Consider the following 72,089-nt stretch of genomic DNA (forward strand, 5'->3'; position numbering starts at 1 on the left):
TTCAAACCTTTTTGTCAGGAAGGCAGAGAACAGTTCAGAGTTGCTGTTAGTGGTTTGAGGGTGAAGTGTTCTCGACAGGCTGAGTGTTGAAGGCTTGGTGTTCAGGAATGAAACTTTCCTACAGACTATAGGATATGTTACTGTGGAGAACCTTGGTGTTGATTGTTAGGACTCCATTTCACAGTCATTAGTTATAGAGCTCACAGCTCCTTAAATTTGTCAAATGCATTTTGTAAAGTGGAAATTTGGCCTGATTTCCAGTCTAAACAATTCTTTCTGGTATGCAGGTTTTGACAAAGGATTTGGAATGAACTTACTCTTCTGCCTGCCTCAGTATATTTATCCTTATGTAGATAAGTTAAAGAATTTAGGAGTCTGTGATGGAATACTATGAAAAATAGACTTGGTGTGCAATGGTCACTTAATAGGAGCTTATGATCACTACATCAATAAAGAACCAATTCTAACATACTTCACTTGTGTTAAATTTAGGCTAAAAATTACTAGTTTTTTAGAAATGTTTAGCTTTTTTCCCCTCCAGAACAAGCCAGAGGACATTATCATGCTCCAAAAGACACTATTGATTTCTGTTATGTTGAAAGAGAGACTAGATGAAAGGAGAAAACTGAGCTATCACAGCTGTCTGCATTTAGTAAACTTAATTTGCTGATGCAGTTTAGGATTGCTTTGTGTATGAAGAAAAAGATATATGTCCTCTCTCCCAACCTGAAGCTCTTTACTACCATTATAAAATGGCCAAAAATGTTTCACAAAGGCCCATGTATTGAAGGCTAGGTCTCTAGCCTCACAAAAAATTGGGAAATGTTGAAATGTTTAAGAGGTGATGTATTGGGTGTATAAGGGGGTGGGGGTACAGGAGAGAAGCCCGCAGGGCCAGAAAACCAATAGAAATATGTGACCTAAAGGGGTGGGAAGTGAGAACGAACCCTCTAGAATGTACCAGAGATATGGAAGATGAGATACTCTCAGGATTCAAAAGGCAGGACCTTAAGTGATATACCCAACAGTGGATAGAGGGAACTTATAAAGTCTACCTTCAGTAGAAGGATGGGTATCAAGTGAAGGGATAGGATTGCCATCCCAAGGTCAAAAACTGACCCAGAATTATTCCTGTCTTGAAGAACTGTAGGGACAAAAATGGAGAAGAGACTGAGGGAAAGGAAGTTCAGTGACTGGCCCAAGGTGGGAATGCTGCAATATGACAGATAGACAATATTACTGATATTTACAGACTGAAGCACAGCATGGCTGTCCACCAAGAGGCCCAAAAAGCAGATGACTGAGACAGAAGCAGATATACCCAACCAATGGACAGAAGATGAGGACTCTTGTGGTTGACCTAGGGAAAGAATAAGAGAAGATGAGGAGGAGGAAAACCCCATAGGAAGGCCAGCAATCTTGACTAACCTGAGACCTCTCAGCCACCAACCAGGTAGCATACACTAGCTTTTCTGAAGTCCCAAACATATGTACAGCAAAGGACTGCCTGATCTGACCTCAGTGAGAGAAGAGTGACCTAAGAGTTAAGAGACTTGAGTTCCCAAGAAGTGGGGAAGACTGGCAGGGATTGGGGAGAGGGGTAGGAACATCCTCTTGGAGACAAGTAGGGAAGGAATGAGATGAAAAACTGTGAAAGGATGGACCTGTAAGGGGCTGGGTAACAACTGGAATATACAAAAATAAAAGTAAAAAATAATAATAGTAAAAGAAACAACAATAATAAAGTTAAAATCTCATGGGAGAGAGTCAAGATAGTGAAGAAAGGCTCTCGAAGGAAGATCAAGACCCTGACCTATTCTTCTTTCAGTTTCTACTTATTGGCTATCAGGAAATAAACAGATTTTACCCCATCACATACTATTTACGATGATATTCAGCCTCAACAAAGGCCCAGACACAATGTAGCCAAAATGACTGTCTTCATCAGGGTTTCTATTCCTGCACAAATTATGACCAAGAAGCAAGTTGGGGAGCAAAGGGTTTATTCAGCTTACACTTCTATATTGTTGTTTATCAAAAAAGGAAGACAGGACTGGAACTCAAGCAGGTTAGAAAGCAGGAGCTGATGCATGGAGAGATGTTGCTTGCTGGCCTGTTTTCCCTGGCTTAATCAGCTTACTTTCTTATAAAACCCAGGTCTACCAGCCCAGGGATGGCTCCACCCACAATGGGCTGGGCCTCCCACCTTGATCACTAGCTGAGAAAATGCCTAACAGCCGGATCTCATGGAGGCATTTCCTCATTTGAGGCTCTTTTCTCTGTGATAACTCTATTTACATCAAGTTGACACAAAACCAGCCACTACAATGACCATAGACAGAAACTACCATCCAAAATTAGGGTTTCTTTAAGTTATCTCAGGAACTTTGTAACACTGATGCAAAAACATACCCATGTACATATTCTTGGGCCCTGCCTGCATATACACACATGCATATGTCCCCACCATATTCCCTTGTACATCTCTCAGCCCTTCAGTTGGAATGAAGCAAAATAACATTGTAAAAAGGGTCAGAATCAAATTTAATATTTAAAATAAAACATGACTTCTTTCCAGGACTTTTAACATGAAGGACTGTTGAATTTTGTCAAATGCTTTCTCAGCATCTAGTGAGATGACCATGTGATTTTGTTCTTTGAGTTTCTTTATATGGTGGATTACATTGATGGATTTCCTTACATTAAACCATCCCTGCATCCTAGGGATGAAGCCTACTTGGTCATGGTGAATGATCATTTTGATGTGTTCTTGGATTCGGTTTGCAAGGATTTTGTTGAGAATTTTTGCATCAATGTTCATAAGTGAGATTGGTCTGAAGTTCTCTTACCTTGTAGGGTCTTTGTGTGGTTTAGGAATGAGGGTTATTTTAGCCTCAAAAATGAGTTAGGTAGTATTCTATCTGATTCTATCTTGTGGAATAGTTTGGAGAGTATTGGTGTTATGTCCGCAATAAATGTCTGATAAAATTCTGCACTAAACCCCTCTGGACCTGGGCTTTCTTTGGTTGGGAGACTTTTGATGACTTGTTCTATCCCATTGGTGTTATGGGATTATTTAGATGGTTTACCTGGTCCATACCTAAACATAATAAAAGAAATATACAGCAAACCAACCGCCAACATCAAACTTAACAGTGGGAAACTTGAAGCAATCCCACTAAAATCAGGGACTCGACAAGGCTGCCCACTCGCCCCCTACCTATTCAACATATTGCTGGAAATCCTGTCTGGAGCAATTAGACAGCAAAAGGAAATCAAAGGGATACAAATCAGAAAGGAAGAAGTGAAAATATCACTCTTTGCAGATGTCATGATAGTGTACTTAAGTGAACCCACAAATTCCACCAGAGAACTCCTACAGCTGATAAACAAGTTCAGCAAAGTGGCTGGATATAAAATTAACTCAAACAAATCAGTAGCCTTCTTATATTCAAAGGACAAACGTGGAGAAAGAAATTAGGGAAAAGATACCCTTCATAATAGTAACAAAAATTATGAAATACATTGTTGTGACTCTAACTAAGCAAGTGAAGGACCTGTATGACAAGAACTTCAAACCTCTAAAGAAGGAAATCAAGGAAGATCTCAGAAAATGGAAAGATCTCCCATGCTCATGGACTGGAAGGAACCTTACCACAAGCAATCTAGAGATTCAATGCAATCCCCATCAAAATTCCTACCCAGTTCTTCATTGAGTTAGAAAGATCAATGTGCAATTTCATATGGAATAACAAAAGACCTAGAGTAGCAAAATCCATCCTCAACAACAAGAAAACATCTGTGGAAATCACTATCCCTGACCTCAAGCTATATTACAAGGCAATTGTGCTGAAAACTGCATGGTACTGGTACAGAAATGGCACGTGGATCAATGGAATAGAATAGAAGATCCAGAAATGAGCCCTCACATATATGGTCACCTGACTTTTGACAAAGGGGCTGTAAACATTCAATGGAAAAAGCACAGCCTATTCAACAAATGGTGTTTGTCCAACTGGCACTCAGCATGCAGAAGAATGAAAATCGACCCTTTCTAATCTCCTTGTACAAAGCTCAAGTGTAAGTGGATCAAAGATCTCCACATTAAACCAGATACACTGAAACTATTAGATGAGAAAGTAGGGAAAACCTTAGAACACATAGGCACAGGAGAAAATTTTCTGAACAAAACACCAATGGCTCAAGCTCTAAGGTCAAAGATTAACAAATGGGACTTAATGAGATTAAAAAGTTTCTGTAAGGCTAAGGACATTGTCAAGAAAACAAAATGGCAGCCAACAGAATGGGAAAAGATCTTTACCAACTCCACATCAGATAGAGGCCTAATATCCAAGGTATACAAAGAACTCAAAGAGCTAGACACCAGAGAATCAAACAACCCTATTAAAAATGGGGTACAGAGCTAAACAAAATGTTCTAAATTGAGGAATATGGAATTGCTGAGAAACATCTAAAGAAGTGATCGACATCCTTAGACATCAGGGAAATGCAAATCAAAACAACCCTGAGATTCTACCTCACAGCAATAAGATTGGCCAAGATCCAAAACTCAGATGACAGCAGATGCTGGTGAGGTTGTTGAGAAAGAGGAACACTTCTCCACTGTTGGTGGGGTTGTAAACTGATACAACCACTCTGGAAATCAGTCTGGCAGTTTCTCAGAAAATTGGACATAGTACTACATGAAGATCCAGCTATTCCACTTCTGTGCATATACCCCAGAGACATTCCAATATACAACAAAGATACAAGCACCACAATGTTCATAGCAGCTCTATTTATAATAGCCAGAAGCTGGAAAGAACCCAGATGTCCTTCAGTAGATGAATGGATGCAAAAATTGTGGTATATTTACACAATCGAGTACTACTCAGCTATCAGAAGCACTGACTTAACGAAATTCTTTAAAAAAAATGGTTGTATCTAGAGAATATCATCCTGAGTGAGATAACCCAGTCACAAAAGAACAGATATAATATGCAGTCAGTGATAGTGTGATGCTAACACCAGAGGTTTGGACTGCCTGAGAAACAACTCTCAGACTGTGTGAAGTTCAAGAAAAAAAGGGAAAAAAAAAACCACTATGCTCAAACTTTACACACCAAGGAAACGTTGACTAATTCCGGGTTACATCCTGTTTTACATGTACCTTTGCTCATTGTCACTAGTAAGACTTTAATGCATAGTACCAAACCTTAAAAAAAAAAAAAGGAAAAAAAAGCCAAGCACTGACAAAAATGCATTTCTATACATTTATGCAAAAACGTTTAGAATGTTTTTCTTTTATCTTTGTTTTTAAAATAAAGTTAAAAAAAAAACAAAAAAAAAACTTGACTTCTTCATCAAGTCTGCCAAATTATGTTTTATTTTCCTCATATTCTCATTCCCATTTGTGGAAGGGCCATATTGTTTACATGAATGGGTAACATCCATTTATGTGTTTGCCTTGGAAACATGTGGCTTTCCTTATTTTGAGTATTTGAATATAGGATAACGTGCGTCTCAGCAACAGGGTTTTATGTTGTTGGCCTTACCCACAGGTGTAGGAAGATGGCTGTATTTATAAAAGTATATGTTATCTTTTCTGCATTTTTCTTATTCTTCCAACTTTTTATTTTTTGAATTCCTAAACATACATATGGCAGTTTGATCCTTTGCATACATTCTTAAGTCCTTTCATTCCTTCTTCTCCTGCTGGAACCCTTTTGATCAAATCCACCTCCTCATGTACATACTTTTTTTTTGATGTCTGGTTCATTCCATCAACTGCAGTTTCATACTCACTCACATAATACTATACAGTGAAGGAAGGACAATGTTGACAAGGCCAACCTTGTGTAGTTCTCTTACTATTTTTAGTATTTTAATTAAGTTTTGAGATTTTCATACATGTACACATACAATATATTTTCATCATATTCATCCCCTCTACTCCTTATAATTCATACAAGATCCACTCCTGGGGATTTGCTTTCTTATTATTAAGGACAAGAAGGAGCAGGAGGAGGAGGCAGGCAGGAAGGAAGGAAGGAAGGAAGGAAGGAAGGAAGGAAGGAAGGAAGGAAGAAAGGAAGTCAAAGATTAATTATTAAGGACAGAATACAACGTTGAACATATACATTTATCTTAGACAAATGTTACGTTACACGCCTGTCCAATACTTACAAATAAATCTGGGGTAAAGGAAATGCAGTTGACTACTGATTCTGGAAACCTTTCTTTTAACACTAAGTTTCATACTAATCATACGGCAGAAAATAAGGTATATTTTAGTTGGCATCCCACTTGGCCCTAGCTTCCTACTTTAGCCCAATATTTTACCTTTTGGAAAACTTAAGTGGAAACAAATGGGACCATTTTTTGGGTGAAACACAGTTGTCAAAAATGGTTCCTCAACTTGGTAATTAAATTCACGTGTGTTCCTTTATCACTTGTGGTTTCTCAGCATGTCATCCATTTCTTTGGCTGCACAGAAGCCTCTAAGTTAAACAAATAGATAAAATTACCAACCACTGAATTTTTATTTCATGGGCTGCTGGCTAAGAAAATTACAGGCAGATGTTTAGAGTGTGGACTTAATCTGTAAGTGTGATGTTCATTTCCAGAACTTTGATTTTTGATTGATTGTTTCTAACAGGCATCTGTCTCTTTGTTCATTTTGAATACTTATTAAAATCTCAGACTTAGACATAAGAGATGTATATGCTTATTCCTTAATTTACATATCTTAGATGGTATTTAGCTTTGCCATTGAAGTAACTTTGAGTACTGATTGATTAAAATAAATGATTAAAGCACCTACTTTACTCATCCAATGAGCTAGGTACTGAGGTAAGTGATGGAGGAACATAATGAATATGAGTATGATGTTTCCTGGTAAGGGAAGAATAGGCAGAATAGACAGATATGTGAGCAGAGGCTGAGTATTATTTATGGAGGGCTACCGTGGGAAGATGTACAGAACTGCAAGAGAACAAATGCTTCAAGCAAAGTCCCTAGTCAGCTACATCAGTCTTTTCTGGGATATTATTAAAAATTCAGAAGACTAAACCTGTTGGTCATAATCCACATCTCACAAGCTGTCTCAGTAGTTTATGTGTATTTAAATTTGAATAGCCCTGGTTTTGAAAGAGTAAAGCAAAGTCAACACTGATTATACAATTGCAGGTAATTTCCAAAGAAGGTAAGCTCAGACCACAGCCATTGAGTAGGAGTAGTCATTCATAAAAATCGGGAGAAAGAAAGCAAGCACCATGTCAACAAATGAAAGATGATGCTGAAAAGCCTGTTATGTTCTGAAGGACTAAATGAATTTGAGGCAATAGAGCAGAGACAGTTTTATGGCAGTGACAGCCTGAGAAGAAATATTAGTAAGTGCCAGTTGCACTGGGACCTCATTGTAATCCATGCTAATGTGAAGTATATAAACATCTATCCTTCTGTAAATAGTATCATTCCCTAAACATGTGAGTCCTGACATCTAAGAGTGGAGAAATTGAGCTTAGCAGAGTCAAGTAAGCAAGTTAATATATGTTTATATTTTATTTCTTTCATCCCTTAATTATGGATATGATGCAGCTAGCTTTTGAAGTTTCTGCCTTGACTCTGCCACAGTGGCAGAGTGTAAGCTGATATTGTACACCAAAAGAAACCACTTTCTCCTCTAGGTTTACCTCCTAGTACGATCTCACAGAAACAGAAGTGAAACTTGAAGAGTGAATATACTATGTTGACAACATAGAATAGCTGATAAGCTATAGGGTTTTCTTGTTTGTTTTTTGTTTTGTTTGTTTTACTGTGTGGTTTTTTTGTTTGTTTTGGGCAGGGTTTTTTGAATGGGAGATAAGTGCCTACATTATAGTAAATTATAATAAGAGACCAATGGAAGAGACTCTAGTCCATGTTAGGTAGTCCAATCAGACTGCTGAACTTCTACATCCACATAAAGCAACTGTCAAAGGAAGGAGAGGGCCAAGAGAATTTTAGAAGTCAATAGACCAATGGCAACAACCAATTATCTAGTCCTTGTTTTCTGAAGAGAAAGAATATAGGACATTGTTCAATGTCTTAGGACACTGCATCAGGATTTTACTACTTAGAGTCAAATCCATTTTAAATTCATCTTTACAGAGACCTAAGCCAACTGACCAGGGAGCAGGAAAAAGGAAAGATACTTTCCTACAAGACAGCCTACTTTTATTGCAATCTAAAGACAGGTTACTTCCCTGTAGTTCTCCCCACTGCTGCTCAAGAAAAGTATCTTTGCAGGATGATATTTGAGATGCAATTTGATGCTGGCCTCATTCAGAAGACATTTTCCCCCTTGAGTCTATGTTTCAAATTGGTACAATACAACATCTTCCACAATACAATACATTCCAATTACTTTGTCACTGAAGGACTTGCCCTCTCCTTCTCAGATTACACTTCCATAGATGAAACTGAATTTAGATATTCTCAAGTGTGGAACAACCAATACAGTTTCATTTCAAATGTAGTAGTCATTCTTCACATGCTTCTGCTCTTTATTCATTTGTATAAATAGATGTTTTATAAAACACAAGGTTAATGTTAAAATTATGTCAGTTCCATATCACCACTACTAGAGAGGTCTTCCTTTTAACATGCAGCCTGATACAAACATTTACCTCTGTAGCACCAAGTTCCTTTTAGGGGCAACAACGTAAGATCTAGAAACAAAATTCTTACACTATGTTATCTCCATTTTTTTCTTGGTTTATTCAAGCCCCAAAACAATGTGGCAGTTAATATTAGTTGTCAACTTCACTAGATTTGGAATCACCTCTGGCAAGTGTATATAAAAGTGTTTCCAGAATAGATTAATTTAGAAAGGAACACTCACCTTGAATAAAAGACACTTCATCTGGGAATAAAAAAAGTGGAGATTAGAATACTAGTGCTCATTTATTTACTTTCTTACTCTGGATGTAATGTGAACAACCCTCTCAGTCTCTTGCTGTGAGTCACAGCTCACTATCACAGTGAACTGTATCCTCTCAGAAATTAAGCCCAAATAAACTCTTGATCATACTTTTTGTGCAAGTCTAACCTGTAGGCAGCAGGCACTCATTCATGCTGGGCTTATCTTTAGAAAATTCTGTAGAATGTAATTTAGAACTGTTCACAGGAGAAAAGAAAGAAATGTTTCCTACTATTACTCACCCAAGCCATCAAGGGTAACCCTAATGCACCATCTCCCTACACTTTTAGGTAGTACATATATCCTAAGCATCCCTGATGCAGAAACTAAAGAATACAGGGCTCTGGGTTATTGGTAGCTCTAACATGGTCTCTTTGCTACATTATTTCATTTATCCAAAGCTGGAGGAAGGGCAAGTAGAAGACATGGGAGAGGTCATGACAGAGGCTACAAAAAAGGTAAACAACATAACTGGAGAGAGCCAGAAGAGAAAAGCCAGAAATCTACAATACAGCAAAGAGGTGGGGGAAAGGTAGGGGAACATGAAAAGCTCTCAGATCAGAACTAAAAGAAGAATCAAAAAGATTCCCAGGGGAGATGGGAAAGGAAGAAGAGCTGTGAAGAACCAGTATCAGAGTGCCTTTTGATGTCTGTAGCAGTGAGCAGTGTTAAAGGAGGTAGGAAAAATGAAATGATGTCTTCACTCTCAGAAATCATTGATTCTATTCTTAGGAAAATTAGCAATGAACACAAGAGGAAATATTTATAAGATGCTGTTCTCAAAAGATGTTGGCCATTTGTCTGTCAGATCTGAACAAAACTCAAATGTCTAACTGTAGTGTACCAACATACAAAAGTGCCACTAGACTCCTGATACTCTCAGTATCTCAAGTACCTGTTTCAGAGTTCATACTTGCATTTAGTTCTTCTTAGTTCTCACCCTGCCCTTATCCTAAACTTCCCCAACTCATGGGCCTTTCATTCTTTTACAATCCTACCATTTCGGCCATACACTTTCGTAGGTTAATTAAGTATTTCTTGGCTGACCTAGTCCCTTTCTACTTACTCTCTTGCTCTCCCCTTCACTCTTCTCTCATGGTCCAGTAGTATATTCATCATGTTTATTCTACTGCTTTTTTTTTGTTTACCTGTCTGGATTCATCCAAATGACTCTGGCCATACTTTCCTTCATATCTACAATAGGCTTTCTCCTCAACCATACCTTGGAATGGTAATGTCCTCAATTTATACACTATCCTTTCAGAGAAAGCTGCTGGCAGATGTATTCCACTGAAACAAGGGGCTGAACCAAGAAGCAGTCTGGAGGAGACAATGAGGTTCAATGGATCACAGCTGTGCCTAAACCCCAAAACACAGGCAGACAGAAAGAACAAGTTAAAACTCTCTAGATTTCATCAATGATTTATGCATGTATTACCAGCATCATTATTATGTAGAATTAATATATTGTAAAACACAATAATGAGTTTGTGCAGTAATCAGCACTGTTGAATTATATAGTTTTAAGAAAATATTTTTCTTCAAAAAAACAGATAGCAAATGATTTGGGTTTTATAGACTAACTTCACAACCGCTCAACTCTAACATTTCTGGGTAAAAGCAGCCTTCAATGTTACATACACAGTATTGTTGTATAATAAAGTGCTTTGCTAAGAGAGAAACAGGCAAGCTCTGACCCACAGGTCATTGCTTGCTATCCTGTTTTAGATAACTTAGTCAGGATGATTTATGTGTGATTTTTATAGTATCCTGATTATACAGAAAGCCAGAAAAATTTTCAGCTCCATGGAAACACATTTTTCAAACCACACACACACACACACACACACACACACACACACACACACACACACACACATCTAGTTTAAAGTTACAGTTTTATAGTTATAGTTAGGCATAGGAAGACAGACAATTGTACACATTACAAAGATCACTAATAAGTTTTCTTAATATAATTATATTGGCACACATAATGAGTATTTATAATATAAGGGAAATGGAGGTCAGAATTTATGCAGTGAGGGTGGAAAAACATGTGAAAATAAGCCACATTCTGAGAAGGGAAGCTAAAAGCTTAAGCCCCAAAGAGAAAGTAAAAAAACTACGATTAAATGACAGATACATATCAGGATTTTTCACCAAGATGGCAGGGACAGAAGAGGTGGCTCAGGGGAGAGAAAGAATGGGGAAATGGTATGTAGTTTAGACTGTGATTTCTAAGCTACTTCCAGCTTTCTGTCATGACTTATCAGAACAGATCTCTTTGGCCAGATGGATTATATAATATATGAAATAAACATATCCAAAAATGGAAGTTTGCCAAAGAACATGAGCAGAGTGAATGCATGTAACAGAGAAAGAGGGAGGAAGCAAGGGAGGAAGGAAGGGAGGTAAGGAAGGAGGAAGGGATAGAGGGAGGAAAGGAGAGAGGGTGAGAGTGAGAGAAGGAGGAAAGGGAGGGAGACTGGGAGAGAGGGAGAAAAAGGGAGAGAGAGAGAGGGAGATACACACATAAGCAGAGTTCAGGTAGAAGTTGGAACAGGTAGAAAAGAAAAAAGTTCTCAGAATGGCGTGGCTATCTACAATGTTACATCCTAGTATGATAATCCCCTGGACATTCAACAATGGATTTTTTTTTTTAAATTCCTTACTGCTTTATTTTTGAAAAAAGAGGGATATATTTACAAGTTTTAAAGGCATTTTGGCATAACATTATACGAATAATTTTGTCAGTAATTACTTATTTTAGAGGTTTGATAGCATGCATAGAAATTCCACAAGTTACCATAAGCATGAAATACATGTAGGACAGAATGTAACATGGAAACAGATTTCATGTTGGGTATAGATTAAGAATAATGATCTGTGAATAACAAAAATTGCCACAAGGCTATTATCTTAGCTCTTGGATAATTAATGATTTGAGGTAAAGGTGTACCACACTCTGAGAGGGTGCTATACATATTTTTTCCCTAAGAAGTACTGAGGCTTTCATTCTTTCTTTCTTTCTTTCTTTCTTTCTTTCTTTCTTTCTTTCTTTCTTTCTTTCTTTCTTCCTTCCTTCCTTCCTTCCTTCCTTCCTTCCTTCCTTTCTTTCTTTCTTTCTTTTTTTTTTTCGGCCTTTGACTTTCTTGAGCTTCATAGAGTCTGTGAGTTGTTTCTGGGGTGTTCAGAGCTTTCTGGGGTTAGTATCCAATTATCAGTGACTATGTATTGTGTCTGTTCTTTTGTGACTGGGTTAACTCACTCAGAATGATATTCTCTAGATGCATCCGTTTTCTTAGGAATTTCATAAAGTCACTATTTCTGATAACTAAGTATTACTCCATTGTGTAAATATACCACAATGTTTGTATCCATTCATCTACTGAAGGGCATCTGGGTTCTTTCCAGCTTCTGTTGATTATAAATAGACCTGCTATGAACATTGTGGTCCATGTGTCTTTGTTGTATGTTGGAGCTTCTCTGGGATATAGGCCCAGAAGTGGGATAACTTGGTCTTCAGGTAGTACTATGTCCAATTTTCTAAGGAACCACCAGACTGATTTCTAGAGTGGTTGTACCAGTTTATAACCCCACAAACAGTAGAGAAGTGTTCCTCTTTCTCAGCACTCTCTCCAGCATCTGCTGTCATCTGAGTTTTGGATCTTAGCCATTGAAGTGGAATCCCAGGGTTGTTTTCATTTTCATTTCCTTAATGACTAAGGATGTCTAGCACTTCCTTAGAAGCTTCTCAGGCATTGGATATTCCTCAATTGAGAACTTTGTGTTTAGCTCCTTACCCCATTTTTTAATAGGATTGTTTGATTCTCTGGTGACTAACTTCTTGAGTTCCTGTATACCTCGGATATTAGGCCTCTATCAGAAGTGTGGATTGTAAAGATCTTTATCCAATCTATTGGAGGCTGTTTTGTTTTCTTGACAGTGTGCATAGACTTATAGAAACTTTGCAATCTCGTTAAGTTACATTTGTCTATATTTGACCTTAGAGCATGAGCCATTGGTGTTCTGTTCAGGAAAATTTCTCCTGTGCCTATGTCTTCTAAGGTTTTCCCTACTATCTCTTCTAATAGTTTCATGTACCTGGTTTAATGTGGACAACTTTGATTCACTTGCACTTGAGCTTTGTACAAGGAGATAAGAAAGGATCTATTTTCATTCTTCTGCATGGAGAGTGCCAGTTGAATGAACACCATTTGTTGAAGAGGCTGTCCTCTTTCCATTGAATGTTACAGCTCTTTTGTCAAAAATCAAGTGACCAGATATGTGAGGGTTCATTTCTGGATCTTCTCTTCTATTCCATTGTTCCACATGCCTATTTCTGTACCAGTACCATGCAGTTTTAAGCACAATTGCCTTGGAATATAGCTTGAGGTCAGGCTGGTGATTTCCGCAAATGTTTTTTGTTGTTGAGGATGGATTTTGCCATTCTAGGTCGTTTGTTATTCCAGATGAAATTGCACATTGCTCTTTCCAACTCTATGAAGAATTGGGTTGGAATTTTGATGGGGATTACATTGAATGGGTAGATTGCTTTGGGGAAGATGACCATTTTTACAACGTTGATCCTTCCAGTCCATGAGCATGGAAGATCTTTCCATTTTCTGAGATCTTCCTCGATTTCCTTCTTTAGAGGTTTGAATTTCTTGTCATACAGGTCTTTCACTTGCTTAGTTTGAGTCACACCAAGGTATTTCATATTGTTTGTGACTATTGTGAAGGGTATATTTCCCCTAATTTCTTTCTCCACATGTTTGTCCTTTGAATAGAGGAGGACTATTGATTTGTTTGAGTTAACTTTATATCCAGCCACTTTGCTGAACTTGTTTATCAGCTGTAGAAGTTCTCTGGTGGAATTTTTGGGGTCACTTACATACACTACCATGTCATCTGCAAACAGTGATATTTTTACTTCTACCTTTCCAATTTATATCCCTCTGATATTCATTTGCTGTCTAATTGCTCTGGCCAGGACTTCCCGTACTATTTTGAATAGGTAGGGGGAGAGTAGGCAGCCTTGTCGAGTCCCTGATTTTAGTGAGATTGCTTCAAGTTTCTCACCGTTAATTTTGATGTTTGCTATTGGTTTTTTTGTGTATTGGTTTTATTATGTTGAGGTATATGGACCTTGGATCCGATTCTTTCCAAGTTTTTTGCTTGGAAGGTTTTTTCCCAACCTTTTATTCTGAGATAGTGTCTGTCTTTGTCTCTGAGATGAGTTTCCTGTATGCAATAAAATGCTGGATTCTGTTTATGTATCCAGTCTGATAGCCTACGTCTTTTTATTGGGGGAATTGAGTCCATTTATTTTTAACAGATATTAAGGAAAAATGTTTGGTGTTTCCTACTATTTTTTGCTTTTAGAGGTAGAATTGTGCCTGTGTGTCTTTCTCCTTGTGGTTTTCTTGCTTAGTTATTTTCTTTTCTTTTTTTTTTTTACTAGGATGCAGTTTCCCTCTTTGTATTGGGTTTTCCACCTATAATTTGTTGTAGTGTTGAATTTGTGTTCAGATATTGTGTATATTTAGTTTTTTCCTGGAATATCTTGGTCTCTCCATCTATAGTGATTAAGAGTTTTGCTGGGTATAGCAGCCTGGGCTGACACTTGTATTCTCTTAGGGTCTGCATGATGTCTGTCTAGGATCTTCTAGCTTTCATAGTCTCTGTTGAGAAGTCAGGTGTGATTTTGATTGGTCTTCCTTTATATGTTTCATGACCTTTTTCCCTTACTGCTTTTAGTATTTTTTCTTTGCTTTGGGCACTTGGAGTTCTGACTATTATATGCTGGAAATAATTCCTTTTCTGGTCCACTCTATTTGGAGTTCTGTAAGCTTCTTTTATGCTCATGCTCATCTTATTCTTGAGGTTATGAAAGGTTTCTTCTACGACTTTGTTGAACATATTTACTGTGCCTCTTAGTTGATAGTTTTTGCCCTCTTCTATTCCTATTATCCTTATGTTTCGTCTTCTTATTGTGTCCTGGATCTCCTGGACATTTTGGTTTAGGAGTTTTTTGGCTTTTGCATTTTCTTTGACTGTTTTCTATTTTGTCTTCGGCCCCTGAGATTCTCTCTTCCATCTCTTGTAGTCTGTTGGAAATGCTTGCATCTATGACTCCTGATTTCCTTTTTAGGTTTTCTCCCTCAGAGTTGTCTCTTTTAGTGTTTCCTTTATTGTTTCCATTTCCATTTTGAGTTCCTTCTTCAATTCCTTCATATCTTTGGTTCTGTTTTCCTCTTGTTCTTTGATTTCTTTGAGTGTTTTTCTTGTTTCCTCTTTAAAAGCTTCTATTTATTTATGGTTTTCCTCCCATTCTTGTTTAAGTGAGTTATTTACAGTCTTTTCAAAGATCTTCATCATCAACTTTGAGGTATGATTTCAGGTCTGAGACTTATTTTTCTGGAGTGTTTGGCATTCTGCTGCTTGCTGTTATGGGAGGGTTGGTTTCTGATGTTGCCAGGTTGTCTTGGTTTCCATTGCCTAAGTTCTTTCCCTTTCCTCTTGTCATCTTATTGTCTGTGATTATAAGTGGTCTTATTGTCAGTGATTGGTTCCTGTCTCTCGTGTACCTGGCCTGTGTCTCTAGATCTCTGCTGTTTTAGGTGGCAAGTGGCTTGAGCATTTGGTCCGCACTCAATGGCTTTCCGGTTGGACACCAAGTCCCTATGGCAGAGTTTTTGCTCCCCTTCACCAATTGGAGGACTGCACCTACTGCACTCTAGGCCTAGCCCTCTCTCCAACCTGGCTACTCAAAGCACAATCTCGTCAGGTCTGTGTCCCTGGATCTCTGCTGTCCCTGGTGGCAAATGTTCTCAACAATGGATCTTTTAAGGCAGGAAAACAGTCGATTTTGTCTCAAACTTTGTTACACTGATCTCTATCTATTGTTTAACCATATTCTTGTCCCAGGCTAGCAGTCACCAAGCACACCTCTCTGGTCTTTGTTCATTGGTAGGGACCCAGCCTGCTTCTGCTGTGTCAGAAGAATCAACCAGAAGTTTCCTAAGCAACCTCTAGAAGAAATTTATACGATGGCTCTTGACTTTACTGTCTAGTTCATGGACTTGACAGTATTTCTGCTTTTAACAAAAGCAATATGAACCTAGGTAGATTGTATGACTAACAATCTACCCTGCCCATAGCAGAGCCTGTGAAATATCCTGGGGTCTGAGGACAGATGGTGTTAAGTGCTTGATCTAACAAACTTGTTTATGGAAACCTTGCATATATTTCAAGGTCTGAGGAGGCTTGACCATAATGTCTAGAAAGGATCTGCATGTTCTACAGGGTTCTACATTTCTTACCCTATCCCTGGCTAGAGTTGAAGTGTTAGACCTGCACCCCTTTTGGTAAGTTGGTAATTATTGGGAAAGCCAACTTGTACTAGAATGGAGTAGATTCTGGTAGGTGCTACAAGCTCAACTGCCACTTGTGGAAGAAGGTTTTTACCCCAATGCTTCTACTTGTGCTTTCTGCCTTCTATCAGGTTTACCGCAGCTTCCTTAGTCAGTTACTCTGACTTCAGTAGGAGCTTGGGTAATCTTATAGATAAACTGCTTTACAACCATGCAGAAAATTAATGGTAGTTAGGCTACAAAAGGTGGAACTAGTGAACTTATCATAGTACCTGGCTAGGTGTCAACTCCTGAGCAGCCAGCAGCATTTATCCCTGTCCTATCTTTGTAAGAGTATAGTGACCTACTTTCCTGTATGCTTGTTGGGGACTAAAGTGGTAATAAGGGATCAGAATTCTACTCAGGTATTTCACAAGGCTGAGAAGCAGGAGTCGGCTGCGACTTGAAGCCAAGTCATATATCCTATGACATCCAGCAGCATATTTTTACTAAACTATAAAAGGGACTGTGGCATCTTTCCTTAAGGATATGGGGATTCACAGGTAGAGCTGGTAAACTGCCTCCCACAGTTTGGAACAGAGACCTAACAGGCTTTCTGGTTGCTTTGCCCATTTCCAAGCCAAGCCAGAAAGAATTGTACAACTCTAGGGACTCCTGGATGTGGACTTCTTCACCCAGCCCCTGGAACTAACATAAGAGAACTGCTTGTGAGGGAGGATCAGAGAGGGGGCCTCAGTGGAGTCCTCTTTACTGCCATAATTAACAGCCAGAAACTATAGAATACTCAAACATAACCAGTGTCAATGAAGGGATGACTTGTTCAAACTTGCACTAATTTATAGTCTATAAAGCCACTCCTCAGTAGTGTTTTACCCACTGCACACTTAGGCAGTATATATAAACAAAGGCACATGTAGCTCTCACTGTGTCTTTGTCATCCATTGCATTCTGGAACCCATTTCTGAAAAATGAATTTCTGCTTCTTTCAGGTGATAGAAGAACTAACTAGTTTCCAGCCATCTGCTTCAGGCCAGGTGTGGTGACTAATGAGTTATAGAGTGTAGAGCCACAGAGAGTGTGGGCATAAATCATGTGTATATGTATGTGTTGTCCTTACAGAGTGCCCTGATCAAAGGAGGAAAGGTGTGAATAATTCATGGAAAGCACCAAGTACTGGGAAGTATTTGTTACTGGTATAAATAGAAATTGTCGTGCTGACCTATTTTTGTCTCTTTCTCCATTTGTATCTTGTGTCATTCTCACATACCTTTGATGGAGCAATCTTCATTTTCGAGAATTACAACTAGGCTTGGAAAGGGGAGTTTAAGTGAGAAACCTTGACAACTGTTGCAAAGGTTAAAATATCTAAATTTCTGTTCCTAGAGATCCTGTTGATGGCAGGATATGGGGTCTAAAGTCTCCACTATCCTCCTTTAGTTCTATTAGCCCCAAAGCAGCAATTTTTTCTTAGGCTGCTGGCAGCAATCTTTTTTTTCATTTTGTTTTTCTTTCAATTATTTTCTCTTTGCAGGCATGTTCATGGACACACACACAGATTCTCTCTCTCTCTCTCTCTCTCTCTCTCTCTCTCTCTCTCTCTCTCTCTCTCTCTGTCTCTGTCTCTGTCTCTCTCTGTCTCTCTCTCTCTCTCTCTCTCTCTCTCTCTCTCTCTCTGTGTGTGTGTGTGTGTGTGTGTGTGTCTATGTGACTGTCTGCTTCTTTGTCTGTGGTGATGGGGAGATATAACTCAGGGCACACATGGACTCTGTGGAAGTACACTGCCTCTGGACTTTACAATAGCTGCTTTTTTCTTTGAAGACATAATTTCAAATAATTTCTTTAATTCTATAAGACAAATGATGTATTAAGCCCTTTTTGAAAAAAAAAAATAGCATGGCTATGTACATGAACTGGAGAGACTCATATTTTAAGTACTTAAAGACATGATCTGAGTGTAAAAGCACCCATTAGGTAAATGGTGCTTAGACTACAACTTTAGAAAATTTAAGCTGAAAGACTTAAGTTTGTAATTTTTTTCATTGTATTAGTTACATCTCCTTACATATTACACTCTCTTAATTTTATTATCTAGTCTAAACCTTAGCAGATGGGTTAGTGGTTTTAATGTTCCTGTGACTTGACAGTAACATACCTACTGGAACAACTTGGTAGAAAAAGAATTTGAATTGACACTGAGTGTTCAGTCCATAGAGGCCATGCAGAGGGGCAGAACATCATGATGAGGATAGCCCATGGTAGTGGCTGTCCTTCATGTCTTGGCAGAAAGGTAGTGGCATGTTACAGGAGAAGACCAAGGAAAAGACATCCTCAAGAAGTTGCCACACTAATGACATATTTCTCCATCTAGACCTAATACCCTATAGTTTCAACAACCTCACAAATGGAGAATAAGCTATCAAAACATAAAGTAGTTGGTTCATTTTATTTTTTTCAGATTATTAAAAGCATTTTAGTGTAAATATATATGAATATATTTTTCAGAGTACTTGATTTTTTAAAGGTTTGATAACATACATTGAACACTTACTACTTACAAAGATCATAAAGTATATGTAAAACAAAATGTAACATGGAAATTTTTAAAGTTTTTGGTATGTAAAGATTAAAGATAATGATTTTTTTGGCTTTTCTTTTTTTTTCTTTCTTTCTTTTTTTTTTTTTTTTTTTTTTTTTTTTTTTTTTTTTTTTTTTTTTTTTTTACAATGAGCAAAAAGTACAGGTAAAGCAGGACAACAGCAGGCATAATTCTAACATAGATGCAAAGTGTGTGCATACAGGAACCATGATTTTTCCTGTTGGCATTCTAGGAATAGAGAGTAGAGTCTGTGCTCCATTATTGTTGTTGTTGTTGTTTTTGGAGGTGATGGTAGTGATAGTTTCTTTGTTTTGTTTTGGTTGTTGTTATTGTTTTTCATTAATAACATGGAATTTGTGGTTTTGTATTTTATTTCCAAAAACTTATCACATTTTGTACTTGGCTTGATGGGCTATTGACTAATAAGATTCTCCATTGCAGGGGTACAAAGCTCCAAGTACAGTATAATTCCAGTGGAATGAGCTGTCATTACAACCTCAGAGGACTAGTAGATACACCACTGTCCTTTGGATAGCAACAAAATGTGTTCCCTCTGACATGGTCTGGCTCCCAGCTCAGAGACAACTACCTGCCTGCTATGGTATTAGTGGCCCTTGTCCAGTGGAGTTAGAGATCTTAGGGTCTAAACAAAATCTTTGTTCCCATTTTCTTATGTTCAAAAATGTCTTCAAAATCTAACAGTTGCACAGTGGCATGGTTCCCCAGGAGTATGGACAATTCAATGCCTGGAAGAAAAGGCTGTGAGTGATCCTGGTGGGTATAGAAAAGGAATCAGAGAAATCCAGTTGTTTCAAAACAGCTTGAACCTGGGCACAGTTATCATGGATGGAACTATAGATAGAATATCTGTAAGAAGTATCCCAATAACATTAACTAAGCTGGCAGGGTCATCATGAATCTGCATCTCTAACCATGCCACCTTGTGATGCTCATGCTGCTGGCCTGAAAACCAAAACAGGAGACCAGGGAACAGTTGTATTGCTCCTCTGCAACACATGTTCATAATTTAGAAAGGTATTGTGCAATTGCTTAAATATTACTCTGTCAGTGTTGAGGGAGAAATACAGGCTAGGCTTTATGTCTCAAACTAGCCTTTGTAATGTACAATTATATTTCTCATGGCTTCATTATCATAGTTACCTAAGTAGGATTATCAGTGTCATGCTCTAAACTCTATACCTATGTAATCCCATCTTCTGAACCAAACATAGAGCTCATTCTCAAACACAGTTCTCTTTGCTATTCCCAACCTATCCCTGGCCTCATTTTGCACTTGTACCCTTTGTTCCTAGATGGGGAAGTATCTTCCATTTGAAATCTCAACCAGTTATTTATTTTCCTTATGACTACCCTAAAATTCTTTCTTTCAGAGACACAGACTGCCTGTATTGTTTTTTCTAGCTTAATGGTTTCAAATCAGTATGTGTCCTATAATGGCTCTGGTCTGTAACTGAGCCATAAGGTAACTACCTTCCTAGTCATGGTGTTGACTTGCTATTGGCCAAACCATATATATGGCAGTCTTTAGACTTGGTAGTATACCCATTTCACTCTGCAGCATCTGATCCAGAGGTAAAGGCATGGCCAAAGAGGCTAAAATAGCATCAGTTGATGGGAAAGTGACTAATCTTTCAGTAGAACATGCATAGATCAGCCTCCAACATCTTGTCCATTAATCCACAATAAGAGACTATAAGTGTTTTAAGTGTTTTGAGAAATGAGGGAAGAGGATGCATTTTGTCTCCTACTTTTATCCATTCGTTATAAATCTATGTGGTTATATAAGTACCTATAAACAGAGATGAGATTTCTAGCCTTTTCTTCCAGGTATAGCTATAGCAATGGATTTCTTTTCTTGCTCTTTAAGATGGTCTTGGATATCCTCTGTCCTACCATGCCCTACATTTATGCCTTTCTCTTCCTCTGGCACACAGAAGCTTGCCTGATCCAAGACCAAAACCTTTTGAATTTTTTGCTGCAAGGTTACTCTCAGCTGATGAGGGAAATACTTTGATTACTGGATGCTGTGGTGATACTAAGGTGCTGTTGGTGTGGTTCCTGAATGGATTGTGCACAGCTGGCCATATCAATAGTGTCATAAACACTTATTTCCATACATGTTTCATCCCTCTTACCCATGCATAATTCCTAGGGTTCCCCCTTAAAAAACTATCTGCAGGCATATAAACATAAACACACACACACACACACACACACACACACACACACCACAATTTTTTTTCAAATAATAGCTTTGAAAAAATCTAACTGAAAAAAATGCTACAGATTGTGTGTATTGCGTTTTATCAAAACTCACAGCAAAATTTGATTCTCAAGTTGAGAAACGTGAGTTTTAACAGACAATTAAAGGAGGACAAGTTCTACCACCACGAATGGCTTACTATCTCTCTCAAGAGACTGGGTACAATAAATGAGCATCCCAGGATTTAGTTAATCCTCAAGAGTAAGTGGCTATAAGGCAAGAGCACCATGAACTAAGCAAAACTCCTTCCCTTTTAACTTCCCTATTATCAGTTATTCTGTTATAACCAAATTATAAACTGTTCACATTAGATTTAGATGTGAATATTTATTTTTCATATCCAATCATCTGAAATACTATGGGTCTAAGTGGAAAATGAGTAGTAAAGGACCCATTTTCTACAGTTTTCCACTAAACTTAATATCAGTGAATCAGGATGCAGCTTAGCTATATGGAGTTTAATCTCTTCCATATGCTTCTGGAGTCTAAGAAAATCAACAAGTTAACAATGAAAACTATACATATAAATTATAAATATCATTTATAATTTGTATGTGTTCTTAGAAAACCTACTTCATGGAAATTTCCATGACTCTTACCTAAGCTCATTACACAGATAAGTAAATTGAGGCCATAGATAGAAAGGAACTCACTCATATTAGCCCTTCAGTGCATTGCCAAGATCCAGTCATTTTCAGCACTGGGTCACTGTCCTGATTATTCCTTCCTCCAAGCTGTTAAAATAAATGAAGTAGTATTATGCTCAGTGTAAATCTGTTACATTTTATTGATTGTGAGGAGTAAACGTGCTCTGAGCCTGGATCCTCCATTTAACATGCACTTTCAGGTCCTGCATAGCACACATCTCAGCTGCTTTGTCAGAAGGGCTCCATTATCTTGCTATTATTACACCACCCACATCTCTTCCTTCTCCTCAGTTAAACTGACAGGCATGCTCTATACCAAACCTTACTTCATTATTCAACTCTTAGCTATGTTCAAATGCATTTTCAGTGTGTTTTTCTCTCCACCCTCTCTCTATCCATTCTCCATATTTTCTCTTCTTCTAGGGACAAATCATATATTTTATAATATCAAACTAAGTTAGTTTTGGCTATTTGCAACCTGACTACCTGTCTCCTGGCCAGAATGTCTAGAATAACTTTTCCTTGCCATAGGAAAGTCAGACCATCCTCGGAGGAACCTGGGATTTTATGTAGATCTTAACTATTTATGAATTATTTTTTTTCTCTGAATGCATCTACTCTCCAAGCATACAAGTCAGTCCTTGGTGTCTAATAGCTTATTTTCCCAATTAAAAATGGTTTTTATAAATATATTACTAATAATACTTGTCTCATGCTGTTATCTTTATGGCTTTTGTTAATCTTGGTCTTTTTCTGAAGATATGTGCAGAGATTTGTTTCTCTTTAGACATGGGTATATGACAGATGGCAACAGGATTTTTCAAAAAGCACCCTAATGAGGCAAATGAGTGTGTTCACACAGAACTTATAATCAGGAAGAAGGCACAGCACACTTAGGTGGTTCTTTCTTAGGGGGAGAACAACCAAACCAAAGATACATGAAGTAGTGATTTCACACATGAAACATCTGGGAAACAGTATTTATGTGACATTGAACCATGGAATGCCACATCTGTGGAACCTCATCTCACAGAGTGTCTATGACTGAGATCTTGAATGTGACTTAAAGGTCTGGGCAAGAAAGGCTTGGTTTAAGGCTTCTCACAAAGCAATTTATTGGAATGTGATGTAACTCTTGATAGGTAAAACCTGGAGGAAAAAAGGAAGGAATGTCACAATCTAACTTCCTCGTCTTTCCACTTCTTAGTTCTCAAGGAGATAGTTTCTCTCCCTAAGGCAGCTGCCACATTGTTGCCCTGCCTTGAATTATGTCCAAATGCAATGGGACAAAGTGATTACTGATAAAAACTTCAGAAACTTTTTTTTATTTTGTTACAGTGATGGAAAATTTGCCATACCAGAGTCTGAGCAGGCTATCTTGACATAGGAACTTTGGAGTCCTGCCACACCAGGTTCCTGCAGCCTGTTCTAACTCCTACATCCTTAGAGCTCAACTGCCAAGCACTTAGGTATCCTTCAGTATGATGGAATCACTTTGCTACAGAACAGGCTGACACTAAGGACCCACCAATTGGACCTGGTTCATAATCAGAAAAGAAATGTGATAAGTTTGAAGTCAGAATTTTTGGGGGGAGGGTTGTTTGTTTGTTTGCTTTTATTTTCTCAACATTTCCTTTGATTTTATCTTGGTCCCCCTCTGTGGCTATGTTGAAAGTTTAAGGGGTTTAAGAATGAAGGACTCATGAAAGGGTGCTATAACTGCCTACAAAGCTTTCTAGCTTTTCCCTTTGCCATACAATGTGTACTCTATATACTTAAGACCCAGGATGGTGCCACAGCATTTCAAATTCCTTGTAAACTCAGATTTGGGATCAAAATCTGGCAATTAATTGAACCATGTTAAGAGAGACTGGATATAGATATAAATATTTAGATGTCAAAAGGAGATCTGAATAAAGAAAGATAAAGGAGTGAATAAATAGCCTTAGAGGATCATCTGCAATTATGGATGACTTTGAGATTCTACTGTTTTAAACTGTGAGATTTTAGCTATTATAACTCAGGATAAGAATGGGGCAGGGAAGTAACCAAAAGGAAACTTAAATCAGAAAATCAAAACCATTTCTTACTCATTGCTATAAGTGATTACTCTTACACTGTAGTCTATATAAGAAGAAAGTCCTAAAGGAATTTGCGTTTTGTTTTGGCATGGTCTTATGCTACCCATGCTGGCTTTGAACTTATGGTCCTCCTAGCTATCTCCCAGGTGATTTGAGTATAGCTGTACACTATCCCATATAGCTCTCCAGGAGATTTTAGAAAACAGAAAGTCCAAAATATTAAGTAACTGGAGGACTCAGTAAAATTTCAAATCAGCTGTATATGAAGCTAGCAAAGGAAAACCGGGAAAGAAAAAGGTTGAGGATGTGACCCATTACTGAAATGTTTTTCTTAAGTGGGACCATACCGAGGGAGGGATTGAGGGGGATGGAGGGGGATGGAGGGAGGGAGGGAAGGAGGGAGAGAAGAGGGAGAAGGAGAGGGAGGCGGAGAGGGAGAGGAAGAGAAGATGCCTAGTTTTGTTTTGTAGAATCCAATTTAAGTACATGGCCTTTTTTTCACAAAGGAATAACATTTGATTTTTTAAAACTTTGTATTTGTTTTACCTTTTGAAAATTGTCTTCCCATACTGCCTGATAGCTATTTTAAAAAATAGGAACATTAGGTGTAAGAGAGCAAAGCAAAATGTCTTTCTGAATTTTTTTCTTTTGCTAATTTGCTTTCTCTGGCTGTGATAAACACAGTGACCAAAAGCAACTTGAGAGAACAGGGTTTATTTAGCTAACACTTCCACATTAATAGGCTGTTGTGGAGGGAAGCCAGGGCAAGAACCTGGAGGTATAAACTAAAGCAGAGGCCATGATAGAATTCTTCTTATATGCTTGCACTCCAGGCTACATTAAACTATCTATCTCATACCTCCCAATATCATCTGCCCAATAGTGGCACTTACAATTATTTATTAAGGAAAAGTTTCCATAGAATTGTCTATTGTTTCAGGTAAAAGGTAATATAAACTCCATGACAGGTCTCCATCTTTCTCTTGTTTTCAAGAATTGACACATTTAAAGTGTCATTCAAAATAGAGAAATGTGCTACTGTGGTTTTAGGCAACTTGATACAAGCTAGAATCATTTGGAAAGAGGAAAGCTCAACTGAGAAAATGCCTCCAGCAGCTGACTTGTCAACAAGTCTATGGGGCTTTTTTGGGGAGCGTTGGTTTGGTTTGCTTTGATTTTGTTTTTTGTTTTGTTCTGGTTTGATTTGATATGGTTTTGTTGCTCGGTTATCTCCCCAGGATTCATTTTGGCTAGTACATTCATTCAAAATCAAGTATTACAGTCCATCTTTAGGTCAGACTGACCAACGCAGTTTATTACTGGGCCCCATCTTGTGGCCTCAAAATGTAATAGGTCTGTGGTAAAGTTGGAGTTTCAGAGTGGCCAAACTGAAGTTTATATCTAGCAAGTACTACAGTTCTGTTTAGTTCTCTTCCTATCTCATTTAGCTTCTTTACACCTCACTACCACCAGAAAAGGTTGTGTCTTAAGGGCCAAAAAATTGCTAGAAAACTCATTCCAAAGTAGTAGATGTTGTTGCTTTTTGTTGGCCTAAAAACAGATTACCACAGTATGCAAATAATTGCCCACAGTCACATACCCTAACAGAAAGAACACTGCCCCTTACTTCTAAGTCAGATTGTTTCCAATTTTTTATATACCTTTCTGACTGACTGAATGGGCTGCTCTAACATGGGCTGCCTCCCAACAATTTAACCTAATGTGTAAAGGACCAAGGATGTAAATGAAAGCCAAAGGACTTTATGTCTAAATGGTGAAAGGGTAAGCAATGCCACTGATTTGTAAATAAAATGTGTTGTATAATTTCACTGGGTTAAACATGTCTTGACATGAGGGCCAGGTTTAACCTAAATTTTCAGACTTCTCAGAATTTCAAATAAAAAGACTTGTTCTGACCCCAACATCTGACTTTGTCTCAAAAAACATATTTTAAAGTGATTAGTGTATTTCTATAAATCAAGGGCACTGGTTCACATAAGGACATGAGGTCAAGGTCTTTCTTGACCTGCATGGTTGGGATTCAGTCCTCAATCTATATAGGAAATACACACTATTTTCTCTATATCAAATACCTATAATACCAAAGTGTGTGCTGCAATGAATAAGAACAACAGAGGAAATCTTGATATTCAGTAAGTGTTTGGAGGAAAGCTATCCTGTGGGTGAGATTCCTTATAGACCTTATATCCAGCATCTCAGAGAGGGCACCACTCCCAAAGCAAGTATTTCATGTCCAGTGACTTTGAAATAACTGCTACCTGAGAACTACTGAGCATCTGGTTCTTCCCAAGTGTCACCAAATGGAATAACAGCTGGCAATATATTTGAAAAGGGGGGTGTACCTGTTTTAAAACAGGTACATTCATGGATATTAAAACCTATTCAGTTGATTTTTATATGTTAATTCCATGGTATATTTAGACTTGATGCATTTGCTTCACTGAATGCCTTGAGAGCTGCAGATCCACACACTTTATGCTAGGTATGTGGTACTGATGTATCAGTGCTCTCTGGTTAAATTTCAGACCTTTCATAGAGAGATAGACATGTTAAGGATAGTTTTACTTACAAAAAAATCAAAACAAAAAATACCTTAAATAATATAATTTTGTAGGTCTATCTTTAAGGTAGGAAGAAAAAGTTCAGGGTATAGAACAGTAGCTGGACATAAATGAGTCTGAAGTAATCAATCTACAAACATCAGTTCTAAACAGTGCCCCCGGAGGAGACTGCTCTTAAATAACTAACTGTTTAAAAATTATAAGTGTAGCTTCTCTAACTTTCTAATGAAGCAATTGAGTTCTACATGAGGTAATTAATCACTGATTGTGTGGTAAGTAGCAAAATAGAGTGTCTGGTCATAGTGAATTTATAGGTCAAAACTCAATTGGCTTTTGTAAATTTCTATGTATTTATATATGAGTTTATTAAAAATATCACCTTAGTGATATTGGTGAGCATTTGTTTCCCCATCTGCAAGCCTGGAGGATATTGAGTTAGCCTCCTCATAGCTGGTGCCATACCTATGGGTGAAGATGACTGTCAACCATATTAACATTGCCTTCTTAACACCTCTGCATAGATTCTGCCTTCTAGAAAGCCTGAAGAAGCCATCTAGCCCTAACTGCACAGTGTGCTTAAAACTACAACAGACAGAGTTAAGTGGGCAACATCCCAGGACAGAGTTTTCTGGGGCTCAGGATGGAGCTCTGGGATCCCCTGCTATCAGAAAGTCACCGGGGCAGTTTTCTTTTTGCGTATTGATTGAATATGTCTGCATTCCCTCTCAAGTGAAAGGAGGATTTGAGATATGTAGAGAAGGAATTTGGTGTGCAAAGGAGACACAAGATACTTTTTTATGGAGATTTCTTCCCCAGTGTGATCTGGGGTTGCATTTGACTTATTTTTGTCTTTCATATTTTTATTTGATAAAAATAATACTATAGGATGGCAAAAGACGTTAATCTAAGTGACCACACAAGTGTATCTTTTTTACCCTCTAAAGACAATTCTAGGCTGTATTTTTCAAGAAGGAAGCTGATAAACCATTAACAAGATCAAGACTTGAGCTGGCATATGGGGAGTTCCCTCCATCCCATCATAAAGTCTTGTGCTTGTACAAGTCTTTCAATTTATGACATGTTCACTTTCTTTGTATTTCTAGAAAATACATAGAATGTAATCATGCTTACAATTCTAACTATTGGAAATGCAAAGATACTATCCCTTACACAAATCATCCTTCACTTTACCAAGTCTTAAAGTGGATAATGGGGTCAAGAAATAGGTAGCCTGTCAGTTGCTTTCTTAGGAAAGCAGAGAAGCAATATATATCACAAGCATGCCACTTCCTATCATCACAGTCTAGGCTCTAAACAGAGCTACAAAACAGTAAATAAATCAGCCTTCACAGAAATCCTGGATGATAAGCACCTAGATTATATCCACAAACAAGTGGAGAAAAGCTAAAGGGTAAGGAATGATGGTACATTGCCTTAAAATTAAAGCTTCAAAGAAGACTGTATTTCAAGTTGACATTTCTCCAAGAAATACCTCTGGCCCTGTATTGTTTTATTTCAGAGCTTGGCAGAATGAAAATGAACAAAAAAATTATGCCCGTCACTACAAAAGAAGAAAGGAAAAGCCCAGTGAAAAAGGAAATAAATTCAGAGCCCAGATATAAGATCTCTTTGGAAGTTTTTGGCACCCTGCCTTTCTTCTGGATGAGGCATTGACTGAAACTTCAGTAGGTCTTGTTTGTACCTCCTTAGAAAATTCATTTTTGCATACCTCTGGTATGCCTATTTATGAATTCCCCTATGTAATAACTGATCTCCTTCAAAATTTAACCAGAGACTTCACTTTCCTCCATACTTATATGGTGTCTGATTACTTAATCTGTCTTCAATTAAATAAAAAAAAAACCTGTTTGATTTGGTTTAGTAAGAATCTTTACTTATCCCTGGTATTTTCTCTTAGTGATAGTTTGCTTAGTTTTCCCATTTGATTCATTGCTTATAAATTCCAACTAGTCTTTTATGCTACAAATTGAACTACATCCCTGTCCTTTATCCCTCATTCCACCAGTTTTATTGCATTTATCTCTACTTTCCTGGTGATTCTATGTAAAGCCTTTCTCGTCAACAGTTGAATGTAAAATGTTTCATACATAAATATATGTTTAAGTACTTGGTTCGTGATTAGCAGTGCTGCTTTTTTGGACATAGAAGAACCTTAGGAAGAAGATTCTAGCAGGTGTAAATGAATTTTTTGGGGGGGTAGGAAAACCTTAAAATGTACAACTTGGTTTCATTGCTGTCCCTTCTCTACTTGCTGATCCACCCAAATATGAGCCTTCAACCTCATTGTCCTATAGCCATGTCTTCTCTCTGCAATGAACTATACATTCAAGCTTTATGCCAAAATTAAATAATTTCTTATTTAAATTGTTTTTTAATTTGGTGATGAGAGAGGTACCCAATACAGAAGTATAATACTGAGTGAGCAGAGAGGAGAAAGGATTCCAGGGCATGGATCTTCCAGTCTATGGCTAAAAGCTCATCAATTTGAGGGCTCCACCAACAGCTGCTGAAGCAAAATGCCTCTCTTGCTTCTCTCACCTGCCAATTAGACTGCCTAAAGGATACGTGAGCTCCTTATCTGGTACTTTATTCTCATCTTACTTTTCAGGTAGATTTGAGCAGCCAGCTTCTTGCTTTGTCCTTACTCCCTGACTTGCTCCCATCCCAAGCTGTTCTGCTTTGTTCCCTCATCTTTATACAGCTCTGGGTGAACACAGTCTGTGTAGACAACTCATGGTCTCATTTATTCTTTATATAAAAATGTAAAGCTCTCTACCTCAATGTCCTGGTCTACAAAATGGAAATAAGTGTTCATCCAGTCCAGACAGAGACCTCCATTCTTGGCAGTCAGTCAAACAGCAGATGATACAATAAGGAAATGCCAGTATTCTCTTTTCCTAGCACACTGCATTATCTTTTTAATGAAGTAGAACAGCCTCAGAATGTCACCTCAAGTACTGGGAAACAAGTTTATACATCTGTACAGGTGTTCTCTACTCTTTGCTGTGCTATAGCCATATAGCTGCCTACTCTAGATGTCCAGTGCCACATCTAAGCTAACTAACCACCTTACCCTTACCCCCTCTCTCTGCTTTTTTTTTCTCTCTCCATTTGTCTTAAACAGGATTCCACAATGCTTTCCCACAGTGCTATGAGAAAGGACTGTAATCTCAATGATCCTAGATCCATCTTTTTTGTCACTACGCATATTCAATTTATTCTCATGTTTTCTTAACTCCCATGCATCTTGACTTTGAATTCTATCCCCATTCCATAACTTCATCAATATATATTATCTCTCACTCCTGTATGGAGTCTCTGTTTGAGGAGACACTTTTGTTGCTACTTCCACATTCATAATCAACACTCCTAAAAATCATGACATCTATTATTTATGAAATTATTCTGTTTCTCTCATATTCATGTTTTGTTGGCCTGGTCCCCAGGGACTAAATGTAAAGTGGTATTGCTGAGGACATAACTGAAATTCGAGGAGGTTGTAATGCTCAGGCCATGTTTTGCTTTTTAAAAATGTCTCTGTCTATGAAGAGATATCAGAGAGCTTTAAAATTCTCTCCAAAATGGGAGAATCCATTGAGAAGTAACCTTCTATTAACCACAAAAGCAACTTCACCAGAGGCTGTTCTTGTCAAATCCTGATGAACTTTCAGCCTACAGAAAAGGGAGAAAAAGAAATACATTTCTGTTGTTTAAATCACATTGTCTAGAAAACCAAGCTAATGTTTCAAACAATTCTACTGGTAGTTAAATATCCAATCATAGAACCATCCTTTAAAAAACTCATTTCTAGCCTCCATCCATTCTCAGACTTGCTGTGTTCTGCTCTTCTTTTTGCATAGCACTAAGTTTCCCACAGATATGCTATCATACTAGCAAGGAGATTTTGAGCATGTGTTCACCCTCAAGAATACCTCACTGGATAATTCTAGACTTAGTTTGTTATATCAGCCTTTGTGGTTTACATTTACCTGTGTGTAGAGTCTCTTGATTTTAATATTGCTATTTCTTTACTAACCCCATATGTCTCTTTGACAAAGATGGGTCTGTTCCATCTATATATACCTTCATATTAAGTACCATAAGATACATTATTTCAAGCACCTTTTGTTCCATTTCTCTCTAAAACTATAACAAGTATTGCTATCGTTATATTCAGGATATAAGATATGCATACACCAGGAACCCTATGTTGATTATTTATATTCTCCTCCAAAACCCACCTCCACCTTCCACAGTGCACTCTGCCCTTCATTTTTGCAATATTGTTGTTTTAAGAATATTATGCAAATAAAATTAAATGATCTAGAATATTTATATTTAGGCATTTTGCCTAAAACTTCTGGCCTGTTTAAAAAATTAACCATTTAACCAGAGTTTAATATTCTAAAAACCATTTTAGGAGAACTGGATTCTTTCCATATTTTTTCCCATGGGGGGGTTACTTAGTTCATACTTTCACATAGTTCTTCATCACTGTAGAAAGTCAAGAGAAGAACTCAAAGCAGGCAGGAACTTGGAAGTAGAATGTAATGCAGAGGCTAGGGAAGGGTTCTGCTTACTGTTTTGCTTCTCTTGAATTGTTCAGCTTTTTTTCTTTTCCTCTTTCTTTTTCTTTTTTTTTTGAATTTCAACAAGTTCATTTATTAATCTTAGATTTTAGAACCAATCATGAGATCATTTAAGAGCCATTGTTTTATCACCATCAGATATAGAGGTCATCTGAGAAATTGGTTGTTATTTCTTCGAGAGAAAAAAAATCAAATAGTTCATTTTACATTGTACAGCAGACTGAATTGTTTCATTGTTATCCTACTTTATCAAGGATTATTACTGTTGTAAAAAAACCATATAACCTTAAATACATACACTTAAAATTAGATTTTTAAACACTTAATTAGATTATTTCACTTAGTTGCCACTTACTGTGATTTTACTTCTAATCTTCCTCCAGTGATAAGTATACTGGTAGACAACACATAAACTGCCTACCAGTGTACCCTAAAAGTTCTTATGTATTGCTAAGTATTCTGTTACTGTGAAATAAATAGCCAACATAGTCATCTTTTTGGAAAGGCTTATTTTGCCTCACAGTTTCAAAGGTTTACTTCAAATGTGCCTTCGCCATGGTTATTCCTTAGTGGATACTGGAGTGCAATGCCTCACAATGCACAAGCCCTGTGAAAACTGTTTACTGAGTCATGGTGATTGAGATGCATAGAAACCAGCCAGGTCTCCCAATGTCCTTATCAAGGGCATCCACCCCTTCACTCAACTAATGACTTTTCAACATAATTACAGGTTGAGAAGAGGTTCTGGTAGTTTCCATACCATTGAGGAAAAAAATCTGTAAATGTCCTATTTGAGCTGTGACCCTTCTTTTCTTGCCTCACTATATTAAATGGAATAAGTGTTGTGTAAAGGAAAAGTTTAACAGATGAATGTGAGAAGTTGTTAAGCTGAAATGTGAAGAATGATGTATCTCTTCAGTCACTGTTGTAACAAACTGCACACAGTCAGTGGCCTATGCTAGAACCATGAGACATACTCCATGAGCTAAAATTTGTGCAAGCCCTAGGATAAAATGTACTGTGTTTCCCTTTCCAGCTTATAAAAACCTGCTTCTTTACTTTGCCCTTCATCCTGTTCTGTTTTCAATGATACCTTTATTGTACCTTCTGCAGCCTTATTTTTCCCCATAGTCATATGATCTTCTGATTGTCTTCTATTTACTTCTTGTACCGCTGAGGACACTTCTGTTAATGTTCAGGTCACATAGACACTCCAGACTGTTCCCTAGCTAATCATCAATTTAATATTATTCACAGCATTGATTACCCTGTACATCTCTATAGGTTTCTGGCATTAGAACATGGACATTTTATTGGAATAATATTCTGTCAGTATTCAGTAGATGCTGCTAGTTTAAAAGAAATGAAAGAAGAAAGAGGAACATATGTATCACAGATTTTAGTATGCAGTCTAAGGGGATCACATGACATTCATGAAGAGAAACAGAGGTAAGGAGAGGTGACAGTTAGGAGGAAGCTTCTGAAAGAAACATATTTATGGTGATGCTTAAAAGTAAAGTTAGGATTCCTAGTTTTTACCAACAATATCAACAGCAAAAAGCTTAATGGTTTTAGCTTTGTTTTATTTGACAAGTAGTTTATTTATATCAAGAAGTAGTCCTGGCTAGTCCAGAACTCTTGCAGTATCTCAGGTTGGCTCCATTCACAGAAATATACCTCTAAAGATGGTTAGGAGTTCTATTAAAATTTCCTAATCCATGCTACTCTCTTCAAAGCATTCATCAAATGGTGAAAAAAAAAGTCTGTAAAATCTAGTAAAATCTAAGATCAGACTCACAACTCTTCTTTAGAACAGTGTTTCTGAAACATAGTAGGTCCACAAAATACATATTTTGATCAGGAACTATAAGAGAATTAAAAAGCCAGGGTGAAACAAGGTTTTGTTTTGTTTTGCTTTAAGTTTTTTATGAGCTTGTTGTAAAATATCTCAAATTATCTAGAATAATTTTCAAAAAAGTTTCAAAGAGACACTTCCCATGAACATTTTTAGTGTCATGTGAAGACCAAACCTAAGGATAATCAGAATAGAAGACAGCAAGAAATATCAACTAAGGAGACACAGAAAATATTTCCAACAAAATTGTAGAAGAAAACTTCCCTACCCTTAAAATGAGATGACCACAAGCATAAAACAAGCCTACAGAACTCCAAATAGGTTGGACCAGAAAAGAAATTCTTCCTGACACATAATAGTCAAAACATCAAGTGACCAAAGCAAAGAAAGAATACTAAAAGCAGTAAGGGAAAAAGGTCATACAACATATAAAGGCAGACCAATCAGAGCCACACCCAATTTCTCAACAGACTATGAAAGCTAGAAGAGCCTGGACAGACATCATACAGATCCTAAGAGAGCACAAGTGTCAGACCAAGCTGCTATACCCAGCAAAACTCTCAATCATCAAAGATGGAGAGACGAAGATATTCCAAGACAAAATTAAATTTACACAAGATCTGACCACAAACTGAGCACCACAATGAATTATAGGTGGAAAACCCAATACAATGAGGGGAACTACATCCTAGTAAAAACAAAAAACTTCTAAGCAAGAAAACCAAAAGAAGAAAGACACAGAGACACAATTCTACCTCCAAAAGCAAAAATAGCAACAGCACCCACTACTATTTGATATCGGCTAACATAAATGGACTCAATTCCCCAATAAAAAGATATAGGCTATTAGACTGGATACATAAAAAAAAAAAAAAAAAAAAAAAAAAAAAAAAAAAAAAAAAAACAGCATTTTGCTACAACAGGAAACTCATCTCAGAGACAAAGACAGACATTATCTCAGAGTAAAAGGTTGGGAAAAAACCTTCCAAGCAAAGGGCCCCAAGAAGCAAGCTGGAGTGGCCATTCTAATATCGAATAAAGTAGATTTTCAACCAAAAGTTATCAAAAAAGATAAAGAAGGACACTTTTTACTCATTACAAGGGAAATTTGTCAGGAGGAATTCTCAATCTTAACATATATTCTCCAAATACAAAAGCTCCCATATTCATAAAAGAAACCCTACTAAAGCTCAAAAACACATTTCACCCATAAATAATAGTGGGAGACCTCAATACCCTACTCTCACCAATGGACAGATCATGGAAACAGAAACTGATCCAGGACACAGTAAAACTAGCAGAGGTTATGAACCAACTGGAATTAATAGATATCTACAGAACATATCATCCTAAAACTAAAGAATACACCTTCTTCTCAGCACCTCAAGGCACCTTCAAGAAAACTGACCACATAATTTGTCACAAAACAAGCCTCAATAGATATAAGATTATTGAAATACCATGGTCTAAGACTGGTTTTTAATAACAAAAAAGACAACTAAAAAGCACATATGTATGGAAACTAAACAATGCTCTAATAAACGATAGCGGGGTCAAAGAAGAAATAAAAAAAGAAATTAAGGATTTTCTAGAATTCAATGAAAATGAAAACACAAAATACCAAAACCTATATGATGCAATGAAAGCAGTACTGAGAGGAAAACTCATAGCTCTGAGTGTTTCCAAAAGAAACTGGAGAGAGAATCCACTAGCAACTTGACAGCACAGTTGAAAGCTCAGGACCAAAGGGAAGGAGATGCACCCACGTGAGTAGAAGGCAAGAAATAATCAAACTTAAGGCAGAAATAGACCAAATAGAAAGAAAAAGAACCAATCAAATAATCAACAAAACCAAGACCTTGTTCTTTTAAAATACCAACAAGATTGATAAACCCTTAGCCAGACAAACTAGAGGCCAAAGAGAGAGTATACAAAATCAGAAATGAAAATGGAGACATAATAACTGAAACTGTGGAAATTAAATAAATCATCAGATCCTATTATAAAAGTCTATATTCAAGAAACCTAGAAAATCTCAAATAAATGGATGAATTCCTAAACAGATACCAGATACTAAATTTAAACCAGGACCAGGTACACCATCTAAATAATCCCATAACAACTAAAAAAAATAGAAGAAGTCATCAAAAACCTCCCAACCAAAAAAAGCACAGGTCCAGATGGGTTCAGTGCAGAATTCTATCAGACATTTATTAACGACGTAATAGGAATACATTACAAATTATTCCACAAAATAGAGTAAGATAGAAAAATACCTAACTCATTTTTTTTAGGCTGCAATCACCCTCAATTCTAAAGCACACAAAGACCCTAGAAGGAAAGAGAAATTCAGACCAATCTCACTTATGATCATTGATGGAAAATATTCAACTAAATCCTTACAAACCGAATGCAAGAACACATCAAAACGATCATTCTCCATGATAAGTAGGATTCATCCCTGGGATGCAGGGATGTTTTAATATATGGATATCTATCAATGTAATCTACCATATAAACAAATTTAAAGAAAAAAAAAACCACATGGACATCTCACTAGATGCTGAGAAAGCATTTGACAAAATTCAACCCCCCTTCCTGTTAAAAGTCTTGGAAAAAACAGGAATCCAAGGCCCATACCTAAACATAATAAAAGCAATGTACAACAAACTAACAGCCACCATCAAACCTAATGGTGGGAAACTTGAAGCAATCCCACTAAAATCAGGGACTCGACAAGGCTGCCCACTCTCCCTCTACCTATTCAACATAGTACTGGAAATTCTGGCTGGAGCAATTAGACAGCAAAAGGAAATCAAAGGGATATAAATTGAAAAGGTAGAAGTAAAAACATCACTCTCTGCAGGTGACATGATGGTGTACTTAAGTAACCTCAAAAATCTACCAGAGAACTTCTACAGCTGAAAAACAAGTTCAGCAAACTGGCTGGATATAAAATTAACTCAAACAAATCAGTAGCCTTCCTCTACTCAAAGGACAATCATGTGGAGAAAGAAATTAGGGAAAAGGTACCCTTCACAATCATTACAAAAACTATGAAATACCTTGGTGTGACTCTAACTAAGGAAGTGAAGGACCTGTATGACAAGAACTTCAAACCTCTAAAGAAAGAAATTGAGGAGGATCTCAGAAAATGGAAAGATCTCCCATGCTCATGGATTGGAATGATCAACATCTTAAAAATGCCCATCCTACCAAAAGCAATCTACAGATTCAATGCAATCCCCATCAAAATTCCAACCCAGTTCTTCATGGAATTGGAAAGATCAATGTGCAATTTCATATGGAATAACAAAAGACCTAGAATAGCGAAATCCATCCTCAACAACAAAAAAACATCTGCGGGAATCACTATCCCTGACCTCAAGCTATATTACAAGGCAATTGTGCTGAAAACTGCATGGTACTGGTACAGAAATAGGCAAGTGGATCAATGGAATAGAATAGAAGATCCAGAAATGAGCCCTCATGTATATGGTCACCTGATTTTTGACAAAGGAGCCATAAACATTCAATGGAAAAAGGACAGCCTATTCAACAAATGGTGCTGGTCCAACTGGCACTCAACATGCAAAAGAATGAAAATAGACCTGTTTTTATCTCCTTGTACAAAGCTCAAGTGTAAGTGGATTAAAGATCTCCACATTAAACCAGATACACTGGAACTATTAGATGAGAAAGTAGGGAAAACCTTAGAACACATAGGCACAGAAGAAAATTTCCTGAACAAAACACCAATGGCTCAAGCTCTAAGGTCAAAGATTAACAAATGGGACTTAATGAGATTGCAAAGTTTCTGTAAGGCTAAGGACATTGTGAAGAAAACAAAACGGCAACCAACAGAATGGGAAAAGATCTTTACCAACACCACATCAGATAGAGGCCTAATATCCAAGGTGTACAAGGAACTCAAAAAGCTAGACACCAGAGAATCAAATAACCCTATTAAAAAATGGGGTACAGAGCTAAACAAATCATTTTCAGTTGAGGAACACCGAATGGCCGAAAAACATCTGAGGAAGTGCTCGACATCCTTAGCCATCAGGGAAATGCAAATCAAAACAACCCTAAGATTCCACCTCACACCAGTCAGATTGGCCAAGATCCAAAACTCAGATGACAGCAGATGCTGGCGAGGCTGCGGAGAAATAGGAACAGTTCTCCACTGTTGGTGGGGTTGCAAGCTAATACAACCACTCTGGAAATCTGTCTGGCGATACCTCAGAAAATTGGATATAGTACTACCTGAAGACCCAGCTATTCCACTTCTGGGCATATACCCCAGAGACACTTTAATACACAACAAAGATATATGCACCACAATGTTCATAGCGGCTCTATTTATAATAGCCAGAAGCTGGAAGGAACCCAGATGTCCTTCAGAAGACGAATGGATACAAAAATTGTGGTACATATACACAATGGAATACTACTCAGCCACCAGAAACAATGACTTAACCAAATTCTTAAGAAAATGGCTGCATCTAGAGAAGATCATCCTGAGTGAGATAACCCAGTCACAAAAGAACAGACATAATATGCAGTCACTGATAGTGGGATGCTAACCCCAGAGGCTTGCACTCCCCCAGAAACAACTCACAGACTGTATGAAGTCCAAGAAATAAAGAAAACAAAAAATATACATATATTCACAAAACAAGAAGACTTTGACTATTCCCATGTTGCATTTTGTTTTGCATGTACTTTACGCTTATTGCAACTAGTACGTTTTCAATGCATACTGTCAAGCCCTTGAAAAAAATCAAGTACTGACTAAAAAACATATTCACATGGTTTTATGTAAAATTTATTTTAATGTCTGAAAAAACAGTACTGACAAAAATGTATAATTTTAAGCAAAAAATGTTTAAAATCTTTACATTTATCTTTGTTTTGCAAAATAAAGTCGTTTAAAAAAAAGAAATCTTGTTTTGATGTTAATAGTAAGATAAGACTTTCTATTTTACGTGACTTTCTCTACACATCCACATGCACACGTGCACAACTAAAGGGGCTAGGGGTGTTTGTTCTCTGTCTGGTGGAAGACTCCCTTTCTTGAATCTCACATTATACTTCTTAAAACTTTATTAACAGAATATGAAATTTTTACAAGATATAGCTAAAATTAACGTTCTAAAAAGCACCGTCTACAAACTTTTTCTATGTTAGAATTAGCATTCTACCTGTACCTCCTTTTTATTTTCCTAAAATTTAAAATGGGAATTATTTGCAGAAAATACCAAAATTACTTTATTTGAAATGTGGCTTAAAGCAAAGAAATTAGCACACTTAATTAATGTGAACAGTTGGCAAAGAATATACAGCTCTTCCTATCTTAGTTCCGAAAAAAGGTAGAAATCTGTTTAAATAATGGGATGAGAATAATTACTGTTTCTATAATTTTCAATGATATTTAATATTTTAAAGATTTCCAATTTGCAATCAATGAAAAATATATTTGAAATCAGCATTTCAGTATGTTCATACCCAACAAAAGATAAAAGGAAAGAAATAAAACATTTTCAAACTCCTTGCTGGATCTGCTTACTTCATAGTAAGACAACCATATTATATTCTATAGGGGAGACAAAGCTAAGTGATGAAAATTTCAGCTAATCTCACAGCTCCAAAGGAGTTCATCAGCATTCTTCACCTTGGTCAAAGCAAAACAATGGAGCCACTACTTTTATATTTTTTAAAGTCCAGTTGTAACTCTTCCTCCACCCCGTCTGCCCTTCCACAGTTTCTCTTCTCATTCCTCATCCCTGCTGTCTCCAAGAGGATGTTACCATTCACACTCACAACCCAGGAACTCAAATCTCTCAAGGGTAAGGTGCCTCTTCTCCCACTAAGGCCAGTTAAGGGTAGTCCTTGCTGTATATGTGTAGGGGCCTCAGACCAGCTAGTGTACGCTGCCTGGTTGGTGACTCGGTGTTTGAGATATTTTGGGGATCCAGATTAATTGAGACTACTGGTCTTACTATGAGACCCCTTTTCAGCTTCTTTTAGCCTTTTCCTACTTTGACCAAAGGAGTCCCCGTAAAACATTGAGATTAAGGATGATACAAGAATTTACATAAATGTTGACTTTATGCCCACTTACGTTTTCATTTTTCCAAGATGGATTTCCAAAAATAAACCACTATATCACATGACAGTAGTGGAAAGATTAGTGTTTTTTCTGCCTTTTAGTTATTTGTCTTTGCTACTATAATTGATCTATTTTTATAACACAGTAATAACTCATTCAGTGAGTTGGAAAGTTCTGTCTTCTCATATTTTCTGGAAGGGGTAATAAACAATTGGAATAAATTTTTCCCATAAGCCTTTTACAGATTTCTTTAGAAAAGTCATGTGTGCCCAGGGATATATTTGGGGGAATGTTTAAATTATAAATTCAATTGTTTTTAGTTGGGTGAGTTAAAGCCTCTGTTTCAGAAAAAACTAGTTTCCTCTAGTTGTCAAATTTATAGTTGATCATAATTTTTGCTATTATCATTTTGCTACCAAGGTTGTAGCAATAATCCTATTGTATTCTTTCCACTAATGAATTTTGTCTCATATTATTTTTTGCCCTTTAATTCTGGGTCAATATTCATCAAATTTACCCATGTTTTCAAATGCCCACATTGATTTTTCTATAATCTTTATTGTGTTTCTCTTTTGTATTCATCTATTTCTGCTGTCATTCTGGTTGTTTACTTCCTACTCCTTGCTTTGGGCTTAATTAATTTTTATTTTTCTTGATATTGGATGTTATCACTTGAAGTGCTGATTTAACATTTTCTTTCTTTGTTATGCATTTTATACTGGAAATTTCCCTTCCATTCCTGCTTTGTTGTTTATATGGTTTTGTGCTGTTTTTGGTTTAGTAGTGTCCTCTGCAGCCATGAATAATTTAAGAAATACATTATTTAGTTGTCATCATTGAGCGATTCTCTATCATCTTTTTGTTATGTATATCTAATTTGATTTTATTGCAGTCAAAGTACAATATATACTATAAGATTTTAACTCTTGAATTTATATAAGTTTATTTAGTATCCCAGGTTGCAGTTTATCTCTGTAAATATTTTGTGAATGTCCAGGAAAAAGATATACTTCATTGCTGTTGAGTGAATCATTTCATCCCAGTTCTTGACTTGTTTTAAACCTTTCATTTATATCTATTGATTTTCAATATGGTTAATGTATCATTTTGTAGAATATGAAGATTCCAGCTGTAGACTTTTTCCCTCCTTCTTTTTGAAACTTTAAATGCTTGACAGGCAGTACACCTTCACACTTGCTATACTGATGATTATCCTTTAGAATTATACAAAGTTCCTATTTCTAGTAATAGTCTCCTTTCTGAACATCTTTATTTATCATTGACTGCTAATAAGGGACTTTTAGTTTTATCTTAATACTATTTGGAATATATAATATAATTATATGACTATATATGTAAATTACATAAATATATAATATAATATTATATATTATACATATATTACATGCTATATATATGTATATATTTTCCAAATAGTATTAAGTATATATAAGTATTAACTATGTGTTCATATATGAATGAAGAAAAAATGTATATATATATAGAAAGAGAGACAACAGACTTCTGGATATTTTGGGACAGCTTCCAAGGAAAGCAGCAGCCAAAGAGTGAAACTGGTTTAAGAAAGGCTATGCATGTTACAAATGGCAGAGCTGGAGAAATGGAAGTCTCCATAATTTTTGGAGCATAGATACTTATACCATGATGGGTTAAAGTGTTTGGTATTTGCTTTGCTGGGTTTCAGTCTTTCCTTGCTATCTTTACATGTTTATTTTGTCCCATTGTACATTCAAACTCTGTAACTTGTGTTTTTACTTTATAGGTGTTTCCAATTAAGGATTTGTGTTGAATCTCAGCACTTTTAAACATGGTTGGAACTGTTAAAAATTCAAGAACTTTCACAGACAGTTATGCATTTTTCATTATGAAATGAACAAGGTTTCATTGATCAGACATTTAATCTGATGATTAAAAGTGGTGTGTTTCAGTAGACGGGTGAAGTTATGATGACTAATTTTTATTATTAACTTTACTGAATTCAAATCACCTACAAGACATGTTCAGAAGTATTCTTATGAGGGGGTTTCCAGTGAGGTTTAATTGCGATAAAGAAACAACATGAATGTATACGGCACCATGTCATGTTCTTGGGTCAAGATCAAATAAAATGAATATTGAAAGGAAGCCTAATGTGGATCAGCATTCTTTTTCTTTTCTTTATGACTTATCAAGATACAAATAAGCAGCCTTATGTTCCTGCTGTCAGTCATGAATTTCTTCTTCTACCTTACCTTCTACACCATGGTGGGTTAAACCCTTAAGCAATGAGCCAAAGACAGGCCTTCCACACTTTTGTCATTTCTTGTAAAACATTTGGCCATAGCCATGAGAAAAGTAATTAATACAGAGTTCAAATGATTGTTCACATCTATTGTTTGGATATTTTTATTCACTTTCTATTATTAACTCTCTTGTGACTGTCACAGAGCTCCTCACATGTTGAATTTGAAACCACCAGACAAATATGTGATTGCATGGTGGCCTTCAGAATGCTAGGAGATAAATGCTTTCAAGAGTCCCACAGATGATTTAATATCCACAAATTTTACTTGCTTTTAAGTTCTTCATTAAAAGTCTTCTTTAAAAAATGGCATGTTATTTATCATTAGAAAAATATACTGAAATTAGCTACAGCATGGGAGTGTGGTTCCTTCTTTTTAAATAACTGGAAGAATCCTTGGAAGAGAAATTGTAAGTGGAGCATTTAAATAATTACCTACCTGCAGTGACCTAGCATAAATTATTTTCAAACTTAGTGAAATTTGTTTTATGTTAAAAGTCGTCTATTCAGAAAACAGTAAATATAAATAAATCATTAATGTGTAGACTTTCCCACAAAATTTATGTGAATATTTTACAAATTCCTCAACTTAAAATACAATTTCTAAAAATACTATAAAGTAGTTGGAGACATTACTGGACCAGAAAAAATTTCCCATCTTCTTCAGTTAATTAGCAAAACCACAATACAACAGGATTCAGCAGTTGGAATGAACAAATATTTAGCTCCAACTGAAAGAAGCAAATAAAACTAAATCCAAGCAACTTTGCTTGCTTTTTTTCTCCTTCAATGATAAAAATAAATTAACAAATACAAAATCCTGAGCAGTTTAGACTGCTTTGCTCCTGAGCTGATGTGAACCATCTCTAGGTTTACCTGTGTGGGAAGTGACACCCACCAGCCTTCCAGCACCTGACCTTAAGTGTAAGTTCATTCTTAGAACCAGAATTTAATAAGCCTCCAATAATAGCTAATTTTAGTTGTCAACTCAGTTGGATCTTGAGACTACTAAGAGATAAATCACCAGACACACCAGTAAGGGCTTTTTTTCAGGTTAATAGACATGGAGTGATGTCGTATCTCCTCGCAGTAGCCTAAATATAAGGGACTCAGAATGAAATACTCTTGCTGTTTTTTTTTTTTTTTTTTTTTTTTCTTACCTTTACATTTGTGTTTGAGTCCATTTTCTGTGTTTCTGCTGCTGTCCTTTGCTGATAGCAGAACACAATTTTCTTGGCCTTTCAGATATCCTGTAGGTCTTCAGAACTAGATTTAGATTGCTGAGAAATACAGCTTCATGGACAGATTAGCTAATGTTGGCCATCTTCTCTAGTGTTAAAACAGAAAATACTGGGCTACTCAGACCATACTGTGTAAGGCAATCTAATAAATTCTCTTTTGATATAATTAATTCCATCAGTTATTTTCTACTAGATTTTTGCTCTCAACACCCAATAATCTCAACCAGAATATGGTCTGTGATAAGGTATCATTCAAATGCTTTAGCACAGATAACTTGTGAAATAATTTCTTAGTGTTTCTTATACATCTTAGCTAAATAACTGGGTCTGTGATTAGAACACACTACTTACCTCCTATTGTATTACACCTACACTTATAACTTACATCAACCATCTTTACACTTTACATTTTTTCAGGTCAGGAATTTAAAGTTTCAGAAGATGAGACAGTCTTCTGCTGAATAGGAAGTGTCTCGGGAATTTACTATCATTTATATGGTCAACTGGCCTTAAGGATCTTTAAAAACAGTGCTGTATTCAGCCTCTGTTGTTTCCAGAATGTGATGTCAATACTAAAAGTTGTAACTAGGCTTATTGACTATGGCAGTTGGAACATTATAGATCCAGAGACAAATTATCTTGAGTGATTTTTCTACCTTTAGTAACCATATATTTCCCTTCCCTGTGTCTGAAGTAACATTCTTATGAGTCATGTAAAATCTTTGTGAATGAGTTAGCCTAACTGACCACTAGCTAGCTTCCAATGACCCAGTGGCTGTCATCAGACTTCTACTGAGAGCTATAACTTTATGTAGCCATCATATGATGTTCCCATCAGTGGCTGTTGAAAATATTTTGATTTATGACTCACTTTCTGTTCATGAACCTATGTTCACATTGGCACCTTCCATTTTCAATACCATAAATCCATATCCCTGTGCTATCTATGGTCATTTATAAATTGACTCATGAGTAAACTATTTGCTTCCTCGTCAGCAATGGGCAAAGAGAAACCCTGGTGGTGGTGGGGTCCTTAGATCAGTCAGGGGCAGAGCAAATGACAGTCCTTTGTTTATCTTGGCTTGATGTCCTGCTTAGTAAGAAAAGCTGTCTTATGCATCTGACTCATAAAATTCAAATTAAATCCAGGCAGTACAGTGTGGAAGGAGGAAGGCACATAGACCTAAGGACCACCATGAAACCCCCAGGCCTGCCTTCCAGCTCATGGCACAGGCGGGCCATAGACTTCTACTTGCTACCATCCCACACAGCATGGATGAAAAATGTTGCTTGGGGGCCTGTCAGATTTGTAGCCAGAATTAATTAGGAGCAACCACAATATACCATATGAGAGAGAAAGAAAAGTGAAATATTACAATATAGCTGGTCCTGATGGAGCAGGTGCAGACAAACCAGCCCTGAGGATGAGTGCACAGAAGACCTGTCCCTCTCACTACTCCTTTGCTCTGAGGTGACCTGGGCAGGAGAAGTATTTTGAGGGCAAATGCTCTCCACTCCCTGCTCTTGGAACCTGAGGCAATCAGGAGAACAGACTCTGAAATCACAAGATTGAGCAAGTTGTCCCTGCCTTGTGCAGGCTGCAGCACTGAAGAGAACAGACACTTTTCCTCTTGGCAGGATAATAGACCTGGCCCTGATGGTAAAGGGACAGGTGTTCCAGACTATAGGGTGTGAGAGTGGGAGAACTGTTCAACCCCTCAATAGATCCAGCACTTGGAAGATTAGGCAGAACACTGGAGCTGGCCCTAAAATAGTGGGTGAACTGGCCCCAGAGGCATGAGAAGTAAAGAACTGATTCTCCTTCTGCCAATGGCAGCATTGAGAGGTTTAGCTGAATCAGGGCTGGTAAGCTCACACTAGTACTGTCTATAAGGTAGAAAAGGCAGGCAGAGAAGCTCAGCTATCACACAGGCCCAAATCCAGGACTCTGATATTAAGCCACCCCTAAATCTATATCAAGAGCAAAAGATTGGGATGCAAGAAAGAGCCAGTCCAGCTGTTCCAAAGCTTCAGGAGCTCCATGATACAGAATAACAACAGGATAATTGGGAGGAGTTCTGAAGAGGATACTGATGGTATCCCAGAAGCCAGAGAACTTGAACCAGACCACTGACTTGTTGCAATAAACATTTGCAAGTGAAAATGTGTGGATAGAGAAATATACTGAAGGACACACAAACTACAACTTCCACAGTGAGATGTTTATTATGGTTTGGTTTTTGTTGTTATTGGTAGTGGTGGTGGTGGTGGTAGTGGTGTATGTATATGTATGTGTGTGTGTATATGCATAAGCCTGTGTTTTATCTTGAAAAAAGACATTGCAAGGTCAAAGTCAGGATATGAGGTGATGGGGAGATGGAGGGGACAGGGGTGCATGAAGTGAAACTTACAAAGAATGAATAAAGACCTAAAAATCAAACAAAAAAAAAAAAAAGAAGCAAAGAATCTCTTATTCCCTGTAAAGTGAGAGTTGGGTTTTGCATCAACACCATGAAAAATATTGCTGGAGAGTTTACACTCTTTCCATTTTTCTATTTCTATAACCACTAGGACAAGTTTACTCGCATCTAGAATCACTTAGTCTTTTGGGATTTCCAGCACCCTTCATGGTTTCTAACTCATCAATGTTGGTTGATAGAGTTAATAAATGAATAAATTCAACTATGTGAAGTAAATCTATTAAAACTAGTTGAGGGACGTTATATTTGTTACTCAATCCAGACAACCTTAGTTTAATTCTGGAGCCCAAGAAATTTAGAAATCTCTGCCAGAGCCTGAGAAATACAGAATTGGATGCTCTCAACCAACCATTGGACTGAGAATGGGGACTATTCCTAGTGGAGGAGTTAGAGAAAGAACTGAAGGATCTTAAGGAATTTTCAACCCCACAGGAAGAGCAACAATATCAACCAACCAGATCCCACCAGAGCTCCCAGAGACTAAATCACCAACCAAAGAATACACAGGGAGGGACCCATGGCTCCTGTTGCATATGTAGCGGAGGAGGGCTTTATCAGGTATCAAGAAGAGGAAAGGTCCTTGGCCCTGTGAATCTTCAATACCCCATTGTAGAGGAATGTCGGGTAGGGAGATTGGAGTGGGTGGGTGGGGGAACACTTTCATAGAGGCAGGGTGAGGAAGAATGGAATAGGGGAATTCCAGTGGAGAAACTTAGAAAGGGGATAACATTTAAAATCTAAGTAAAGAAAATATCCAATAAAACGATAGAAATCATAAACCAGTTCTACAGACTGGTCTTTTCTTCCAAAACTGTGTTGTAGCATACACACTATAATTAATAACAACATTTTAAATTATTATTTAATTTACAATTAATTTAAAGAATTATTTAACATAATACAGCGTTATAATTATAATTATTATTACTGTTATTTTAAGTAACTGAGGCACTTAACATAGACAAAAGTCATTTCTAGTTTACAAACTGCAGCATGGCTGGCAAGTTGGAAGGTGTCCTAGTTTTGATTCTCTGATGCTGTGATATCACACTGACCAGAATCAACTAATGGGAACAAAGGCTTATTTCATATAGCAGTTAAGCAATCACAATCAATTACTGAAGAAAGTTAGGCCATGAACTCAAAGAAGGAAACTTGGTACAAGAAGTGAAACAGAGACTTTGGAGTAAGAATGCTTACTATCTTGATGTTTATGGCCTACTCAGCCTTCTTTTATATATAAGCCAGGACCATGAACTTGAGAAATACAGAGCCTACAGTAGATGAGCCCTCCAAACATCAGTCACTGATCAAGAAATTCCCACACAAGTGATGGAAACATGGTGGAAATAATTCTCCAATTGAGATTCCCTCTTTTAGCTTACTATAGTTTGTGTCAACTTGACAAAAACATATCTTTACAAAAAGTATGATAACCAACTCTGCCTCCAGACTAGGAAGGGAGGCCATTTGTATGATCTACAGTCAAGCTGTGACACCTTTGAAGTGAGGCACTTTATTGCCTGCCTGGTAAAGTCTAGGGAAGCACATAGATTTCAAGTACATGGATCTTTAAGGAGCCTTTCACCTCCTTTCTTATTTCAAAAAGCACTTGAAATTGTCTTCACGTCATCTGAATGAGCTGTTTACGGTAAGAGTCCTGTGTAATTCACTTATTTAATGGTCCTGAAGTCACAGAGCCCAGCAACTACACAGCTAAATTTTATGAAGCCCTAAAACGTCCAATTTCATCATTAACAATGGTTTGATTTCTAAAATGTCAATGATATTCTAAGGAAAACAAAAGCAGATTTTGTCTTTCCTGAAATTGAATTCTTATTCAACAGATAAATCTTATTGATGCTGAAGCCTGCAAGGAAGTTAAGTTTATGAGGCATGAATGGTAACAATAAGCTCAGAGACAGAAAAGACAAAGACAGATGTGTTCTTTGGCATTTTATACTGAGACAGTAAAAAAAAAAAAAATGAACAACAAGTCAGAGGTTCTGTCAAGTCTTCTGGGAAAGATGTAAAGTTTTGACTCAAAGTTATGACTATGAATTAGGTGCAAGTCTCAGGAACATAGACCCAGAGTGCATGTGCCTGTTACCTTGTAGGCACAGATCCTGAAAGGCTTGTAAGGAGAGTCCAGAATGCAAATAAATTTATAATTTGAAGAAATATCTATTGCAAGAGGAACCAGGAGGTAGAGTCTGGTGCACAGGCTTACCTGGCACTCACCCTCAAAGCCTACTTGGGCAACATCTTTTATGCTTCAGCCTTTCTATAAGAAATACTGCTTTGACATCAATCCCCAACACTATTGCATATGCCAAATACTGCTTGTAGACAGGAACCCAATAGGGCTGTTCTCAGAGGCTTTCCAGGATCTGACTAAGACAAATGCAGACACTCATAGACAACCACTAGACTGAACCCAGGGACCCCAATGGAAGAAATAGGGAGATAGGAAAGGATTGAAGGAGCTAAAGGGGATTGCAACCCAATAGAAAGAACAATAATATCGGCTAACCAGACTCCTCAGAGTTCCCGGAGACTAAACCACTAAACAAAGGGCAACATAGGTGGGTCCATGGTTCCTGCTGAATACATAGCAAAGGATTGCCTTATATGATACTAATGGGATGTTAGGCTTCTTGCCCCAGTGAAGGAGGATGCTAGAGGGGGGAGGTGAGCATAAGTGGGGGTTGGTGTACCCTCTTAGAGGCAAAGGGGAGGGGGAATGGGATGGTAGTGTTATAGAGAGGAAACCAGAAATGGGGGACAACATTTGAAATTAAAATAAATAAAATAACCAATAAATACAAAATAAAAAAAAAAAAAAAAAAACCACCGCTTCTCTTGGGCTCCAACTCATCTAGCCATCCTATTGTACTATACACAACAGATTGAAAGGATGCAAATGTATACTCATTGCAAATCAACCTTAGGTTCACCATAGTGACTAGCTTTGAGCAATACCCTATTCAACTCTTAGGTCTTCGTACAACTGCCTCCTTTTGGTAGGTATGATATATACCAGCAATGTAAGCAACGAATGCCAACATTTATAAATGACAGGAACATAATGATTAGCCAATAAATATAAACTGAACATGCCAATACAGGTGATAGAGAGTATCTTTGTCCTTTGAGAAATGAAGTCATCAGAAAAGAAGTACATTGAACTTCCTTTTTCTTGAGCTTCTGTAAATTATATCTTGGGTGTTCTAAGTGTTGGAGCTAATATCCACTTTTCAGTAGTACATATCATGTGTGTTATTTTCTTTATGAATTTTCTCACTCAGGATGTTTTCTAGTTCCATCCATTTTGCCTAAGGATTTCATAAAGTCATTGTTTTTAATAGCTGAGTAGTACTCAATTGTGTAACTGTACCACATTTTCTGTATCTATTTCTTTGTTGAAGAACATCTGGGTCCTTTTACACTTCTGGCTATTATAAATAAAGCTGCTATGAACATGGTGGAGCATGTGTCTTTGATAGATGTTGAAGCATCTTTTAGGTATATGCCCAGGTATGGTATAGCGGGTTCTCGGGTAGCATTATGTTCAATTTTTTGAGGAACTGAAAGTCTGATTTCCAGAGTGGTTGTACAAACTTGCAGTTCTACCAACAATGAAGCAGTGTTCCTTTTTCTCCACATCCTTACCAGCATCTGCTGTCACCTGAATTATTGATCCTTGCCATTCTGACTAGTTTAGGGTGGAATCTCAGGGTTGTTTTGATTTGCATTTTCCTGATGACTAAGGATGTTGAACATTTCTTTAGGTGCTTTTCAGCCATTCAATATTTTTAGCTGAGAATTCTTTGTTTAAGTCTGTATCACATTTTTAATAGGGTTATTTGATTCTCTGGAGTCTAACTTCTTGAGTTGTTTATGTATATTAGATATTATCTTTATATCAAATGTAGGATTGGTAAAGATCTTTTCCCAATGTGTTGGTTCCATTTTCGTCCTATTGACAGTGTCCTTTGCCTTACAGAAGCTTTGTAATTTTACGAAGTCCCATTAGTTTTATATAACCAAGAAATAAAATATCCAACGGTAAGAGAACTTTGGAACTTTCCTAATAAAGAATTTATATGCTGGGCAGCATATCTTCTCTATTTTTCCCGGATATAGTTGCAGTCAATTATTTTGAAATCTATGAAATGTGAATGTTATGATTCTTCCTCTGTATCTGCCTTTGCCTCTGCCTCTCCCCCATTGTGTGTGTGTGTGTGTGTGTGTAATCCACATGCTCATGTATGATACTCTCTGTTAATGCAGGTGAGCTAATGACAATAGTGACTTAGAGGAATAGGGGTAGATGCTTAGACTCAAAAGTGTAACAAGTTGCTCACATTATTTTCTTCCTCTAATACTGGTACTCTTACAGTAAAATTCTGTACTTTCCTCCCTTTTCATTTTTAAATGATTACATGCTCAATTTTGATCCCAACACATATTTTTTCTAACTTCAATCAGTTGAATGGAAATGTGTTCAAGGTTATGTCAGCATCACCAGTGCTTTTTCACTATATTGCCTGTTGCTGAGCCCCTTATATACAGAACGAACCAAACAGAACATGTCTATAATGGAAATAAAAGCCCACACATACTTTACAGTAAGCCCTAATTTTATACTTTGCTTCTCACCAAATAGTATATGTACTTGTGTTATTTGAGCCAAGACTCAGAGGTTATATGAGTCTAAGGATACCTTTGCTCTGAGATATTTCCCCCTTTCTTAACTCTTCAAATCCCTTTCTGTCTGCCCCTGCATCTGCCTTCTCTTCTTTTCCTCTTTATTTCTTTCCCTCTTCATACATTTAGAGATCAACAACCATATTGTGAACAGCAGAGGCATCCAGCCAATAGCTGTCATCCCCAGTTTCTTTCTCTTAAATTACATCTAATTAAAAGGCAACTCATGTTGGCTCAATCTCTAAAACATTTTCCAAAGTGAAAATGTGTTGCCATATCCAAACCTCAGCTTATTTTGTTTCATATACATCAGTGTACCTCCTCTTCCTGCTCTATACTCATATTTTTAAGTGTTGTCTCAATGAACTTCTAAGTCTTTAAACCTAAACACTGTCACTTCAGTATCAAACCTTTATATAGAATCCAGTCATACTTGTAACTAAAACCTGGATCTTACATTAACAGAACTGCTTAGATCAGATTGCCTTTCCCAAAGTTGGTCAAAACCACAGGGTTATCACCTCCCACAAGCTTACTTTCCCAGTGTATGCTTCTTTCCCTGTGGAATTATGTGGCCTTTACTAGTCTGTGACCAGATGGCTAGAATACAGCAGAACTAGATTGTGAATCTCAGAAGCTCTATCAGTAAAATCACTTTTTCTCTGAGCCTTTTCTCCATTTCTTCTTCTTTTCTAATCCCTCTCTACCAACTTCACCTGCCTCCAGTCTCTCTCCTTTTTATTTCTTTCCCTCTCCACTTATTCAGAAACCATATTGTGAGCAGTGAAGGCACCCATCCAGTAGCCAGCAGCCAGCAAAAATGCACTACCCAGATTAGGAAGCTTCCTTACACTAGACCTTCATCCTTAGTGAAGCCATTAACAACCCAGTTGGCTTATAGCTGAACCAACATGAGAGACCCTTATCAAGAAGTTCATAAGCTTCGTGAGCCATGAAGTAATGGAATTCATAAGACAAATAACTTACTGTTGTGATGGCTGTAATAGCAATGGGTTTGGGTCTGATTTTTAAATAGCATTTAAAAATGAACTAAACCTAGTTCTCTGACTGTTTTAACATCCTCACTGTACTCAAAAAGTAAAAATCTATTTTTACCTCTAGAATTTTGGGTTTCTTCTTTTATTTTTTCCAAATAAAGTTTGCATTTCTTCTATCTCTTATTCCTCCCTTGTCAAAATAATTGTGTAAATGCTAGGTTCCAGATCTCTCTTTAGACACAAACCAAAAGGAAAAACAAAAGTCACCTTCCCTCCTTCACCATCCTTGCATGTTATAGGAGCTGAGCTGACACTAGTTTTTACTTTGTTATCTGACCATCTTACTAGAATGTAAGTATGCTAGAAAGAGAGAATTAGGAGATGGGGAGTGGGCAACGAGGATCCTAACCATCCTAGTACCTATTATTGACTAAGAGTGAAGAATCTCAACACAACAAACATTTGTCAAAGATGTCTACATAGAAACAATATTCTTCTAATAAAGTGATATTTCAAATGAGGATGTTAACGTAGCAACAAACCACGTTTAAGGCCTAAGTGTCTATGATCTTTGAGTTGAACCTAAATCTCTTCCCAGTTATAAACCTTTTCTAAGCATCTTTCATGCAAGACTAGAAACTCTGGTTTTAGTTTAAAAGTATGTCTTCACTGGCTCCTTATATAATAGTAAGGACTTCTTCAATTCCTGTAACCCCATAAGTGTGTAATCCTATCCAGTATACCTCAGAAGAATCTCTGATCTTTCACTATAAAGAAAAAATATTTATTAGAAGCCTATTGCAGGTGGCAATTCCATAAGACTCTAAAATTGTAAATAAAAATGTTTTTAAAATAAATATTGTACAATATGATTTGGAGAAGCCCAGAGCCTCTCTCAGATGTATATTATTCTTTTCTTAGACATACCACTCTCCCTTAACATTCATGCTTAAATCTATATTTAAGACTCTTTTTTAAAATTTCAACTTCTGTCAAACCAGTTCATCCTGAAATGTTTTCTATGGTATAATTAACATTCTCAGCATTATTTGAGTAGAGGTCTCTGAAACTCACTTCTAAGGCTAATATGAGCAGTGAGGCAGGACCGTGCCTTCAGCTGTGGTGCTGCTAACACCATGAAGACTGAGGTTTAGAACTTTTATATGAAAAATACATTATTTCTTACTTCAAAATTTTTATTTGTTATTGAATTTTATACTGTGTTTACATTATTTAAACCCCTTCTTCTATTTCAGTTCCTCTTGTGTCCCATACTCATTCTAATACATATGCTTATCTGCCTCTTTGCATGTAGGGGTGTGTGTGTGTGTGTAAATTTTTGAGTCAATTTAGTATTTTTCAAAGTGTTTTTTGACTGACCACTGGGATTATATAACCTAGCAGGGGGATCATCCATAGAGAAAACTGATTTTCCCTCACTGAGCAGCCATTATTAGACTGTGGTGATTCATTTAGTCTTGTCAGGATCTAAAGCAGTGCCTGACATACATGAAAGAGAATAAAACGTGTCACAATTAGTACTTGATTAACAGATACAACTGAATCTTTCATTATGTTCTTTGGTAAATGTATTCCATAACATATGAAATATTAACTGAGCTTGTTCAGCTTTTTTATATGTAAACACAGAAGACAGGCAGTGCAACATTACTCTTTGAAATACAATATTTTTACAGGACACAGTTTCACAAACTCACAACAAAGCTTCTTTATATTCTAAGAAAAATTGGAAATATGGTTAGGGAAAAGGTTTATTTATGGTTTGAACAAACCAATTGTGAATGTGTGGAGGAGGGTGGAAGTAGGATGTCTACTTTTCTCCCCACAAAGTCTGTGATCATCTTAAAATTTAAAAAATTTATGATACAGAAGCTAAGAAAAGTGTCTTTCTTTAAAAGATTTCTTCTCCCTCCACAGCTTCAGAACAAAATCACAGTCCAGTATCTAATTAATGTTTTAAATTAAGTAATTTAAAGGTTGTCCCAGGGACAACCAAGGGTGTCTATTAAATTTGGAGTTCAACATTATTCATTATCTAGTTTTCTGTATATGAAAGGAAGAACATCCTGGGCTGTGATCTGAAGGGAAGCAGGAGTTTTATGTGTCTGCTGAAAGATAATTAGGGCTATTGTTCTTTGTGAAATGTGCTGTAGAATGACAGGCAAGATTGAAAAGAGCCACATTTCCTTTGGCATCCCATCAACTAGCATCTGGAGTCTGTGACACTCACATTGACTGTAGCTGGCACTGTGGATACTTTGCTAAAAAACTATGTTGCATAAGTGGCACTTGTATGTTTAGATGCCAGGCCTTAGAAAACTGGTGGTTTTTGTTCTCCTTTTTTAAAACTTCTACAAGAACACTGAGAAAACCTATAGGAAACCTGACTATCCTTACACTAAGACCTCTAGAAGACTTCATGATGGAAAAGTGACTGAGTAAATCCAAGCTTTCAGTCTTCACCTACATGTCCCAAGGCACCACCAATGTCAGCCAACATACCTCTTAACCCTTGAAGACCAAACCTGCTGCCAGTTAATTATCATCTATCAGCCAGTAGCCTAAGTACTTTACATGCTATGATAAAATACCCGAAAAAAACAAATTTAAGGAGCTGAATAAATACCTGAAGAAACAAATTTAAAATCATCCATTTTAGCAGATGATTTCAGAAGGTTTGATTTCTGTTCTGGTATGTATGCTAGGACAGGGCACCAAAATAGCAGGAATATGTGGCAGAATATAATTGTTCACTTCCTATTCAACAAAGAAGCAAAGAACAAGGCAGGAAATAAACAGTGTAATATATACCCAAAGGATTCTCTCTCCCCAGCTCTCAACCTTCATTCTCACTCAGTGACCTACTTTCTCTAGTTGTGTCATACTTCCTGAAGTTTCCACACCCTCCCAAAACAGTACCACAGATGGAGACCAAGCATTTAATACCTGAGCCTGAGGTTGTGGGTAGGGCTTTCATATTAGTCAACTATACCTGGTAAATAATTGATAGATCAGGGGAATGACTCATCTATACCTAACCAAAATGCCAAACCCAAGATTAGGGGATATAGACAGCTGTAATTTTTGTCTCTGCACTTTGGAGCTATTTATAAAAACCCAGTAGCAAAGGTCCCCTGCCCTTTCTTTGCTTCTGATCAATGCTTAGTAAACAGCCCTGAGTAGCACAAAATATTTCAGAGACCTTGTGCAAAGGATAGTTCAGGGAATCCTCACAGAAGCTCTTGCTTGCTAGATATACCCCCTTCGCTTGCCAAAAAAGAGGAGATACATCAAGAAACAATTAAAGTCACACTTCTAATTCTTAAATTCTTTTAGTTGAGATCATCAAAGAGAAATAGATTTAATTACAAGCACAGCAGGATGGCTTCATTCTCTGGAGTGCATGCTTTATTCATTCAAATAATTACATTTCACCCAGTGTTTTGATTCAAGTAAGTGACTGACACTGGAATAGAGTGGAGAATAATCTAAAATGAAAAATAAAATAAAATACATGTATGATTACTAAAACTAGATCTTTAATGACTAATATAAAAATTTAATACACTGTATGCATCTCTGGAGAAGTGATGTATTTAATTAAAATCAGATGACCAAGGCAACATTATTCACTGTAGAGAGATGCATCTTTCTAGGTAGAAATATATCTTTGCAGTAAGTTTCCTTCTCCTATTTAATTTTTATTTTTTAAGAAATGTTTTCACTTGGATTTTAAATAACATACCATTTTAAAATTTTACCGTACCCTTGATACTTTCATTGTCAGAAATGTGGAAAATGATTGTGATGAAGGAAGAGATTCAGCTATAATTCTAGCATATACTGCAAAACAAAATTAGCACAGTTTTTCTCCTTGTTATGTTATAAATGTTGACGTATATATGACAGGCACTATAGTTTTTACTGTGATATTTCCTCCATTAATATATATTTATTCTATTAAAACTAAAATTTTTCAAGTTGGTTTTCTATCTTAAGGATAATATGTCGGAGACATTACTTATCACCATACCTAGGTTGGTCTGACCAGGGTCAGGATCCAAACACCTGTGTATTTTATCAATAATATTTAGCCATGCACCATGGGAGGTACATATATAGATAAATAGTGGTATACATGATATCTAGATGCTTCTGTGAAGGGCTGAAGAGTCGGTGGTAAAAGTCCAGCTTCAATAAGAGGGTTTATTTTAGTATTATTAATGTAGTAATAGAAAAATGTCCCAATTAACAAAAAGTGAACAAAGGATTATTCACTGCCCTTGTCACCATTAGACTTTAATTATGTACAATTAAATGGATTACAACTGGAAAGCAAATAATCATTAGATGTAAGAACAAGTCAATGATAAAATACCAGACTAATCTTAAGATGATGTTAATTTACAAACAACTTACTAAAGAATTTTGGTCTCTAGCTGCAAAGAAGAGTCTTGTCAGATTCTGCATTGTATCAGCCAGTGAGATAAAATCACATACTATCCGCAGCTCTTACATGATGTGCACAATCTAGCTGCTTGTGAGAAAGCCCATTCTATTTTATTTTATTTTATTTTAATTGTACAACCTTATTTTTAAAAAAACAGAGATAAATGTACAGAGTTTTGCATAAAGCAGTTTTGCATAAAAGTATATGAATACATTTTTGTCAGTACTTGATTTTTTTAAAGGTTTGATAGTATGCATTAAAATCTTCCTAGTTACAATGAGCATAAAGTACATGTAAAAGAAGATGTAACCTGGAAATACTCCAAGTTTTCTTGGTGTGTAAAGATTAAGCATAATGATTTTTCATTTTTTTTTTGGCCTTTATTTTACTTGAAATTCATATATTCTGTGAGTTGTTTCTGGGGTGTTTAGAGCTTTTCTGGGGTTAGTATCCAATTATGAGTGAATACATTTTATGTATTTTCTTTTGTGACTGGGTTACCTCACTCAGGATGATATTCTTTAGATGCATCCATTTTCTTAAGAATTACATAAAGTCATTGTTCCTGATAGCTGAGTAGGACTTCGCTGAGTAAATATAAAACTATTTTTATATCCATTCATCTACTGAAGGACATCTGGGTTCTTTCCAGCTTCTGGCAATTATAAATAGAGCTGCTATGAACATTGTGGTACATGTGACTTTGTTGTATATGCCCAGAAGTGGAATTAATGGGGTCTTTAGGTACAATTTTCAGAGGAACCGCCAGATGATTTCCAGAGTGGTTGTACAAGTTTACAACCCCACCAGTAGTAGAGAAATGTTCCTTTTTCTCTGCATCCTCGCCAGCATCTGCTGTCATCTGAATTTTTGATCTTGGGCATTCTGAATGGTGTGAGGTGCATTTTGATCTGCATTTCCCTGATGAATAAGCATGTTGAGCACTTCCTTAGATGCTTCTCAGCCATTTGATATTCCTCAATTGAGAATATTTGTTTAGCTCTGTACCCCATTTTTAAGGATTGTTTGATACTCTGTCTGCTAACTTCTTCAGTTCTTTGTATACCTTATATATTAGACCTCTATCAGATGTAGGGTTGGTAAAGATTCTTTTCAAATCTGTTGGCTGCTGTTTTGTTTTCTTCACAGCATCCTTAGCGTTACAGAATCTTTGCTATCTCATTAATTCCCATTTGTCAATATTTGACCTTAGAGCACAAACCACTGGTATTCTGTTCAGGAGATTTTCTCCTGTGCTTATGCGTTCTAAGGTTTACCCTACTTTCACTTCTAATAGTTTCAGTTAGAACCTGGTTTAATATGGAGGTCTTTGATCCACTTGCACTTGAGCTTGTACAAGGAGATAAGAAAGGGTCTATTTTCAGCCTTCTGCATGCTGAGTGCCAGTTGGACCAACATTTGTTGAAGAGAGGCTGTCCTTTTTCCACAGAATGTTTAAAGCTCCTTTGTCAAAACACAAGTGACCATATGAATGAGAGCTCATTTCTGGATTATCTATTCTGTTCCATTGATCCATGTGCCTATCTCTGTACCAGTACCATGCTGTTTTTAACACAATGGCCTTGCAATATAGCTTGAGGTCAAGGATGGTGATTCGTGGAGATGTTTTCTTGTTTGTGAGGATGGATTTTGCTATTCTAGGTCTTTGTTATTTCAGAAGAAATTGCACATTGCTCTATCCAGCTCCATGAAGAATTGGGTTGGAATTTTGATGGGGATTGCATTGAATTTGTAGATTGCTTTTGGTAAGATGGCCATTTTTAAAATGTTGATCCTTCCAATCCATGAGCATGGGAGGGTTTTCCATTTTCTGAGATATTCTTCAATTTCCTTTTTTAGAGATTTGAAGTTCTTGTCATTCAGGTCCTTCACTTGCTAGTTAGAGTCCCACCAATGTATTTCATATTGTTAGTGACTATTGTGAAGGGTATTTTTTCCTTAATTTTTTTCTGTGCATGTTTGTCCTTTGAGTAGAGGAAGACTACTGATTTGTTTGATTTAATTTTATATCCAGTCTCATTGCTGAACTTGTTTATCAGCTGTAGAATTTCTCTGGTGGAAGTTTTGGGGTCATTTACATAAAGAATTATGTCATCTGTAGACTGTGATGTTTTTACTTCTTCCTTCCCAATTTGTATCCCTTTGATTTTCTATTGCTGTCTAATTGCTTCAGCCAGGAATTTTAGTACTATGTTGAATAAGTAGGGGGAGAGAGGGCAACCTTGTCTAGTCCCTGATTTTAGTGGGATTGCTTCAAGTTTCTCACCATTAAGTTTGATGTTGGCTTTTGGTTTGCTGTATCCGGCTTTTATTATGTTTAGGTATGGGTCTTGGATTTCTGTTCTTTCCAAGACTTTTAACATGAAGGGGTGTTGAATTTTTTTCAAATGCTTTCTCAGCATATAGTGAGATGACCATGTGGTTTGCTTTTTGTGTTTTTTGTTTTTTTTTTCTTTTGAGTTTGTTTATATGGTGGATTACATTGATGGATTTCCATATATTAAACCATCCCTGCATCCCAGGGATGAAGCCTACTTGATCATGGTGAATGATCATTTTGATGTGTTCTTGGATTCGGTTTCCAAAATTTTTGCTGAGTTTTTTTCATCATTGTTCACAAATGAGAATTGTCTGAAGTTGTCTTTCCTTGTAGGGTCTTTGTATGGTTTAGAAACAAGCATTATTGTGGCCACAAAAAATGAGTTAGGTATTGTTCCATCTTACTCTATTTTGTGGAATAGTTTGGAGAGTATTGATATTAGGTCATCAATAAATGTCTGATTGAATTATGCACCAAACCCATCTGGACCTGGGCTTTTTTCTCGTTGGGAGGCTTTTGATGACTGCTTCTATTTCTTTAGGTCTTGTGGGATTATTTAGATGGTTTACCTGGTCTTGGTTTAACTTTAGTATCTGATATCTGTCTAGGAATACATCCATTTCATTCAGATTTTCTAGCTTTGTTGAGTATAAGTTTTTGTAGTAATATGTGATGATTTCTTGAATTTCCTCAGTTTCAGTTGTTATGTCTTCACTTTCATTTCTGATTTTGTTAATTTGGATACTCTCTCTTTGCCCTCTAGTTAGTCTGGGTTAGGGCTTATCAATCTTGTTAATTTTCTCAAAAAACAAGGTCTTGGTTTTGTTGATTCTTTCAATGGTTCTTTTTCTTTCTATTTGGTCAATTTCTGCTCTGAATTTGATTATTTCTTGCTGTCTACTCCTCTTGGGAGTATCTGTTTCCATTTGTTCTAGAGTTTTCAACTATGCTGTCAAGTTGCTAGTGTATGCTCTTTCCAGTTTCTTTTTGGAAGAACTCAGATCTATGAGTATTTCTCTCAGTACTGCTTTCATTGCATCCCATAGGTTTGGGTATGTTGTGTTTCCCTTTTCATTAATTCTAGAAAATCCATAATTTCTTTTTCAATTTCTTCTTTAACCATGCTATAGTTTAATAGAAGATTGTTTAGTTTCCTGGTGTATATGCGCTTTAAGTTGTGTTTTTTTTTTTAATTTTTTTAAATTGAAAACCATCTTCAATCTTTATATATATATTGAGTGTTGTTTTGTGACCAATTATATGGTCAATTTTGGAAAAGGTGCCATAAGGTGCTGAGAAGATGGTGGTTCTTTGTTTTGTTTTGTTTTGTTTTATTTTATGATGAAATGTTGTAGATGTCCATTAATTCCAATTGGTTTATAACCTTTGCTATTTTCACTGTGTTCTTGTTCAGTTTCTGTTTCCATGATCTGTCCATTGATGAGAGTGGGTTGTTGTGGTGTGCAATGTATTTTTGAGCTTTTGTAGGGTTTCTTTTATGAATATGGGTGCTCTAGTGTTTGGAGAATATATGTTAAGGAATGAGAGGTCCTCTTGATAAATTTTTCCTGCAATGTGTAAATAGTGTCCTTCCTTATCTTTTTTCATAACTTTTGGTTGAAAATCTACTTTATTCGATATTAGAATGGCAACTACAGCTTGTTTCTTAGGGCAGTTTGGTTGGAAGGTTTTTTTCCCAAACTTTTACTCTGAGATAGTGTCTGTCTTTGTCTCTGAGATAAGTTTCCTGTATGCAGCAAAATGCTGGATTCTGTTTATGTACCAATTCTTACAGGCTATGTCTTTTTATTATGTTAACAGGTATTAAGGAATAGTGTTGCTGTTTCCTGCTGTTTTTGCTTTTGGAGGTAGAATTGTGCCTGTGTTTCTTTCTTCTTTTGGTTTTGTTTGCTTAGGTATTTTCTTGTTTTTTACTAAGATGTAGTTTCTCTTCTTGCATTCGGTTTCCCATCTGTAATTTGTTGTAGTGCTAGATTTTTTGTCAGATATTGTGTAAATTTAGTTTTGATCTTAGAATATCTTGGTCTCTCCATCTATGATGATTGAGAGTTTTGCTGGATATAGCAGTTTGGGCTGACACGTCTGTTCTCTTAGGATCTGCCTGATGTCTGTCTAGGATCTTTTAGCTTTCATAGCCTCTGTTGAGAAATCAGGTGAGATTCTGGTTGTTCTCCCTTTATATGTCACATGACCTTTTTCCCTTACTGCTTTTAGTTTTCTTTCTTTGCTTTGGGCACTTGGTGTTTTGACTATTATGTGTTGGGAAGATTTTATTTTCTGGTCCATTCTCTTTGGAGTTCTATAGGCTTCTTTTATGCTCATGGTCATCTCATTCTTAAGGGTAGAGTAGTTTTCTTCTACAATTTTGTTAAAGATATTTGTGTGCCTCTTAGTTGATATTCTTTGACGTCTTCTATTCCTATTATTCTTAGGTTTAGTCTTCTCATTGTGTCCTGGATCTCCTGGACACTTTGGGTTAGGAGCTTTTTTTCTTTTACATCTTCTCTGACTGTTTTGTCTATGTTTTTAAAGTTTTCTTTGGCCCCTGAGATTCTTTCTTCCATCTCTTGTAGTCTGTTGGAGATGCTTGCATCTATGACTCCTGATTTCCTTTTTAGGTTTTCTACCTCCAGGGTTGTCCTTTTAGTGTTTTCTTTATTGTTTCCTTTTCCATTATGAATTTTTTCTTCAATTCCTTCATCTGTTTGGTTCTGTTTTCCTCTAGTTCTTTGATTTCTTTGAGTGTTTTTCTTGTTTTCTCTTTAAAAGCTTCTATTTTTTATGGTTTTCCTCCCATTCTTGTTTAAGTGAGTTATTCATGGTCTTTTCAAAGATCTTCATCATCATCATGAGGTATGATTTCAGGTCTGAGGCTTCTTTTTCTGGAGTATTTGGCATTCTGCTGCTTGCTGTGATTCTAGAGTTGGGTTCTGATGTTTCCAGGTTGTCTTGGTTTCCATTGCCTAAGTTCTTTCCCTTTCTTCTTGCCACCTTGTTGTCTGTGATTATACATGTTCTTGTTGTCAGTGATTTGTTCCTGTCTCTCCCGTGTACCTGGCCTTTGTCCATGGATCTCTGCTGTTTTAGGTGGCAAATGGCTTGAGTGTTTGGTCCACAAGCAAGGGCCTTCAGGGTAGTCCCAAGTCTCCACAGCATAGTTTCTCCTCCCCTGGACCAGCTGGAGGGCTGTACCTACCACGCTCTAGGCCTAGCCCTCTCTGTGCCCAGGCAACTTGCAAAGAAGTCTCGCCAGGCCTGTGTACCTGGATCTCTGCTCTTTCTGGTAGCAAATGGCCTGAACGTTTGGTCTGCACACGATGGCTTTCTGGGCGGATAATAAGTCCTTATTCCATGGTTCCTGATCCCCTGAACCAATCCGGGGGTCATGCTTTCTGCCTGCTCATCCCAGACCTCTCTGTTCCCTGGCTACTTGCAGTACAGTCTCACCAGTCCTGTGTCCCTTGATCTCCACTGTTCCCAGTGGCAAATTGCCTTAGAGTTTGTTCCACACACAAGGGCCTTCCGGGTGGAAACCAAGTCTCTATGGCAGAATTCCTACTCCCCTGAACCAATGGGGGGGGGGCTGTATTTTCCATGTGCCATGCCTAGCCCTCTCTGTGCCCAGGCTACTCACAGTGCAGTTTCACTAGGCCTGAGTCCCTGCATTTCTACTGTTCTCGGTGGAAAAATGAGAAAGCCCATTTTAATTTGTCAGTGTGTAGAGATCATACACTTTATAATACGTGTCACTGATGCCAGGCTTCAGTATTACACATTTATGTTTGTAATCATAGACCTTCGAAGGTTGAGGTTAGAGGATCAAGAATTTAGGGCTAGAGATTGTTCTGTATTGTAAAACCATCATAAAAATTAAAGATATATACAATTAAATCCTAACAAAACTCCCTAACCATGTAGAGATTTGAATTATGTTCCCATTCCTTTTTTTATCAGAAAATATATAAAAATTGAAATGCAAATTGTGTTGTCAAATTCAGATTGCTACTGATAACAAGCTTATTTGCCAGTTGGTTGGTTGTTCTCTTTTTTCTTTGTTTTCTTTCTTTCCTTTTTCTTTTTATTACTCTTTGTATTTACATTTCAAATGTTATCAACTTTCCCCAATTCCAACCCCTTCCCTCTCCCATTGCCTCCATGAAGGTGCTCCCTCTCCCAACAACCCTCTCCCACCTCAGCACCTTTGCATTCCACTAGACTGGGAAAACAAGCATTCACAAGACAAATCACATCATTGATGCCAAAAAATGTTATCCTCTGCTGCATATGATCTGAGGCCATGGGTCTCTCCTGGGAACTCATTGGTTGGGGTTTTAGTCCCTGGGAGCTGTGGTGGGTTTGGCTAGTTGATTATTTCATTTTTCCCATGGGATTTCAGACCCATTCAGTTACTTCAGTTTTTTCTCTAGCTCATTCACTGGGGTCATCGTGTTCAGTCTGATGGTTAGCTGTAAGCATCCTCCTCTGTGTCAATATGATTCTGGCAGAGCCTCTGAGGAGGCATTTATATCAGGTCCCTATCAGTAAGTACTTCTTGTCATCAGCAATAGTGCTTAGGTTTCATGGTTGCCTTTGGGTTGGATCTCCAGGTGAGGCAGTCTCTGGAATATCTTGTCTCTAATTCCAGCTCCATTATTTGCCCCTTTATTTCCTCCCAGAGTATCTTATTCTCTCTTCTAAGAAGGGCTGAGGCATCCACCTTCTGACCTTCTTCCTCTTTGGGCTTCATAAGGTCTGTGAATTATTTCTTATTTATTCTAAGTTTTGGGGGCTGCTTATAAGTGAGTACATACCACGAGTGTTCTTTTGTGACTGGGTTACCTCACTCAGGATGATAGCTTCAACTTCCATCCATTTGCCTAGGAATTTTATGAAGTCATTGTTTTTAATAGCTGAGTAGTACTCCATTGTGTATAGGAATCACAAATACTGTATCTATTCCTCTGTTGAAAGACATCTGCATTTTTTTTTTCAGTGTCTGGCTATTATAAATAAGGCTGCTATGAACATGGTTGGGCATGTATTCTTGTTAGATGTTGGAGCTACTTTTGGGTATATGCCCAGGAGTCGTATAGCTGGGTTCTTATGTAGTACTATGTCCAATTTTCTGAGGAACTGAAAGACTGACTTCCAGAGTAGTTGTACTAATTTACAATCCCACCAACAGTGGAGGAATGTTCTTCTTTTTCCACATCATTGCCTGCATCTACTGTCACCTGAATTTTTGATCTTAGCCATTCTGACTGGTATGATATAGAATCTCAGGATTGTTTTGCTTTGCATTTCCCTGATGACTGGGGATGTTGCACATTTCTTTAGGTGCTTCTCAGCCATTCTATATTTCTCAGTTCAGAATTCTTTGTTTAGCTCTGTACCCCATTTTTAATAGGATTATTTAATTCTTTACAGTCTAACTTCTTGAGTTCTTTGTATGTATTAGATACTAGCCTTTCTTTCCGCCTTCTGAGGTCTTTTTCAATTTCCTTCTTCAGAGACTTGAAGTTCTTGTCATACAGATCCTTCACTTGCTTGGTTAGGTTCACACCAGGGTATTTTATATGCTTTGTGGCTATTGTGAAGGGGTTTGATTTTGTAATTTTTTTCTCAGCCTGCTTATTCTTTGAGTAGAGGAATCTGTTCTCTGTTTCTCTTGATAGGTTATCATTAAATAGACTAAGCTGTTCTAGAACTCCCAGCTCCTCTGCCTGTCTCAGGCGTGTTGTGACTGCTGGTCTGAAGCACCTCACTTTGCTCATAGCATGCTCTAAGTAAATGTGACATGCTCTTTGGCTGAGTTGAAAGGCTCTGGCTTAAAAATTCTTTAGCCTTGGATAGCAGCCCTACTGTCCTGTAACCTGTTGGAGGTGTAAAGTGTCTCCTTTGTCTTAGCTTTCTTAGGAGCCAAAGAAAGTACTCTGCTTCTCTCACAAGATTTCCTCAAAGAGGGAGAGCTATAAACTATGTGGCAGGCTTTGTACAGATCATGACTGGTGGAAACTAGACAGTCCTAGGCATCACACTCAAAACATCTCGTGAGCATCCCTCTGTGTTTTAGCCACTTTCTATTACAGCATAATACTGAAAATGAGCTGAATCATAGATCATAAGTCTAGTTGACTGATAATTTTAGTGGCTGTGTGTCCATGAACATGGTGGTAGCTACTCAGAATCTGGTGAAGTCTTCATCCTACATTTGTAGGTAACAGTGTTTCACACAGAGTACTGGCTTGGGTTTCTCTTTTTTTTTTTTTTACTGGAGATACTGCTGACTTCAGAAAGACTTCATGTTTATGACCACATTTAATTCTAATGTCCTCAAAAGACCCTAAATGTGTGACTTTGTGAGACTTTGACTTCCAAATATGATGCTGAAGGACATATTCAAACTACAGCATGCTGCCAACACATGTTCTGTCTGGAAGCTAAGATGCTTATAGAAAACTATTCATGACCATGACACACTGAATTTGAGTTAGTGTAACTCCTTACATGTTCATAACCCCGACTCCCTACTCATAATAGCACTCACCCAATGGGTTCTCACAACAAAAGTCACTACTAAAACTTTAAGATTTGTTAGACAAACCTGGGGTATAATTTATAATCTACCCACAGATCAAGCCAACAGTGGGTCTTCTCCTTCCCTAGTACATCTTATCTTACTGCCAGGAGCATGTCCTTAGCAAATCATAATTGCCCTTGACTCAGAGATAGCTACTAGATGATTTCTAGTCTGCTTCAAGATCATAAGGGACAACCCCTACAAGGCCCAGCTTTAAAATTTTCTGTAAATCTCAATCTGTCTCAATCCTCATACTCCTAATCTTTAGCCTTCATATTGATGCAGACACAGCTTCCTAATCTCAGTGTGATTTCCTGACATAGAATTAATAAATAATATATCATGGGAAATAGAGACATTTCATTATTGTTATTTTTTAAAATTCTACCAGTAAGCTATTTAACTTCAGAGCTAGACATGAGCTAAATAATAAACTAAGATAATAAAGTATCTACCACTTTACATGTTGAACTACATTTTGGACACTCACCTATTTTTAATAGCTCAAGCCTTATTTACCAAATTTTCATGCATGTCATTAATAATCATGGGAAAGTAAATTAGTGTCTTGCACAAATTATGTGGTAGAAGATTGTGGGCACTGAGGTCAGTCAGATCTGGGCTGCTTCCTGGGTGGATGACCATTAGCAAGTTATGTAGGAAAGAAAGTTCTCTTGGTTATGAAATAAGATAATAACAACTGCTTTTCTTAAGTGCTTCCGGAAATGTCAAACACAGCTCAGGCAGGCTAGCCACTCCTCAGAGTTTTAATAGTATAAAGGCAGTGGCTATTTTTCTTTCTCCTTGTCACCACACTATTATGACATAAATAATTGACTTCACAAGATTAATTTATTGATGGTCATTCATCCAAGATTTGGCCTGGTCTCAGTAAGCTGATGAGAATGCATGTGAAGTATGAGGCTCCCACTGCTCACAGTAGTGAAACCAGCTCAATTAACAGTTTTAGAAAGAGTAGACAGAGACACAAGAATTTTATTACTCTACAGATATTACTGTTCTTCATACCAATTTATTAAAAATATGTGATTTGCATTTAATACATCATGTCAGGTAGACAAGACATACGAAGAGGCAAAGAGCCTATTCAGCTCTAGAAACTAAATCTGCTCACCAAGATGAACATCAGGTACTGATGTGAGCTAAGACACACTAACTCTTTTGTATTTGTTCCACCAAAATATAAGTATTCTACTTTTACTAAGAAAACTAAATTTCACCCAAAATTTGAGGAGGCATTAAAAAGTATTATCCCCATTTAAAGGTATGGAGATAATATACAGCACATTCACTATTTGGAGAGGGATAGTCTTGAAGATTAAGGCACAGTGTAACCCTGAGAAGACATCCCCATTCAAATTTCTCCATGACTGAAAATCCCACATTTCCTCTAGAACACAAAGGTGAATTCAAACTGTCACTGACAATATACTACTCTGCCCTGTTCTTATGGATCTACATTTTCATGAGGAATTAAACATGCACTCATTAACAAATTCCACAGGAGTATCTAAAGCCAGCACTGAGGAGATGTAGTTGTTTGGCTATGAAAGATGTCATAGCAAGGTATAATTGACAGCAGCCCCAATAGGGCATGTGGTTCTTTACACATTTCTCAGCAGAAAAAACAAAACAAACAAACAAACAAACAAAAAAAAAACAACTTTCTTTGTATCCAGTGTGTTCTCTTAAATATCCTAATAATATATTTTGGTATAAAAAATAAACTTTAAACCACAAATTTCAAGAATTAACTCAGAAAGCAATGAGAAATTAAACCCTAAACAAATCTCAAGTTTGTACCTTTCATTTGTTAGTATACACTTTTGCATAGTAATTTTTAAAATATTCATTGTAATGAATGAAACAATTGAAGTATTCACTATATTGACAATGTTAATGTGCTGGAAAAATATCTCTGATCACAACACTAGACATTCTCAGTTCTCAGCCCATTGTGGTATTGTTTCCTGTAACCTATCTCTTTAGTGCATTTCTTTAGCATTATAGTAAATAAAACTAATTAAAATATTGTTTTAAGATCCCTGTGACACTTACTATTTACTATTTGACTGGGTTTGAAATCCTCTTCTATGAGTTACATATAATGAGTGGACCAACTGAGATGAGAAGAAACATCATGAATGTCTGAGGCACCAGCCCATGGGCTAGAGTCCCATGGGGAATAAAAAGGAGGAAAGAGAAAAAAAAATCTAGACAACAGATTGTTCTCTGTTTCTTAATAGACAACTCAAAAAGGACAAGCCACTCAGCATTACCACAGTTGGGAGCTATTCCTGCTTACATGCTTTTCCCAGTGTGGAGGTCTGTACTGAACTGTGAGGCAAAATAAACCTCTCTTCACATTAGTTGCTTTTTGTCTGATATGTGATTGCAGCCAATAAAACCATAACTGGAACATTCCCTAAATCTTTACATCCTGCTACATTACCAGCAGTGGAAACAGAGGCAAAGCTGATAAGGACCAGTATCTAGTACCTATATATCTCAAAGGCAGTGGCAGGTGGTCACCAGGGAAAGAAGAATTTTATTTGTTGTTTCAAAAACTAATCATCTCCACTGCAGTAACACTACAGGCAAATGTTCCCTCTCACGATTCCATATTTAAGCATATTACTTTGGAAGTTATAAACTGTGAGCTATTATTTGATTATCTCAGCTTGGAGCTTGGTGCATAATGACTTCCTTGGTGGGCTGCTGAGCTGATAATTCATAGCCTCCTTCTGAAAAAGCTTTTCAGGAAATTTGTAATAAATCCATGAAATTAAAATGAATTTGTACTATATTGAGAAGTAACTGAACCACATGGGGCCAATCTAAATGCCATGTTGATTTTTTTTCTCCCACCCAAAGAACTTTTTATTTTTTTCTCCTGGGTAAAAGAATGTGTACTATTCCTTGATAGTCAGGACACTTGTAGTGGTATAGAAGGGAAACAAATTGCTTCTGAGATACATCAGTAGATATTTGTGCAATATCAGTCCACATTATTTTTCTCTTGCTTTTTTACAGAGTAGAAACTGAAGCTACTTTCAAAGAGCTTTTGTGATTGGGGTTACACATGGGAGAACAACAGATTACACTTCTAAGCTGCACCCATGGTGCTTTAATGGTTGGTTGAAATTTGTTTCTTTGTTTGTTTTAGTATTAAGGATGTATTTAAGGGCCTCACCCATTCTAGACAAGTGTTTTCACTGAGCTATGCCTCAGCCACATGAAGTCTTAAGGCTCCAGATGCTCAGGCTACACACCAGAGCACTAAGACTTAAGATTATACCAAATTCATTTCTCTCTTTGTAATTTATTTCCAAATTCATTGTTATGGTTGTAAAATAATAACACTGTTATAGTCTTTGAAAATATTTTAATATACTTGCATAGTGTGCATCTGTGCTTAAATAAAATATAAAAATGACATATTCATACATCTTGATCTCTATATACATCTTGAAAGTAGTATAAAGTATATATTCTCTATCCAGCAAAATTCATAGTGGTTTAGCTGTGTCGTTTAAATCTTACAAGTCCTTTGTAATTTTGTCTGATTTTCATCCTAATATTTAATAAATACAAATTAATTTATAACATTGCATTAGCAATTTGTCCCTTTAACCTCTAGAAATCAAATAAATATATACGATACATACCATAAGTTCTTTTATAGGTACGCATAAGTTTTATTTTATTGTTTATACTTCTTATTTTTAAAAATAGTCTTTCTCCAATGTCCTATTCTACCTGTTGTTAGAAAAGTCTCTCTTGTAATGGTCTGGGAGTGGCACCAACTTTTATTTGGCTACCATTTGCTTGAAATATCTCTTCGTATTCCTTCTTACTTCTGATCAGAAATATCAGTCAGGTATTTTTAGATATTTCATCTGAGATTTGTCTCATGTTTTTTTCTCATGATTATATAAGGAATTACTGGGTTTGCCAGGAAAATTACAGAGGGGAAGGTAACATTTTCCTTATAGTTTATCAAGCAAGGATGCGTCCTTTCAACATAACATGTCTCTCTCATTACTGACGTGGCTGAGGTATTTGTCTGTCAGGTTTCTGTTCTAAAAGCTATACTTCCTGCCCTTTCTACACAATATAATTTTGAAGGAAGACATTCAGTGTTCTCACTCTTAAGAAATCAGTCATTAAGCTTCATTTCCTCTCAGAATACAACTACTTCCTAGGCTGCTTGTAAATTCTCTGCCTGGAAAACTTACATATATATTCTTTTGGGCCATTTACTCAGTCATTATATTAGTTACTTGTCTGATGCTTTGTAAAATACCCAAAAGTACTTAGAGAGAAAATATATTTATTTTAAATTATGGTTCCAGAGAAACAGAATTTGTCATTGGAAGGATAGGCATGCCAACAAACAGAAAGCATGGTGGCATGAATGGAAGCTTGCTAATCAAATTTCTTCTGCTTGTAGGTTAGAGGAAGAGACAGAGACAGACAGACAGACAGACACACACACACACACACACACACACACAGAGAGAGAGAGAGAGAGAGAGAGAGAGAGAGAGAGAGAGAGAGAGAGAGAGAGAGAGAGAGAGAGAGAAACAGGAAGCAAGGTAAGGCTGTATGCACACAAACCCACTTATAGATATATACATGCTCCAAGAAGATCCTACCTCATAAAGTTCTCATAAAGGCTCCATAGCCTTCACAGACAACACCACCAACTGGGTACCAAGTGTTTAAATACATGAGCCTTCTCATTTATATAAAACTGCCACATTTAATAGGAACTCATGGATGTCTGTTCTGAACTCTATGGTATAACCTAAGACTGTAATCTAATTGTACTAGCTTTCCTTGGGAGCTTGTTGTTGTTGGAACCTGGGTTTCTTGCAATCCTCCAGGGAGGTAGTTTTGTTTATTTTTTTCATGCCCTCATTTTCTAGAAACAGTTTCTCATTTTGTAATTTTAATGACTCTGCCTTAGAATCAGCCATGCAGCAGAAAAGTTCCTGCTCTTGTTACTAAGAACAAACACAGGTCTGGACTCTAAATGTGTCCACTGCAGCAGAGATACTGTTCTTCCAAAACCATCTCATCTGATAGAACAATAAAACACATACCTGTCCACAGGTCTATAGATACCTTTATGTAACCATTTGTATCTATGAAGCACTAAACAAAACTTCTACTAATGTCTCCAAGTAAATCATTCTAGCTTCTTCCTCTTTACTGTCAGTAAATGTCTAGTCTGACACCATGCACCCTTATTTCTATTATTTCTAATGGTAGATTGGGCAGATCTACCATTATACAACTCTGTTCCCCAGATATGTGATCCCTTATCACTGGAGGCTTCTCCAGGCCACATGCTTCACTTCCATCTTCATTCTACCTCCTCTTCTCTTTCTATCTCCTCTTCTTCTGTTGACCTTCCCTCTCTATCTTGCCTTCTTCTTTTAGCTCCACCCCCCCCCCCCCAGTCACCAGCTTTAGCCTTTATTTCACAAATCAAAATGGGGAGAAGGTTTTCAGGAAGTCACCTGAGTACTGGATGAGGCTGCCTTTTTTGGGGAAGCAGAATTAGCATCAAAATACAAACAGCAACAAGGCAATCCACAACATTTCCCCTTTTTGTCTAGTTAAAAGGCTCTTTCCATCAGATATAAATTGAATACAACTAATACCATTCTACAATTTATTAAGTATCAGATAAATGCAACACTCAGTTCATCAATTTTATCTATTAAATAAAGCAGTTTGCCATCTATCCTAACTTAAAAAGCTTATAATCTTCATCTAGAAATTAGTGAAAAATGTCATTCCTAGACTTTACCATATTTATAGTCAAACATGTTACATACTTTCATAGTTACACATTTCATAGATTTCTTTTATTTTTGATGTTTTTAAATAAAAATGTATTTGTTATATATACAGTGTTTTGTACTGAATGTATGGCTGCAGGCCCAAAGAACACACTGTAGATGTTTTGATCTTTCTTATGGTTGCTGCAAAATGAACTCAGGACCTCTGGAAGGGCAGCCAGTGCTCTTAAACTTTAAGCCATTTCTTCAGCCCATAATGTCTTTCTTGGTGAGTACATTTCAAAGAATGAAATGAAAATTATTTGTTGCTGAGTACATGCATTGTCAGTGTGGTGTGTGTGTGTGTGTGTGTGTGTGTGTGTGTGTGTGCATATGAAGTTTATGTGTGTGTGTGTTTGTGTGTAAGTGTGTGTGTATATGTGCATGTGAGCTAATTTGTTACAATAATGTACAAGCACAATTTTAATTTTAAAGCATTAAAATGACTGAGAAGAGAATTTAAATTTTCTATCCTGGTTCTAGGTTTGGCCTTCATTATCTGTAAAGTATGACTAGTGCCTTAATATTCTATAATATACTAAATGTCTTAAAGCCTGTACTGTGAGAAATGTGTCCTCTCAAACTCCATCCAAAATTATTGTCTTTGTAAATGATAAATATCAAACACACTGATTGTAACACATCACTATGGCAGTGATGTGTAGCTCATAGACTGGGCTGCACTGACAGTTCCACCATACTTTAATCCAACTGAGTTTCAGGGTACTAAAGATGTTTTTCTCAGTTTCTAACACAATGTTCCAATGTTTATTACACTGGGACACCCAAATTGATTTCATTCATTTGTATTTATTTGGGTGAATTTCATGAACAGTAATATTTTTCTGATTTTCTGAAGTGGCACAACTTTCTTAGAGATTCCTACTAAATAATGTATTTGAAATCCTATTTGGTTCTTTGCCAAAACAACAACAACAAAAAAAAACTTACTCATATAACTATATTCTATTTCTAGGAATTCCCAACATTTTAAGTACACTTTTGATTTTTATCTTTACATTATGTTGTAATGCCTAGTTGTACACGCAAAAATTGATTTTATAAGACTATCATATGCTTTCTTTGTTTGTTTTAATTTAATTTAAAATGTTTTGTTTAATTGCAGTGAAATGGCAATTGCCCCTTCAGTTCCCAAACCCTAAAGCAGATGTCGTTTTAAATATCTATTAAAAACAACCAAAATATAAAGTTAAGATTTAAGCATATGTTAGCATTAATAATTCTTTGTGTTCCTTCACAATTTTATTGTAGGTGGCTTTTTTTTTTTTTTTTTTTTTTTTTTACTTTTCCTTGGAGAATAATTCAGAAAGGAAAGGGATTTTCAGGTTGTATAGTGTGTTTTAACTTCTGTTTCTAATAGTGTCATTAACATACAACTCACAAATAATTAAATTCAACTACCTAAATGTATAATCTAATGAGATTTCTGGACTTGTGTTTCCAATCTGATTAATGTCAATAATGTCTGCATTTTCAGTAGTAAGCATCACACTGAGAAGTGTTAGCAAAATCTGTTAATAGAAACAAACATATCACCATTAGATACTTTCAATCAAACACTGATGAAAAGCAAGGGTCTAGATTACTGTGCAGATAATACATTCAAATGCTTTTGTCAAGCTAGCAACTGTAATGAGGGTAGCTGATTGCTTCTAATGTTGCTGGGCTATAGAAAAAAGAAAAAGATTCACATACTTTAACAGTGGACACCTGCAAGAGAAGAAATTTAAATTCTGCTATAAACCAACCATTCACAGGATAAGTTTCTAGGTTTCACTAAAACAATCTCAGCCCTACAGCTGCAGGATATAAGCTGTTTATGCAAGCATAGAAGCTTTCAAGTATTTCATACAGCAGTTGACTGGACACTTTGAATCTCTCAGGCCATGAATCAATCCCATGGTTGTTTACTCAATTCTAAGATACATGCATTTGGCAGATACATT

Source organism: Micromys minutus (genome assembly GCF_963924665.1).
Source record: "Micromys minutus genome assembly, chromosome: 17".
Taxonomy (NCBI): domain Eukaryota; kingdom Metazoa; phylum Chordata; class Mammalia; order Rodentia; family Muridae; genus Micromys; species Micromys minutus.